The sequence below is a fragment of the Haemorhous mexicanus genome, chromosome 3, assembly GCF_027477595.1.
Source record: "Haemorhous mexicanus isolate bHaeMex1 chromosome 3, bHaeMex1.pri, whole genome shotgun sequence".
Taxonomy (NCBI): domain Eukaryota; kingdom Metazoa; phylum Chordata; class Aves; order Passeriformes; family Fringillidae; genus Haemorhous; species Haemorhous mexicanus.
In genome coordinates, this window is record NC_082343.1 from 117,575,341 (window position 1) to 117,645,059 (window position 69,719).

The 69,719-nt window shown below is 56.8% G+C and overlaps 2 protein-coding genes across 2 annotated transcripts in view; both read left to right on the plus strand.

Moving 5' to 3' along the window:
* The first annotated feature begins 5,117 nt into the window (after positions 1–5,117).
* Positions 5,118–26,853, plus strand: KIF3C (kinesin family member 3C). Its single transcript, XM_059843197.1, has 8 exons — positions 5,118–6,562; positions 16,530–16,631; positions 16,722–16,844; positions 16,931–17,049; positions 19,269–19,385; positions 21,138–21,246; positions 22,445–22,623; positions 23,416–26,853. Exons 1-8 carry the CDS (start codon positions 5,150–5,152, stop codon positions 23,507–23,509), a joined length of 2,256 nt encoding a protein of 751 aa, XP_059699180.1. The 5' UTR covers positions 5,118–5,149; the 3' UTR covers positions 23,510–26,853.
* A 10,541-nt stretch (positions 26,854–37,394) lies between these two features.
* The window catches only part of ASXL2 (ASXL transcriptional regulator 2), an 82,233-nt gene continuing 49,908 nt past the window's right edge, over positions 37,395–69,719 (plus strand). The window contains exons 1-2 of the mRNA XM_059843198.1: positions 37,395–37,509; positions 66,121–66,203. Coding sequence (XP_059699181.1) covers positions 37,453–37,509; positions 66,121–66,203 — 140 coding nt within the window. The 5' untranslated portion in view covers positions 37,395–37,452. The remainder of the gene's footprint in view (positions 37,510–66,120; positions 66,204–69,719) is intronic.

Sequence of the window (69,719 nt, forward strand, 5' to 3'; positions counted from 1 at the left end):
TGGCAGAGGTTGGAAGAGGGCACAGCCCGGAGCTGTGGCACCTTGGCAAGCAGACACGGAATTCCCCAGGTCACACAGGAGCTCGGGAGCCACAGACCAGGGGCACCAGGCACGTGTGGGCTCCCATCTTGCAGGGCCTGAAGCCAGCAGGGCTGCAGCTCCTTCCAGCCCCTGGAGTGACATGGGACAAGATGCTGCTAAGCCACCCAGCCTCCATCCCAGTGGGATTCATCTGCTGGGGCCACATCTTCTCCTGGGGGCAGCCTGGGGGCCTGGAGGAGAGGCAGCACTTTGCATTCCTCGTGTCCCCTTTGGTGAGGAGACACAGCCCATTCCTCCTGAGGCTGTTTACACATCCGGGGGTCATGTGGCATGCTGTGCCTGAGCATGGGGAGATGGAGCTCTGTGCTCTGAGCTGGCTCCTGTTCCACTGCTGCTGGCTAATTATAGAGGAGTCAGCTGCTGACAAACTGATCCATCCTAAATCCAGGCTTAGTGTGAGCTGTGCTGCCCCTCCAGCTCCCCCTCTTTGGATATGGGGTGAATTTTGCACTGGAGTGATTTCCTTCCTGCTTTCCCATGGGGCTGTGGGAGCTCCCCTGTCCCAGCCCTCCTGTGCTGTGCCTGGGCAGCCCCTGCTCAGTTCACAGTCTGAAAAACCACAAAACCTCTGATCTCAGCCCAAAAGGGTGGCTGGAGCCTGAGGCCCTGCTGCTTCCCAAGCTCCCCCAGCAGCAATCTGGCACATGGAGATGGGGATGGCAGGAGGGAAGCCAGGAGCATGAGGAGGATGAGGAGTGCCACAAACAGCTGAGCTGAACCACAGAACTGCACAGAGCAGGGAAATGGGAAATAAACCCACTGGATCTCTGGGAATGCTGGCAAGCTGGTTTTAAGGGAAAGCAGCCAAATGCCTGCTGGACCCTCAGCATCCCTTCCCCCCTGTAGAAGCCAAGAGAGTGAGAGGATGAAGGGTCACTGGGGGGGGGAAACCAGAGGATCCACCCTCTGAGCTGCAGCTCGAGCTGGGAACATCACACTGGACGTGTCCTTTTCCCACCAGGCTTTTCTCCAGGGCTGCTCCAGCCAACGCCACTACCAGTTGGCCAAACACCAAGAAAAATCCTAAGGAATGTCAACTCAACACTGCCAACACAGAGACTCATTTCCCTGTTCCCAAATTGTGTGCTTGCATCTGTCCCCACAGAGGAAAGAGGTCCTCCCTGGGGACAGGGGTGCCTCCTGTGACCCTGCCAACAGAGGCAGCACTCTGACCAGAGGATATCCCTGAGCTCCAGCACAATTTCCTGGTGACAGCGAAGGTGAGAAGGTTTTGGAAGCCACGGAGTGCTCCTGTTACAATCTTTGTTTAGACAAAGTGGAAGTGCTCCAGGGCAGTGAGCTGGGAATGGCAGCAGGAGCTGGGAATGAAGGACTGCCCTGAGTGGAGGCTGCAGTGAGAGCAGCTCTGAGACACTCTCAGAGCAGGGTTTGGGAGGGGGAGCTGGTCCCCAGTCCCACAGTCCCACACCAGGGGAACAGGGGAACAGGGCTGTCAGTGCCTCAGGGGAAGCTGCTGCACCAGGGCATGTGGGGCAGGTCCTGGCGTGTCCCTGGCAGCCTTTCCCCTTTATCAGTGTCCCCTTTTTTAGCCTGGAATGCCACAGGGATGGCGGTGCTGGAGGAGATGGGAGAGGGTCCCCTGGGTGGGAAAGCATCACCCCAGCACTGGACATCCCTTCCCTCCCACATCTGCCTGGCTCTGGCAGCCAGGGAATGCCAAGAGCCCGGGGCAGACTGTGGGAAGGAGGTCCCAAGGTCTCATGCCACCCTCACTGCCAGCCAAGGGTATTGAGTGTCTCAGTGACTACAGGGTACAAGGGGCCACAACCCCCCCCAGCTCCTCCCAGTCACCCACAAGAGCCAGGAATTGGGGTGGCCACAGTACCCAGGGATGGCTCAAGTGTCCCAGAGGTGACTGTGCTGTCCAGGGACACCCTTGGTGGCCCAGGTCTGGCACTAGTGTCTCAAAAGTGGCCATGGTGTCCCAGTGTTGGCTGTGGTGGGATTGCTGCAGGGACCCAAAGCCTACCAGAGTTCCACGGGCTGGACACTCTCAGGGGTATCTGGATTGTCCTGGCAGCAGCCACAAGGGACAGTTGGGGTGTCCCAGGGTGGCTGTAGGATGTGGGAACCCCTGATGGGGAAACCAAGGTCACAGGAAGTGGGATCCCCCACCATATCTCCCGTACACACCATGTCCCCATACACACCGTATCCCCCACAGACACCATCCACATGCCATATCCCTCCCATGCACATAGGGGACTCAGGGCTCTGCTCTGCGGGCTTGTGGGAGGTGGTTGCCCCACAGAGTCCCTGCCCAGGCATCCCAGGGCTGGCCCAGGATGGCCACAATGAGGGTTCACTGTCCCCTTAGCCCCATAGCCCCAGGAACAGTCCCAAGGGTCAGCCCCGAGGCCAGAGGGCACTGGCCACCACTAGCACACTCTGGTCCTCTGCTGACACCTGTGGGCAAGGGACTGTCCTCATGTGTCACCTATCCCTACCTGGCACCCTGCCCCGCCTGGCACTGTGTCCCTATGTGTCATTCTGCCCATACATGTCACCTCACCCTCCCTATGTCACCATGTCCCTAGAGGTTGCCCCACCTGACATGTCACACTGTCCCTACCCATAACATTGTCCCTACGTGTCCCTGCTCCTGACCTGTGCCCTCTGTCTCTTTGCCATGTCTCATGCCCTGCCTGTACATCCTCCTGTTCCTGTGTGTCACCCACCTGCCTGTCCCCACAGCCTGGTCCTGCAGGGGATTTGGGGCTGGGCCACCCCAGCCAGGGGCTGCCAGGGGAGCAGGGCTATGGTGCCCCTGAACTCATCCCTGGGGACACAGGGACAGTGCCACAGGCAGAGCCACGCAGCACCTGGGTCCCTGCCCGTGGCACAGGGCCTTGGTGAGGAGCCAGGATGTGGGGCCACAGTGGGGCCAGCACCACCAGGTCTGTGCTGTGCCATGGGGGCTGTCCCCAGCCGGTGGCTGTGCCCCTGACAGGGCCCAGCTGCAGCACCCTGGGGATGGAGCCTTCCCTGGGAAAGGGCAGGCAAGGAAAGGTGGCCCCAGCAGTGCCCCCTCCACAGCCCCCATTGTCCCCCATCCCATTCCCTACCTCCCCCACCTTCCCATCACTCCCTTCATCCCTCTCCATAACACCCTCCGACCCCTCCAATGTCCCTCCATCCCTCGACTCCACTCCCCATTGCCCCCTCCATCCTGCTCTATTGCCCCCTCCATTTGTCACCCTCCCCATAACCTCAATCCATCCATCCCCCTGCATCATCCCTGTCATCCTCCACCTCCCTCCATCCTTCCTTCCATCACTGCTGCATCCCCCTCCCACCCTGTCTCCCCTGATTCTTCCATCCCCCTCCATCCCCCTTCACCCTCCCCATCATCCTCTCCATCCTGTACTTGCCCCTTCCATTGTTCCTCCATCCCAATTCCATCTCCCCTCCATCCCTGCTGCGTCTCACTCCCACTTTCCTCCCTCACACCCTCCTTTGTCCCCTGGTCCCCCTCCATGGCTGGGGCTGTGCCTTTGGAGAGGGGACTGTCCCTGCCTGGAAGCTCCTCCTGGAGCAGGAGGACTTGGACAGTGCCAGGCAGGCCTGTGTATGGCAGCAAATACCCTAATTAATTAATTATGGGATAATCTCTGCTTCTGGGGAAGGAACGGGTGGCTGCTCAGACTCGATTAACCACAAGAATGTTTAATCTCCCCCTGCAGCCCCATAAGGCACCGGGATTATTCCCACTGGGATGCACCAGCCATGCCTGGCTGCAAGGGGACACAGAGCCTGGGACAGCCCAGAGACCCCCAAAGTCCACAGGGTGATCCTGCCCAGAGATCCATGGGGATGGGATGGGATGGGATAATCAGATGGGATGGGATGGGATGGGGGGTTTATCCCTGTGCTGGCTGCCAGCTCTGAGGAAAGAGTTCTGTCCCTGTCAGAGTGCTGGGATTGGGCATCCCCTGCTTCTCCTCCCTCTGTCCTGCATCCCAATCCCACATCCCTGATCCCCCATCATGGACCCTTCACCCTGCTTCCCACATCCCAGTCCTGCATCCTGCATCCCACATCCTGCATTCCACAAAAGTACTCTCCATCACGGACGCAAATTCTGCATCCTGCAACCCACATCCTGTATCCCACATCCCAGACCTGCATCCTTCATCCTCAATCCTTCATCTGGAATCCTTCATCCTGCATTCCAGTCCTGCATTCCAATGCAGCACCCCAGCCCAGAATCTCAGTCCTGCATTCCGGTGCTGCATCTCAGCACTGGACCCCAGCACTGCATCCTTCATCCCACATCCCAGTCCTGCATTCCAGTGCAGCATCCCAGTCCTACATTCCAATCCTTTGTCCTACGTCGCAATCCTGTATCCTTCATCCCATATCCCAGTCCTGCATCCTGCATGCCATTCCTGCATTTGTGATCCCATATCCCAGTCCTGCATTCTGTATCCTGCAACCTAATCCTGCATCCCAGCCCTGCCCGCCAGACTCGTATCCTTCATCCCACATCGCAATCCCGCATTCCAACGCCGCACCCTTCTTCCCACATCCCAATCCCACACGACGGTTCTGCATTCCAATGCAGCATCCCAGTCCTGCATCCTTCATTCCACACCCCAGTCCTGCCCTAATCCCCGCATCCCGCATCCCGAGCGCAGCACAAAGGCCGCACTACAGCTCCCGGCGTGCCCGGGGGGGGCCGGCGGCGCTCCCGCCCGCGGCTGCGGGTGCGCGGCTGCGGGAGCGCGCTCGGGGGGCGCGGGCGCGGGCGGGAGCGCGCACCAATCGCGGCGCGGCCGCGCCCCGCCCCGGCCCGCCCCGCCCGCCCCATCCCCGCACCGGGCGGGGCGCAGCGGCCGCGCTGCCATGAGCGAGCGCCCGGCGGGGCCGCCCCGCCGCGCCCCGGCCGCCCGCGCCCCCCGCCCCGGCCCCGCCCGCTTCGCCCCGGCCCCGGCCCCGGCCCCGGCCTCGGCCCCGGGGATGCCGCGGGGGCGGCGCGGCTGAGCCCCCCAGCCCCGCTGCGCCGCCGGCCCCGCCCGCCGCCGCCATGGCCGGTAAGCCCCGCAGCGGCTGCGAGGCGCTCCGGGTGGTGGCCCGGTGCCGGCCCATGAGCCGGCGGGAGGAGGCGGCGGGATACGAGCGCGTCCTGGAGCTGGACGTGAAGCTGGGCCAGGTGAGCATCCGCAACCCCCGCGCCGCCCCCGGGGAGCTGCCCAAGACCTTCACCTTCGACGCCGTGTACGACGCCAGCTCCAAGCAGGCCGACCTCTACGATGAGACGGTGCGGCCGCTCATCGACTCGGTGCTGCAGGGCTTCAACGGCACCGTCTTCGCCTATGGCCAGACCGGCACCGGCAAGACCTACACCATGCAGGGCGCCTGGGCGGAGCCCGAGAAGCGCGGCATCATCCCCAGCGCCTTCGAGCACATCTTCACCCACATCTCCCGCTCGCAGAACCAGCAGTACCTGGTGAGGGCCTCGTACCTGGAGATCTACCAGGAGGAGATCAGGGACCTCCTCGCCAAGGACCAGAGCAAGAAGCTGGAGCTGAAGGAGAACCCCGAGACCGGGGTGTACATCAAGGACCTCTCCTCCTTCGTGACCAAGAACGTCAAGGAGATCGAGCACGTGATGAACCTGGGCAGCCAGACGCGCTCCGTGGGCAGCACCAACATGAACGAGCACAGCTCGCGCTCCCACGCCATCTTCCTCATCACCATCGAGTGCAGCGAGACGGGGCCGGACGGCGAGGAGCACATCCGCGTGGGCAAGCTCAACCTCGTGGACCTGGCCGGCAGCGAGCGCCAGAACAAAATGGGGGCCCACGGAGAGCGCCCCAAGGAAGCCTCCAAGATCAACCTCTCCCTCTCGGCCCTGGGCAACGTCATCTCGGCGCTGGTGGACGGCCGGAGCACGCACATCCCCTACCGGGACTCCAAGCTCACCCGCCTGCTGCAGGACTCCCTCGGGGGCAACGCCAAGACAATCATGGTGGCCACCTTGGGCCCGGCCTCGCACAGCTACGACGAGAGCCTCTCCACCCTCAGGTTCGCCAACAGGGCCAAGAACATCAAGAACAAGCCCCGGGTGAACGAGGACCCCAAGGACACCTTGCTGCGGGAGTTCCAGGAGGAGATCGTGCGGCTGAAAGCCCAGCTGGAGAAACGCGGGATGCTGGGCAAGAAGAGGAGGAGGAGCAGCCGGAGGAAGAAAGCGATGGATGGAGAGGGCACCGTGGACAATGAAGGGGAGGACGAGAATGAGGATGGCCTGGAGAAGACCATGGAGAATTACTTGAAGGAGCAGAAGGAGAGGCTGGAAGAGGAGAAAGCCGCTATCCAGGATGACCACAGCCTGGTGAGTGAGGAGAAGCAGAAGCTGCTCCAGGAGAAGGAGAAGATGATAGAGGACCTGCGGAAGGAGCAGGAGGCCACGGAGCTGCTGGCCATCAAGTACAAGGTTCGTGTTGCCACCCCTGGTGACAAATGGGGCCGGGGTGCCTGCTGTGCCCCCAGCCCCTGGTGTGGAGTGGGAATGGATCCCGAGCAGGGAGCCTGGGGGAGGTGCCCACCGCGGTGCCCGGCAAGGGGGCCTCCAAAGTGAGGTGACCAGGCAGGGTCCCCAAGGGCAGCCCCAGGCTCTGGCGTGGGGCTGGGCTGGGGTGGCCCCCAGACCTGTGTAGGGACACTGTGGGGAGCTGTGTGGGAGCTGCAGGGGGTGGGAGGGAAGGGCCACAGGGTCACTGGTGGCACGAGTGTGCTGTGCTCAGCTCTTGTCCCCTTTGGCACAACAAAGCAGCTTGTGTGGGAAGGGGGAGTGATGAGAGTGATGCTGCAGATTCGTCCCTGGTGGCCTCGGGAGTGAGCCCAGGGCTGGGACTGGGGACACGGGGCACCTGCCACCACCTGCCCCCAGTTCTGCCCAGCCCCTGGCTCCCAGTGGGCTCTGTGGGGATGGGCAGGGCCTGGCAACTCTGCAGGGACCCCCATCCCCCTCCCCAGCCCAAATCCTTCCTGGCACCCCAAGCCAGAGCAGGGTGGATGAGGGCACCACTGCTGGCTCAGGGATGCTCACGGCTTTGGTGCTGAGGGTGAGAGGGGCCATGGCAGCCCCAGCTGTGCCGGGGTCTGGGGCTGCACCTTCCCCTGCCCCAGCCCTGCTCCTGTCCCCACTGCCCTTGGGGGTCTTGACCCCTCCCCCCTGCTCGTGGTTGCTGTGGGGCTGGGAACCACAGTCCCAGCAGTGGGGAGGGAGTCCCCTGACCATTGGCATCGCACTCAGCACAGCCCCTCTGGCACAGCCCCTCTGGCACAGCCCTTCTGGCACTGCTCTGGTCCAGATGTGGGGACTGGGCTGGAGCCCAGGCTGGGAGGGACCCCTCTGGGAGGGGACATGCCTGGGGTGCAAGGACTGGACAGGGGTCTGGACCCTCTCCCATGGCCAGGGTGGTGTTTGTTGGAGCCCCAGGGATGTGTGGCCGTGCCCAGGGATGTGTGGCCGTGCTTGGATGCCTGCACAGAGAGCGTGGGATCGCACTGGGACGTGCCATTGGGGCAGAGCCGTGGGCTGCTGGCTGGCACAGCGGGTGTCCCATGACAAGTGTCCCGTGACAAGTGTCCTGGCAGAGCAGGATGCCTGGCACAGGGGTCTCTGCAGCCATCCCCCCGTCACAGTGGGGTGCAGGCTGTGGGGTGCAGGCTGGGCTGGGCTGGCAGCTGTCCAGCACAGTCTCCCTGTCTGGCTCAGCAGGGCTGGCTCAGGGCCACTGTGTGTCCTGGAACTGCTGAGTAACAAGGCAGGGCCGGAGGTGAGATGACACCATGTCCCTTTTGGTGGCCTTTGGGGCCGCTCTGCACTCAGGGACCCTCTGGCTCTGGGGGTACAGAACAGTGACAGCAGAGCACAAATCCCCTTGTGCCAGAGGGGCACAGCCTGCTGTGACACTCACCCCAGTGGGCACTGCCCGTGGGACAGTGCAGGGACACTGGGTGGCTCTGCCTCTGCCACCCAGCTGGGACATGTGGGACGTAGAGCTCAGAGAGGTGGGGTCAGCTTGCCCCAGCAGATGTGCACTGGGCACCCAGATGTGCTCCTGGGTGCCCAGATGTGTGCCCAGGCAGAGGGGCTGTGCCACAGGGGAGCTGGCTACGGGGTGTGGGTGCTTCCAAGGGCCGTGCCAGGGGCTGAGGCTGAGGTCAGCGGGAGGGAAAGTGCTGGGAAGTTCTTTGGGTGCTGGAAATGAGTTCCTGGGAGAGGCTTAGTGCTAAAGGAGATTGGGAGTCTCTTCTTTAGAAGGAATAAATGCCCTGGCAGGGAGGAACCAGTGGCACTGAGAAACCTCTTAATCTGCTGGGGATGGTGTCTGCAGGGGGGAGCTCTGTGTGAGGGGATGGCAGTGGGACCATCGTCCCTGCGCCATCCTGGTCCCCTCCCTGCACCCCAGCGGGGTCCCCAGGGGACACTCAGTGTCAAGGACCAAGAACTGGGTTTGGAGGAGAAGGGTGAGGGTCCCCTGGCACCCCAGTGCCCCCAACCCTGGCAGGGCATGGCACAGGATCGGGTGGGGGGCTGCTCTTGGGGGTGTCAGCCCCCAGCAGAGCACCCAGCCTGGGGCACCCATCCGAGGGAGAAAGGAGGGTCAGGGGGCTGGCTGGGGCACCCAGGGGGGCTGTGTCCCCACAGAACTGAATGGCTGTGGGGGTCTCACTGGGGGGGAAAGGGAGGAGGGCACGGCTTTGGGGGTGTCCCCTGGGTGCTGGGAGCTGAAGGCACAGCTTTGGGGGTGTCCCCTGGGTGCTGGGGGCTGAAGGCACAGCTTTGGGGTGTCCCCTGGGTGCTGGGGGCTGAAGGCACAGCTTTGGGGGTGTCCCCTGGGTGCTGGGGGCTGCTGGCACAGCTTTGGGGGTGTCCCCTGGGTGCTGGGAGCTGCTGGCACAGCTTTGGGGTGTCCCCTGGGTGCTGGGAGCTGAAGGCACAGCTTTGGGGGTGTCCCCTGGGTGCTGGGGGCTGCTGGCACAGCTTTGGGGGTGTCCCCTGGGTGCTGGGGGCTGCTGGCACAGCTTTGGGGTGTCCCCTGGGTGCTGGGAGCTGAAGGCACAGCTTTGGGGTGTCCCCTGTGTGCTGGGGGCTGCTAGCACAGCTTTGGGGTGTCCCCTGGGTGCTGGGAGCTGAAGGCACAGCTTTGGGGTGTCCCCTGGGTGCTGGGGGCTGCTGGCACAGCTTTGGGGGTGTCCCCTGGGTGCTGGGGGCTGCTGGCACAGCTTTGGGGGTGTCCCCTGGGTGCTGGGGGCTGAAGGCACAGCTTTGGGGTGTCCCCTGGGTGCTGGGGGCTGAAGGCACAGCTTTGGGGGTGTCCCCTGGGTGCTGGGGGCTGAAGGCACAGCTTTGGGGTGTCCCCTGGGTGCTGGGGGCTGCTGGCACAGCTTTGGGGGTGTCCCCTGTGTGCTGGGGGCTGCTGGCACAGCTTTGGGGTGTCCCCTGGGTGCTGGGGGCTGAAGGCACAGCTTTGGGGGTGTCCTCTGGGTGCTGGGAGCTGAAGGCACAGCTTTGGGGGTGTCCCCTGTGTGCTGGGGGCTGCTGGCACAGCTTTGGGGTGTCCCCTGGGTGCTGGGGGCTGCTGGCACAGCTTTGGGGTGTCCCCTGGGTGCTGGGGGCTGAAGGCACAGCTTTGGGGTGTCCCCTGGGTGCTGGGGGCTGAAGGCACAGCTTTGGGGGTGTCCCCTGGGTGCTGGGGACTGCTGGCACAGCTTTGGGGGTGTCCCCTGGGTGCTGGGGGCTGAAGGCACAGCTTTGGGGGTGTCTCCTGGGTGTTGGGGGCTGAAGGCACAGCTTTGGGGTGTCCCCTGGGTGCTGGGGGCTGCTGGCACAGCTTTGGAGTGTCCCCTGGGTGCTGGGGGCTGCTGGCACAGCTGTGGGGGTGTCCCCTGGGTGCTGGGGGCTGAAGGCACAGCTTTGGGGTGTCCCCTGGGTGCTGGGGGCTGCTGGCACAGCTTTGGGGGTGTCCCCTGGGTTCCCCCAGAACCCACAATGCACCCCCTGGAGCTGGAAGGGAGAAAATGAGGGAAAAACCATGGAAACAGAGCCTTGCCCCAGGCAGGTGTCAGTGGGGATGGGGGCACCAGTTTGCCAGAGCCCCCCACTCTGTGCCCAGCACCCCCATGGAGACCCCTGCCCCAGGGACATGTGACAGCAGCACCATGACCGCCGTGTGACCCCCCCCCAGTGCTGGCACCACCCTTGGGGTGGCCTGGTGGCCCCTCTGTCCCTCAGGTCTGTCCCTCAGGCCATGGCAGTGGGGAGGGGGCCAGGCCCTGTGAGAAGCAGGGGGGCCAGAGGGACCTCCAGGGCAGGTGCCCTGTGGGTGAGGGTGGCCCTGTGCTGGTGGCAGAGGGGACATTTCAGAGCTGTCTCTGTGGCTGGGAGATTGATTTTTGAAGCTGTGTGTGGTGTCCTGGGGACATCTGGGCCTGTCCCTGCTGACACCCCTGAGGTGCAGCTGTGGGGGGCACAGGGTGTCCCCCCATTTGTCCCCCAGGGACACCCTGACACGGCAGCAGGGCTGCAGGGCACCAACACACACACATGGTGTGCACAGAGCCACGAATACACACAGACACACTCACAGTGTGCACACACACAGACAGTGCACATACACACACACACATAGTGTGCACATACACACACAGACACACACACACATGGTGTGCACATAGCCACGAATACACACAGACACACTCACAGTGTGCACACACACAGACAGTGCACACACTGACAGACACAGTGTGCACATACAGATACACACAGTGTGCACACACTGACAGACACACACAGTGTGCACATACACACACACACACAGACACACACACTCACAGTGTGCACACACACAGTGCACACACAGACACACACACAGTGTGCACATACAGATACACACAGTGTGCACACACACAGAGTGTGCACACACACAAATACAAACACACAGACAGTGCACACACTGACAGACACACACAGTGTGCACACACACAGACTGCACACACTGACAGACACACACAGTGTGCACACAGACACACACAGTGTGCACATACACACACACACACAGACACACACACTCACAGTGTGCACACACACAGACAGTGCACACACTGACAGACACACACAGTGTGCACATACAGATACACACAGTGTGCACATACACACACACACACAGACACACACACAGTGTGCACACACACAGACAGTGCACACACAGACACACACAGTGTGCACATACAGACACACACAGTGTGCACATACACACACACACACAGACACACACACTCACAGTGTGCACACACACAGACAGTGCACACACAGACAGACACACACAGTGTGCACATACAGACACACACAGTGTGCACACACACAGAGTGTGCACACACACAAATACAAACACACAGACAGTGCACACAATGACAGACACACACAGTGTGCACATACACACACACATACACACACACACACAGACACACACAGTGTTCAGATACACACACACAGAGTGTGCGCACAGACACAAATACACAGTGTGCACACACACACACACACACACAGTGTGCACAGAGAAACAAATACACAGTGTGCACACACACAGACACACAGTGTGCACAGAGATACAAATACACAGTGTGCACACACACACACACACACACACAGTGTGCACACAGACACAAATACACACACAGTGTGCACAGAGACACAAATACACAGTGTGCACACACACACACACACAGTGTGCACAGAGAAACAAACACAGACACACTCACAGTGTGCATATACACATACACTGTGCACACAGACACAAATACACACACACAGACACAGTGTGCACATACACACACAGTGTGCACAGAGAAACAAATACACACAGACACAATCATAGTGTGCACATACACAGAGTGTGCACACACACAAATGCACACACACAGACAGTGCACACACTGACAGACACACACAGTGTGCACATACACACACACACACAGACACACAGTGTTCAGATACACACACACACACAGTGTGTGCACAGACACAAATACACAGTGTGCACACACACAGACACACAGTGTGCACAGAGATACAAATACACAGTGTGCACACACACAGACACAGTGTGCACACACACATACACACACAGTGTGTTCATAGACACAAATACACAGTGTGCACACACATGTACACACAGTGTGCACAGAGAAACAAACACAGACACACTCACAGTGTGCATATACACATACACTGTGCACACAGACACAAATACACACACACACAGACAAGTGTGCACATACACACACAGTGTGCACAGAGAAACAAATACACACAGACACAATCACAGTGAGCACATACACAGAGTGTGCACACACACACAAATGCACACACACAGACAGTGCACACACACACAGACACACAATGTGCATATACACACACACACACAGTGTGCACATAGACACAAATACACACACAGTGTGCACACACACACAGTGTACATACACACGCACAGAGTGCACACACAGACACTGCAGACACGAGTGCACACACAGATAGCGTGCACATACATACACACAAACACTGTGCACACACACACTGCACATACACACATGGTGCACACACACACACACACACACAGAGGGTGCACATAGACAGTGTGCACACACACACACAGAGACACAGTGTGCACATACAGAGTGTGCACACACACATACACACACATGGTGTGCAGATACACGGTGTGCACATACACACACACACTGTGTGCATACACACACACACACACACACGGTGCACACACAGATAGCGTGCACATACACACACACACACACAGTGTGTGCACATACACACACACTGTGCCTACACACAAATACACATGGTGCACACACATACAGAGCACACACACACACACACACACACACACACACACACACACACACAGTGTGTGCACAGACACCTGGTGCTCCCACACATACCCATGTGGGTGTGAACGTGTTCAGCCTGGCACAGGATGTGCTCCCTGTGTGTGTGCATTTTGCATTTCTGTGTGCACGGCCCATGTGTGTATATTTGTGTGTGTTTGTGTGTGTGTTTGTGCATTTCTGTGTGCACAGCCCCTGTTTGTGTGTGTTGATTTGTGCATTTGTGCATTTCTGTGTGCACAGCCCCTGTTTGTGCACAATGTGTTTGTGCATTTCTGTGTGCACAGCCCCATTTGTGTGTGTATTTGTGTGTGTTTGTGTGTGTGTTTGTGCATTTCTGTGTGCACAGCCCCTGTTTGTGTGTGTTGATTTGTGTGTTTGTGCATTTGTGTGTGCACAGCCCCATTTCTGTGTGTATTTGAGTGTGTTTATGTGTGTATTTGTGTATTTGTGTATTTGTGTGTGTTTCTGTGTGTTTGTGCATTTCTGTGTGCTGGTCTGGCGGGGCAGGGTCTGGTCCACAGCTGCTGCCCATCCCAGCCCATCCCAGCCCATCCCAGCCCATCCCAGCCCATCCCAGCCCATCCCAGCCCAGCCCAGCCCAGCCCATCCCATCCCAGTCCCTCCCAGTCCATCCCAGCCCATCCCAGCCCATCCCAGTTCATCCCAGCCCATCCCATCCCAGCCCCTCCCAGCCCATCCCATCCCATCCCATCCCATCCCATCCCATCCCATCCCATCCCATCCCATCCCATCCCATCCCATCCCATCCCATCCCATCCCATCCCATCCCATCCCATCCCATCCCATCCCATCCCATCCCATCCCATCCCATCCCATCCCATCCCATCCCATCCCATCCCATCCCATCCCATCCCAGTCCCTCCCAGTCCATCCCATCCCATCCCATCCCATCCCATCCCATCCCATCCCATCCCATCCCATCCCATCCCATCCCATCCCATCCCATCCCATCCCATCCCATCCCATCCCATCCCATCCCATCCCATCCCAGTCCCTCCCAGTCCCTCCCAGTCCCTCCCAGCCCATCCCAGCCCATCCCTGCCCATCCCAGCCCATCCCAGCCCATCCCAGCCCATCCCTGCCCATCCCAGCCCATCCCAGCCTATCCCTGCCCATCCCAGCCCATCCCAGCCCATCCCAGTCCCTCCCAGTCCATCCCAGCCCACCCCTGTCCATCCTGTCCATCCCAGTCCCTCCCAGTCCATCCCAGTCCCTCCCAGCCCATCCCAGCTGTGCAGAAGGAAGCGGGCCCGGAGCAGCCCAGGCTCGGTGCTGGTGGCCCCGGGGAGGGGACAGGTCACCCGCCCCCCCTGCAGCCTGTGCTGCTGTGCCCGTGGTGCTGAACCAGCCCCGGGCTGCTGGCTGGCCATGCACTCATGGAACCGTGGGGAAAGCCCTTCAAGGATTGTCCCCAGCCCTGCCCAGGCCACCTCTGTCCCCTGTCCCCAAGTGCCACAGCCGCAGGGTTTAAATCCCTCCCGGGGTGGGGAATCCACCCCTGTGCCAGGGCAGGACAGCCCCTTCCAGGTGGGAATTGTTCCCAATGTCCCATCTAATCATCCTCCCCATCAGCAGGGCTCCCAGCAGAGGGGCACTGAATGCTCCCACCTCCCTGGGCAGGGCTGGGGACAAGGATCAGGGCTGGGGACAGGGATCAGGGCTGGGGACAGGGATCAGGGCTGGGGACAGGGATCGGGGCTGGGGGTGACCACCAGAGATGGGGGTGATCACCAGGGATCAGGGATGGGGACAGGGATCAGGGCTGGGGGTGACCCCCAAGGATCAGGGCTGGGGACAGGGATCAAGGATGGGGACAGGGATCAGGGATGGGGACAGAGATCAGGGGTGGGGACAGGGATCAGGGCTGGGGGTGACCACTAGAGATGGGGGTGATCACCAGGGATCAGTGCTGGGGACAGGGATCAGGGCTGGGGGTGATCACCAGGGATCAGGGATGGGGACAGGGATCAGGGATGGGGGTCCTAAAAGGGCCCTAAAATGGCCCCAAAATGGCCCAAATATGACCCAAAAAAGGTGCAAAAATGACCAAAAAAAGGTGACAAAAATGACAGAAAAATGGCTCAAAATGGCCAAAACTGCCCCCCAAAAATGACCCAGTAGGTCCCCAATGACCCTAAAATGGCCCAAAAAATGCCCAGAAAAAGCCCCAAATATGGCCCCAGGAATGGTGCCAAAATTACACAAATCTGGCTCTAGAGGTTCCTGGACCATCCCTCCCTCACCCCAGGGAGAGAGCCCCTCCCAGACCACCAGGGATCAGGGCTGGGGACAGGGATCAGGGATGGGGACAGGGATCAGGGCTGGGGACAGGGATCAAGGATGGGGACAGGAATCAGGGCTGGGGACAGGGATCAGGGCTGGGGACAGGAATCAGGGCTGGGGACAGGGATCAGGGATGGGGACAGGGATCAGGGATGGGGGTGACTCCCAAGGATCAGGGATGGGGACAGGGATCAGAGCTGGGGAAAGGGATCAAGGATGGGGACAGGGATCAGGGATGGGGACAGGGATCAGGGCTGGGGACAGGGATCAGGGATGGGGACAGGGATCAGAGCTGGGGACAGGGATCAGAGCTGGGGACAGGGATCAAGGATGGGGACAGGGATCAGGGATGGGGACAGGGATCAGGGATGGGGGTGACCCCCAAGGATCAGGGATGGGGACAGGGATCAGGGCTGGGGACAGGGATCAGGGATGGGGACAGGGATCAGGGCTGGGGACAGGAATCAGGGATGGGGGTGACCACCAGGGATAAGAGCTGGGGACAGGGATCAAGGATGGGGACAGGGATCAGGGATGGGGACAGGAATCAGGGATGGGGACAGGGATCAGGGCTGGGGACAGGGATCAGGGATGGGGACAGGGATCAGAGCTGGGGACAGGGATCAGAGCTGGGGACAGGGATCAAGGATGGGGACAGGGATCAGGGATGGGGACAGGGATCAGGGCTGGGGACAGGGATCAGGGATGGAGACAGGGATCAGGGCTGGGGACAGGAATCAGGGATGGGGGTGACCACCAGGGATCAGAGCTGGGGACAGGGATCAAGGATGGAGACAGGGATCAGAGCTGGGGACAGGGATCAAGGATGGGGACAGGGATCAGGGATGGGGGTGACCACCAGGGATCAGGGCTGGGGACAGGAATCAGGGATGGGGACAGGGATCAGGGATGGGGGTGACCACCAGGGATCAGGGCTGGGGACAGGGATCAAGGATGGGGACAGGGATCAGGGATGGGGGTGACCACCAGGGATCAGGGCTGGGGACAGGGATCAAGGATGGGGGTGACCACACGATCAAGGTTGGGGACAGAGATCAGGGGAGGGGGTGCCCACACAATCAGGGATGGGGGTGACCACCCAGTGAGGGTGGCACGGGGCAAAGCCCACGGGCAGGGGTGGGGATGCCAGCCCTGACCCCCTGCCCTGTCCCCTGTCCCCTCAGGCCATGGAGAGCAAGCTGCTGATCGGGGGCAGGACCATCGTGGACCACACCAACGAGCAGCAGAAGATGCTGGAGCTGAGGCGGCAGGAGATCGCCGAGCAGGTACCGGGGGGGTGACAGGGCTGTCCTGGGGGTGTCCTGGGGTGTCCCCCCTGTCCCCATCCCGGTCCCAGCCGTGTCCCTGCCCCGCAGAAACGCCGGGAACGCGAGATGCAGCAGGAGATGCTGCTGAGGGACGAGGAGACCATGGAGCTGCGCGAGACCTACACGTCCCTGCAGCAGGAGGTGGAGATCAAAACCAAGAAGCTCAAGAAGGTGAGAGCGTGGCAGCTGGGGACGGGGACAGGGACGAGGAGGTCCCTCCTTGTGGCCAGGGCTGAGGTGCTGCTGTCCCCTCCCAGCTCTACGCCAAGCTGCAGGCTGTGAAGGCTGAGATCCAGGACCAGCACGACGAGTACATCCGCGTGCGCCAGGACCTGGAGGAGGCCCAGAACGAGCAGACACGGGAGCTGAAGCTCAAGTAGGTCTTGGTGGGGGGCTTGGGGGTCCCCTGGCCAGGGTGGCCCTGAAGAAATGGGTGTGCAGAGGAGGGTTGGGAGCTCAGAGCAGGGCTGGGGGGCTCAGAGCAGGGTTGGGGGGCTCAGAGGAGGGTTGGGGGCTCAGAGCAGGGTTGGGGGGCTCAGAGCAGGGTTGGGAGGCTCAGAGCAGGGCTGGGGGGCTCAGAGCAGGGCTGGGGGGCTCAGAGCAGGGTTGGGGGTCTCAGAGGAGGGTTGGGGGGGCTCAGAGCAGGGTTGGGGGGCTCAGAGCAGGGTTGGGGGGCTCAGAGCAGGGCTGGGGGGCTCAGAGCAGGGTTGGGAGCTCAGAGCAGGGCTGGGGGGCTCAGAGCAGGGTTGGGAGCTCAGAGCAGGGCTGGGGGGCTCAGAGCAGGGTTGGGGGGCTCAGAGCAGGGCTGGGGGGCTCAGAGCAGGGTTGGGAGCTCAGAGCAGGGTTGGGGGGCTCAGAGCAGGGTTGGGGGGCTCAGAGCAGGGTTGGGGGCTCAGAGCAGGGCTGGGGTCCTCAGAGGAGGGTTGGGAGCTCAGAGCAGGGCTGAGGGGCTCAGCAGGGTTGGGGGTTCAGAGCAGGGCTGGGGGGCTCAGAGCAGGACTGGGGGGCTCAGAGCAGGGGTGGGGGGTTCAGAGCAGGTTTGGGGGCTCAGAGCAGGGTTGGGGGGCTCAGAGGCTCATAGTGGGTGCAGAACTGGAGGGATCGACCCCACCCAGAGACAGGGACAGCCGAGCCCTGCCCAGGTGTCAGTGGTGGCACGAGGTGTGGCACTGGGGGCTGAGAGCCCTGCCCAGGTGTCAGAGGTGGCACAAGCTGTGGCACTGGGGGCTGAGAGCCCTGCCCAGGTGTCAGAGGTGGCATGAGGTGTGGCACTGGGGGCTGTGAGCCCTGCCCAGGTGTCAGTGGTGCCACAAGCTGTGGCACTGGGGGCTGTGAGCCCTGCCCAGGTGTCAGAGGTGGCACAAGCTGTGGCACTGGGGGCTGTGAGCCCTGCCCAGGTGTCAGAGGTGGCACAAGCTGTGGCACTGGGGGCTGAGAGCCCTGCCCAGGTGTCAGAGGTGGCACGAGGTGTGGTACTGGGGGCTGAGAGCCCTGCCCAGGTGTCAGAGGTGGCACAAGCTGTTCCACTGGGGGCTGAGAGCCCTGCCCAGGTGTCAGAGGTGGCACGAGGTGTGGCACTGGGGGCTGTGAGCCCTGCCCAGGTGTCAGTGGTGCCACAAGCTGTGGCACTGGGGACTGAGAGCCCTGCCCAGGTGTCAGAGGTGGCACAAGGTGTCGTACTGGGGGCTGTGAGCCCTGCCCACGTGTCAGAGGTGGCACAAGCTGTGGCACTGGGGGCTGTGCACAGGGTGAGCAGCGCAGGGGGCATCCAAGAATTGCCGGGCAAGGAGAAAAACCAGAAAATGTTCCAGCAGAAACCCTGGCTGTGGCTGAACCTGGGGGGTGACCCCCGAGGGCACCTGGTGACCTGCTCTGGTCCCCACAGCGTCCTCGGAGGGACAGCAGCTCTGGGGACTTGGGGTGGCCACACCTCCCTGGAGCTCCTGGCTCCCTCCTGGCAGAGTTTTCCCTCCGGGAGCCTCCCGCGGCTGCAGCTGCGGCTCCGCCGCCCCCGGGGGTTTGTTCTCACTTCAAACACTGCTCTCTCTCAGCGTCTGTAAGCCCCCAGCTATTTACAAGCACTGCAGCGTTTGCAGGGTGAAAGAGTTTCACTACAAACAGAATTTCCTCTCCAGCTTTGCCCCTTCTCTCCCCCAGCATGGTTCTGACTGGAAGCCACAGCTCACTGATGCAACTCATTGCCTTAAAACAGTTTTTGACAGCTGCTCCACTTGCCCAAAAAACACAGGAAGAAAGATTCCCCTGGGGTCCACTTGGCATCCTTGAGCTTCCCTTGATTTTCAGGCTGGGCAGCAGGAGAGCAGACTTGGCAGGAGAGCAGGGAAGGGTCCTGGTCCTGCCTGGAGCCCCAGAGCTCCCGGGCTCCTCTCTGATGGCCGTCCTCTGCTGCCTCTCCCCTCTCCCTGGCTGCATCTATTGCTTCAACCTCTCCCCTTCCATCCCATTTCCATCCTCCGGATGTTTCCTCTCCCTGCCACGTCTCCTTCTCCTCCTGCCCTTCCTCTCCCTTGCTGCCTGTTTGCTGTCTGCTGGCACGTTAACCCCTTCCTCTCCTGCTCCTGCTCCATCCCTCAGGTATTTGATCATCGAGAACTTCATCCCTCCCGAGGAGAAGAACAAGATCATGAACCGCCTGTACTTCGACGGCGAGGAGGACCAGTGGAAGTTCCAGCCGCTGGTTCCCGCCGGAGGGTGCGTCCCTGTGTCCCTGTGTCCCTGTCCCTGTGTCCCTGTGTCCCTGTGTCCCTGTCCCTGTGTCCCTGTCCCCAGGGTGCATCCCTGTGTCCCTGTGTCCCTGTGTCCCTGTCCCTGTGTCCCTGTCCCCAGGGTGCGTCCCTGTGTCCCTGTGTCCCTGTGTCCCTGTGTCCCTGTGTCCCTGTCCCCAGGGTGCAGTCCCTGTGTCCCTGTCCCCAGGGTGCAGTCCCTGTGTCCCTGTGTCCCTGTGTCCCTGTCCCCAGGGTGCATCCCTGTGTCCCTGTGTCCCTGTCCCCAGGGTGTGTCCCTGTGTCCCTGTCCCCAGGGTGTGTCTCTGTGTCCCTGTGTCCCTGTGTCCCTGTCCCTGTGTCCCTGTCCCCAGGGTGCAGTCCCTGTGTCCCTGTGTCCCTGTCCCCAGGGTGCGTCCCTGTGTCCCTGTGTCCCTGTGTCCCTGTCCCCAGGGTGCATCCCTGTGTCCCTGTGTCCCTGTGTCCCCAGGGTGCAGTCCCTGTGTCCCTGTCCCTGTCCCCAGGGCACAGTCCCTGTGTCCCTGTGTCCCTGTCCCTGTCCTCAGAGTGCAGTCCCTGTGTCCCTGTGTCCCTGTCCCCAGGGTGCAGTCCCTGCGTCCCTGTGTCCCTGTCCCCAGGGCACAGTCCCTGTGTCCCTGTGTCTCTGTGTCCCTGTGTCCCTGTCCCTGTCCCCAGAGTGCAGTCCCTGCGTCCCTGTGTCCCTGTCCCCAGGGCACACTCCCTGTGTCCCTGTCCCCAGGACACAGTCCCTGTGTCCCTGTGTCCCTGTCCCCAAGGTGCAGTACCTGTGTTGCTGTCCCCAGGGCACAGTCCCTGTGTCCCTGTCCCCAGGGTATAGTCCCTGTGTCCCTGTGTCCCTGTCTTCAGGGTGCAGTCCCAGTGTCCCTGTCCCCAGGGCACAGTCCCTGTGTCTCGGTCCCCAGGGTGCAGTCCCTGTGTCCCTGTCCCTGTCTCCAGGGTACAGACCCTGTCCCCAAGGTTCAGTCCCTCTCCCTGTCCCCAGGGTACAGTCCCTGTGTCCCTGTCTCCAGGTACAGTCCCTGTCCCTGTGTCCCTGTCCCCAGGGCACACTCCCTGTGTCCCTGTCCCCAGGGCACAGTCCCTGTCCCTGTCCCCAAGGTGCAGTCCCTGTGTCCCTGTCCCCAGGGCACACTCCCTGTGTCCCTGTCCCCAGGGTATAGTCCCTGTGTCCCTGTGTCCCTGTCTTCAGGGTGCAGTCCCTGTGTCCCTGTCCCCAGGGTATGTCCCAGTGTCCCTGTCCCCAGGGCACAGTCCCTGTGTCTCGGTCCCCAGGGTGCAGTCCCTGTGTCCCTGTCCCTGTCCCCAGGGTAGAGTCCCTGTGTCCCTGTGTCCCGGTCCCCAGGGTGCAGTCCCTGTGTGCCCATCCCTGTCCCCAGGGTGCAGTCCCGGTGTCCCTGTCCCTGTCTCCAGGGTACAGACCCTGTCCCCAAGGTTCAGTCCCTCTCCCTGTCCCCAGGGTACAGTCCCTGTGTCCCTGTCCCCAGGTACAGTCCCTGTCCCTGTGTCCCTGTCCCCAGGGCACACTCCCTGTGTCCCTGTCCCCAGGGCACAGTCCCTGTCCCTGCCAAAGCACAGGAGTGGCCCCAGGGCTGGGGGCTCCTGTAGGTGCCCGTGGGTGGGAATCCCCTCCAAGGCCAGCCCTGGTGGCTGGTGCAGCTCCTGGGGCGCTGCTGTTTCCATCCCGCTCCGTGTGCTCCAGGAGCAGCTCCCAGATGAAGAGGCGCCCGACCTCGGCCGTGGGCTACAAGAGGCCCATCAGCCAGTACGCCAGGGTGGCCATGGCCAGGAGGTCCCACCCCCGCTTCCGGGTACGGCAGGGGACAGCGGGGGATGGGGAGGTGTTGGGTGAATGGGGGGGTGGGGAGGGAGGGAGGGAGGGAGGGAGGGATGGAGGGATGGATGATGGATGGAGGGATGGATGGATGGAGGGAGGGATGGATGGAGGGATGGATGGATGGATGGATGGAGGGATGGATGGAGGGATGGATGGATGGATGGATGGATGGAGGGAGGGAGGGAGGGATGGATGGATGGATGGATGGATGGATGGATGGATGGATGGAGGGATGGAGGGATGGATGGATGGATAAGGGATGAATGGAGGGAGGGATGGATGGATGGATGGAGGGATGGATGGAGGGAGGAATGGATGGATCCATGGATGGATGGATAGACATGGATACATGGATGGATGGATGGATGAATGAACATGGATGGATGAAGGGATGGATGGATGGATGATGGATAGATGGACATGGATACATGGATGGATGTGGGGATGGATGGATGTAGGGATGGTTGGATGGATGGATGGATGGAGGGATGGGATGGATGGATAAATGGCTGGAGGGATGGATGGACGGATTTATGGATGGATGGATCAGTGGATGTGTATGAATGGGTGGATGGGTGGAGGGATGGATAGACATAGATGGATACAGATGGATGTGTGGATGGAGATACATGTATGTGTGTATGGATGGATGGATCCATGGATGGGTGGGTGGGTGGATGGATGGATGGATGGATGGATGGATGGATGGATGGATGGATGTGTATGAATGTGTGGATGGGTTGGTGGATGGATGTGGATGATGTGTGGACGGAGGTGTGCAAATGTGTGGATGGGTGGGGGTATGGATGGAGGTGAATGGAGAGCTAGAGGCGGATGGATGAAGGCAGATGGTGAGTGGATGGGTGGAGGGATGGATAACACTGGGAGAGAAGATGGAGTAAACAAGCTCACGAGGATCTGGGATACAGCAATTCAAGCTCCCAGCGTTATCCTCCCAGCTGCAGTCCTGGAGCTCCTGGCTCTCCTGCCACTGGAGAGGACAGGGCTGCTCAGCCCTGGGACAGTCTGGGAGAGCCAGAGCAGAGCCTTGAGCCCACAGCCCAGTGCCAGAGCAGCCAGGAGAGGATCCCGCTCCCCCGGCAGCGCGGGTCACCAGAGCAGTGTCCTCCCCACGGTGACCCCTGTGCTGGCCGTCCCTGTGCCCTGGGCAGGCTGAGAACATCATGTTCCTGGAGCTGGACCTGTCTCCCCCAGCCATCTTTGAGTTTGAGCGCAGCAGGGACCCTGCGGCGGAGCAGGACCCGCGGGCGCTGCACCTGGAGCGGCTGATGCACCTGGACAGCCTCCTGGAGCGGCCGGCGGCCTCCCGCGTGCGCAAGTCCCGCTCCTGGTGGGTGACAGCGGCGCGGGGACACGGCCGGGACCTTCTGGGGGGGACAGGGGGGCTGGGACAGGCAGAGCTGGAGGGGCCCCGTCCCGTCGGGGCTGAGCCTGCCCGGGAGCTGCTGGCTGTGGTCAGACATTGGAATGCTGCTGAGGCTGTGCTGGGGAACAGCAGCTCTGTGCAGGAGGGACCTGGAGCTGCTGGAGAGAGCCCAGAGGGGGCCCCGGAGCTGCTCCAGGGCTGGAGCCAGGCTGGGACACCTGGGGGTGCTCACCTGGGGAGGAGAAGGATCCAGGGAGAGCTCAGAGCCCCTGGCAGGGCCTGAAGGGGCTCCAGGAGAGCTGCAGAGGGACTGGGGACAAGGGACAGAGGGACAGGCCCCAGGGAATGGCTCCCAGTGCCAGAGGGCAGGGCTGGGTGGGATCTTGGCAATGAGGAATTGTTCCCTGGCAGGGTGGGCAGGCCCTGGCACAGGGTGCTCAGAGCAGCTGGGGCTGCCCCTGGATCCCTGGCAGTGCCCAAGGCCAGGCTGGACACTGGGGCTGGGAGCACCTGGGACAGTGGGAGGTGTCCCTGCCATGGCAGGGGTGGCACTGGATGAATTGTAAGATCTCCCCAACCCAAACCTTTCCACGATTCCATGATATTCCTATATCCCAGACCCAAGGTATCCTCCCACCCAGCCAGGGGTGCCCTTAGGTGCTGCCTGCACACCAAACGACCAGGAAAAGGCTGGATTTTGGGCAGGGTGGGAAGGCACGGCAGGGCAGCAGCCCCAGGGTGTCTCTGTGTCCCCAGGTGCCAGACGCCGCGGTCGCTGCCGTCCTCCACCACCCACGTGTCCCTGGCCTCCAGCTCCCCGTGTGCCGCCCCTCTGCCGGCCCAGGAGTGACCGCCTGGACGCCTCGTCCCGGACTGAGCCCCCGAGGGCCGAGGGGGGCCCGGCCCAGCGGCCCCAGCTCGTCCTTGTCCTCAGCTACTTTGTGTGTGTTTGTGCGAGACACGAACGGCCCCGGGCCAGGGCGGCTGCCCCTCCCTCCCGCCCTCCCTCTCTCCCGCCCTCCCTCTCTCCTCCCTCTCTCCTCCCCTCCCCTTCTCCCCTCCCTCCTGCCCTTCCTCCGCCCCCCTGATCCGGATCTGTCACTTTATTTATTTAACCTATTTATTTATGGAGCGGGTGACGTGCAGAGGCAGGATTTGTGCTCGGACTGATGGACATCCAGGCTGGCAGTGGGCATCGTGCTGACCCCCCCCGGGTTTGCCCAGCTCCCAGCCCTGCCCACACTGCCTGGCACAGGGCCGGGCATGGGGACACCACCCTGGCACAGGGCTGGGCAGAGGGACAGCACCAGGACACTGCTCCATCCCGGCAGGAGGGGCATGGGTCCCTCTGCAGGGGCTCTGGCAGAAGCTGAGGCTGCCCCGGCCCCTGGTGCTGGCTTGGCTGTGCTGGATCCCAGGGAATTCGGAGATTTCTGCATGGATTGGGAGACTTTGTGGTGGCAGTGCCTTGTCAGAGTCCCCCAGAGGGACATCCAGCCTGCATCGACTCTGGTGGCAGCGGGGACACCTGACCCACTGTGGGCACGGCTGGCACTGCAGGAGCACCAGCTCCATCCACAGGGCTTGCAGAGTCACCAGACCAAGTCACCCAAAGGCCAGGGCTTTGTCCAGCTGTGCCACGCCCTGGGGACACTCCGGGGACACTGGAGACAGCCCCATCGAGGCTCCGTGGGTGTGCAGCTCCTGACACGGCCCGAGGTGGAAATCTGGAAATCTCCACCCCCTGCAGGGACACGCCCAGCCGGGGAGCAGCGCTGCCTGCCGAGCTCCGGGCTGCCAGAGGCTCCATCGGCAGCCAAAGGCGACAGGGAAGTTGTGGGACAAGGAGGTGACACCCAGAGCAGCGATGGCATCGCTGTTCCCTGGATAATAGCACACGGAGGTCACCTCTGTCACCTCCTGGTTGGGACAAACTCCCTGGTGGGTTGTGGAGGACTGGATGTGGAATGGTGATGGGTAAGGGGGGAAGCCACGAGGGCTCTGGGGGTTGAATCCTGCCCCAGCAGCTGCAGGGACAGCGCTCGGTGTTCCTGCAGGACACGGGTGGAGGGTGGAGGGACGCTGGTGAAGCAGCTGTGGTGTCCCTGGGATGGTGGAGGTGGGGACATCCCTGTGATGGATGAGATCCTTGTGGATGAGGGAGCGACCCCTGGCTCTCCCGGGTCAGGGAGGGCAGGTCGGAGAGGATTGCAGGTGGGGAATGTCCTCTGGCAACAGAGAATTCCTGCACAGGGTGGCTGAGGTTGGAAGGGACCCTGGAGCTCATGCAGTCCCTGGAGCAGTTACTCAGGGATGTGTCCAGGTGGGTTTGGAATCTCCCAGGGAAGGAGACTCCAGCACTGTTCTGGGCAGGCTGCTCTTCACTGTTGGACTGGTCCCTGTCCTGCACTCAGGACAGGGGTGAGGGGAGCGAGGGAGCAAGGCACAGGCCTGGAATGGGGACATCCAGAGGGAAGCAGGAGCTGTGCCGAGCTCAGAGCCAGGCAGGTCCCTCAGCAGCCGTGTCCCATCCACACGTGGCTGTGCTGGGCCATCCACTGCCCTTCCCAGCTGTCCTGACACATCCCTGCACTGCCCAGGGCATCCTCTCCCCTTCCATCTCACACTGTCCTGCCTCGAGCTCCCCATCATTGCCCTCTGCTCCCCCCTTCCCTTCCCATCTGTGCCCCATAACACCCTCTGTCCCCTTCTCCCCCAGCCTGGCACCTTGGCAGGCTGTGGCTTGCTCCGAGGACTGAGCTCCCTCCTCTGGCAGCAGCCAGGCCCAGGCTGTGCCCAGCCTGGCGGGAGGGAGCAGGGGAAGGTGCTGCAGGAGTGACAGCTGGGTCCCTCCCCTGCTGTGGGGTCAGGGCTGGCCACAGGTACCTCCACAGCCAGGGGTGTCCCAGGGCATCCCCCAGAGCATCCCCCAGAGCGAGCTGGCCCAGGGAAACCATCCCAGCCAGGCCAAGGCCAGGCTGGGCAGGGCTTAGAGCAGCCTGGGATAGTGGAAGGTGGCCCTGCCATGGCAGGGGTGGCACTGGATGAGCTTTAAAGTCCCTTTGAGCCCAAACCAGTCTGGGATTCCCTGATTCTGTGGAACACAGTGGTTGGGAGAGCTGGTTTGTTATTTTCTGGAAAGCATCTGGGAGTTGGGGTCAGGAAGCACAGACTCAGAATGAGGGGAAGCTTGGGGGCCTGCAGGAATAGAATTTCCTCCCTTCCTTGATTTCTAGCAGTCCCAGTTCCCCTTCAGTGGATCAGCAGCTCATGGAGCCCCAGAGTGATGAACCAGAGACCTTCTCTGGCCTCTGTTCTCACCCAGGGTGTGGGAAACAACTCAGGAGCTGAGGGTGTCCTGATGCCCCAGGCCATGGATCATCCTGGGAAGGGTGGCTGTGCCTAGGAAGGGTGGCTGTGGTCACAGAGGGATCCTCGGGAAGCCCTTCCAGCAGAGCTGTGGTCACAGTGGGATCCTCGGGAAGCCCTTCCAGCAGAGCTGTGGTCACAGAGGGATCCTTTGGAAGCCCTTCCAGCAGAGCTGTGGTCACAGTGGGATCCTGTGGAAGCCCTTCCAGCAGAGCTGTGGTCACAGTGGGATCCTGTGGAAGCCCTTCCAGCAGAGCACAGGCCGGGAGCCGCCAGCGCAGGGGATGGGATGAGGCACTTCCAGCACGCAAGGGCCGCTCCGGAGCCTCCCGAGCCCTCCCCTAGCCGCGGCGCTGCCGGGAGCTGTCCCCGCACACACCGGCTCGGGCTGTCGGTGCCGTTCGCTGTCCGTGTGTCCCAGCGGGGCTGTTCCTCAGGCCAGGGGCTGGGCCGGGGCTTCCTTTTGTTGTTGTTGAACTGTTCTTTTGGGGTTCAGGTTTGGCCGTTTTTCCGCGGGGAGGGGGGTGCGGGTCTGTTGCGGGTTCATGGACAAGGTGAGGGCCTCGATTAGGACCAAATTTTCGTGCCTGTTGCTCTGGTGATTTATTTAGAAATCAAAAGTTTACTGTCTGGTGGCCCATCCTTGTCACTCTATACATAGGACTATACAGGACATATTATAAATATATATATATTATACATAGTGTCGGGAGAGAGGCCGTTCCTGGCGGGATGGACACTCCTCACTGTGCTGTAATGTAGCTTCGAGCCCGCGCTGGGAGCGCCCTCCAGGATGGCAAGGACACAATAAAGGAATGAGCATCACTGCCCGGGCTCCGCAGCCTCCTTAGCCCGGCCGCGGCTGGAGCGGCCCCGGGGAGCAGCTGGCACGGAAGGAAGGCAGCGAGGCTTCCTTCCCCCCGGATTTCTGCACGGCTTTGTGCTCCAGGAGGGATGGAGCGGGCACAAACCCAGGCAGCTCCAGCTCAGGGACAGCGGGAAGGGCCCCGGCTCAGCCTGGGGCATCACACGGACACAGCTGGGCTGGGGGATGGGAGAGGGGAGATGGGCAAGGGGAGATGGAAAAGGGAGACGGGAAAGGGGGCGATGGATAGATGAGCTGGAAAAGGGGGAGATGGAAAAGGGGGGTTGAAAAAGGGGAGCTGGGAAAGGGGAGCTGAGAAAGGGGAGCTGGAAAAGGGGGATGGAAAAGGGCTGGAAAAGGGGGAGCTGGAAAAGGGGAGATGGAAAAGGGGGAGCTGAAAAAGGGGGGTTGGAAAAGGGGAGCTGGGAAAGGGCGGCTGAGAAAGGGGAGCTGGAAAAGGGGGATGGAAAAGGGCTGGAAAAGTAGATGGAAAAGGGGGAGCTGGAAAAGGGGAGATGGAAAAGGGGGAGCTGGAAAAGGGGGGTTGGAAAAGGGGAGCTGGGAAAGGGCGGCTGAGAAAGGGGAGCTGGAAAAGGGGGCTGGAAAAGGGCTGGAAAAGTAGATGGAAAAGGGGGAGCTGGAAAAGGGGAGATGGAAAAGGGGGAGCTGGAAAAGGGGAGATGGAAAAGGGGGAGCTGGAAAAGGGGGGTTGAAAAAGGGAGCTGAGAAAGGGCGGCTGAGAAAGGGGAGCTGGAAAAGGGGGAGCTGGAAAAGGGGGAGCTGGAAAAGGGGGGCTGAAAAGGGGAGATAGAAAGGTAGAGATGGAAAAGGTGAAATGGGAAAGGGAGAGCTGGGAAAGGGGAGCCAGCCAGGAGCCCCTCCAGGCCTCAGTGGAGGAGGGCAGTTCTTGCTCAAGGAGGAGAGAAGAACCTGGGGACAAAAGCAGAAGTAAGATGAAACAGGGACACCTACAGCCCACAGGGACAGCAAGGGAGGAGCAGGGACATCCAGGTGCATCCAAGCTGCTCTGGAACAGGAGCTGGTGGGGCCTCGGTGCCTCAGGAGCTGCAGTTTGGAGAGGGGAAGGGCCAGGTCATCTCCAAGGGCTGCTGCATTTTCCCCTTGCCATTGCAAATGGGGAAATCCCCATGGCTTAGGCATTAAAGCAGCTCTGAGAAAACATTGCAAATGGGTTGGGCTGGAAAGGACCTCAGAGTCCATCCAGGGCCACCCCTGCCATGGCAGGGACACCTCCCACTGTCCCAGCCCCAGTGTCCATCCTGGCCTTGGGCACTGCCAGGGATCCAGGGGCAGCCCCAGCTGCTCTGGGCACCCTGTGCCAGGGCCTGCCCACCCTGCCAGGGAGGAATTCCTCACTCCCAAGATCCCACCCAGCCCTGCCCTCAGGCAGTTTAATTCCCAGCTCTGAGATTGTCCACAGCAGAGGGAGTTAAAAGCCCTGTGGATGTGGCACTTGGGGACAAGGGTCACTGGTGGCCTTGGCAGTGCTGGAGGTATGGTTGGGCTCAGGTGTCTGTGATTCCAGGCACGCAGAGATTTGTTCTGTTTCTCATGGAAAAGGTCACTTTGATCAGGTGAGTCACAATAAATGCCACGGAAAAGGGACTGAGGTAAAAAAAGGAAAGATGAAAGGTCCCTCAAAGGCACTGGATGTCCCCAAATCAGCTGGGTCAGATTTAACCCATGCAGAGGGAATTTGGTGAAGTGGCCTCGGAGCTGCCAGTGAGGGGTCTGAGATCTCACAGAGAACAGGCTGAGTGTCCAAACAGGACACTTGATAAACAGGAACAGGATAAACATGAGCAATGTCTCTAAAATGGGGAACGGGGAACTTGAGGGGTTCTCTGCTCAATTTAACTTCACCTCCTGAAAGGACTGCATGGATCAACAAAATCCACCTGAAAATCCTGGCAGGGGAACACGTGAAGGCAATAACCAAGGTGGGCTGGTCCAAAGCAAATGCCACCAAATGCCACCAAATGCCACCATAGCAGCTCCATGCTTGGCTGGAATACAGACCCTGCAGGTGTCAGGGGCACAATGCGGGACAGAATGAGGGATTTTGGTGAAACTCTGACACCTCCCTGAGGAGAGGCCTGAGTGGAGCTAACAATGGGATTATTCCAAGAGACACAGGTCATAGGGAGGCAGAGACAAAGGGGATTTGTTCTCCTTCAGCCCAGTGCTCCTGGGGATTTTCCTGCTAGGGAAAGCCCTGCTTTCCAACCAGGAATGGCATTTGTGATGGTTTTGTAAAAATCAACAGGAATGATGTGAAAACGTGAAAGAAAGAGGGTGATTTCCACCTGGGAACACTGTGGAGAGCAGAGGTAATGGTCTGCCAATACCAGAAATGCAGGTGCAAGAGGAAGGGATTATCCCATTGCTGCTACCAGGGGGAGAGAGGACAAGAACTCCTGGTCCTGAAACACAGCAGGGAATATTTAGGTGAGAGTTTGGGACACCCCAAGGCTGGCACTGCAGGAGTTCCCCCCTGTAGGACACAGTGCTGCTCCAGGGGAGGTTTTAAGGGCAGATGGGACTGATGGCACCAAGGCCATCAATGACCCTGCAGGGCACAGGATGGTGGGACAAGACCTGGACATCCCTGCCAGTCCTGCTTCCCGTAGGTCTGTGGTTAGAAGTGACAGCCTGTGAGCACAAGGTCCCTGAGGGGCAGTGGCAGATCAGAGCACGGCCACAGTCAGGAGCTCTGTGCAGCCAAAGGGCTCCAGAGATCAGGCGTGGAAAGCCAAAAAAGGGATTTTCCACACCAAGTGCAGGTGCCAAAGCCATTCTGAAATCTGCTTTGGCAAAGTTCACGTACAGCCTATGGGGACAGAGGGTGAGCTCGGGCAGGTAAAAATGCTCCCATCACCAACAATCCTCTCTGCTGGTTCTGGGCTTCTTCTTTCTGCCTCTGGCAAGGTCGGGATGGAAGCTCTTGAGATGGAATTTCACGTTCAGACTCGGGTGTTTATTATTTCCCATCTCTATTACAAGTTGTGACTTCTGCAGCATTCTACTCACAAGCTACAAAATGGCCAACTATCTTTCCCTACAGGGTCTTTTAAGGCTAAACTATCCAGCTAAGAAATGACACCTGAATTATTTTCAGTTTTAACCCAATAACTGATCCCTTGAAGTCCACAGGGCAGACTTTTCTGTCCAATTACAAAATACCACCCAAACCCACGGAAAAGAAGGAAGAAGAAGGTGAAGAAGAAGGAGCAGCCTCCACCCTAAAACCTCCATCTTTCCCCTCATATATTACTATATTCTAAAACCCCAAGCTCTTAAGTTTTCCATCCTGTGATATCACACACTTCTAACCAACTCCACACCTGTAATCCCAATGCTATCAATCACTTTTGGAAACCTTTTCAAATCAAATATTGTGTTTTCTTGTGGGTCTGTGCCCTTCAGCACAGAAAGTTTCAAATTCTCAGCATCCAGGGTTCCAGCATCTCTTCCCTGGCAAATTCTGCAGTGCCTGGTTCACAGTGGGGCCACTGGGCTCAGCTGCTGGCCTGGGCTAATGGCCACGAGGGGTTCCTGGCTCCCTGCTGTCCCTCCCAGCTCCTGGAGGAGCCTGGATGGCCTCAGCTCCTGCAGCCATGAATATTGATGGCCCAGCTTCATAAAATTTGCAAGGCAGGGAATGCCTGGGGGGTCTGGGCCTGCAGCCCTGCCTGGGTTGGTTTGTGGTGTTTGCTCCTTCCTCAGGGCCACATCAGCTTCTCCTAAACATCTGCTGTGGTTCCAGTGCTGGGAACATTCCCGGGATGCAGTAGGGAGGGGCATCACCTCAGATCCCAGAGCTCTTTGTTTCCCTGGAAGGACCTCCCCTTGCAGTCCTGCAGAACACCACAGGTTTTATGAGAATGTTCAACCAGGTTATAGGAATATTACCTGAAGGGTTACTTGAAGGGTTGTCCCATCTGCTGGCAGTTCAGAAAAAAAAGTAGTTTGTCATTGAAATCTAGAAAAATTAGGATAAATTCACTACTACAATTTTTGTTTCTTTCTTAGTACAATTCATAGCACTATTCCTGCCATGAATTTAAAATTTATACCTTAGGTTGCCCAGAGAAGCTGTGCCTGGAAGTGTCCAAGGGCAGGCAGGATGAAGCTTGGTTTAGGTTGGATATTGTGAAAGGTTTTTCTCCAGAGGGTGCTGAGCACTGCCCAGGCTGCCCAGGGAATGGGCACAGCCCTGAGGCTGCCAGAGCTCCAGGAACATTTGGACAATGCTCTCAGGGATGTGCAGGGTGGGATTGTAGGGGGTCTGGGCAGGGACAGGGGCTGCACTGAATGATCCCTTCCAGCTCAGGATATTCCATGGTTCCTGCTGCTAAAGCAGTGCTAAAGCTTATTATCATCTTTGCAACGTGCTCTGGGATTTATTGGTTATACACAAGTCCTAAAGGGCCAAATGTTTTCACTCCTGAGTGGTTTTCAAAGCACCAGGGAAGCCACAGCCAGCAGGAATGCTCTGTGTCACTTCCCAAGAGAGAAGCTATGTGGGAAGCCTTTGGTGCAGAGAGGGTTTGGGGATTATTTTGGGGTTTTTTGTTGTTCCCTGACGCTCTCATGACACCCTGTGGGCTTCCCCCTGTACTACTGCAGCTGCACAAACAGCCAAGAATTCCAATCTTTTCCTCCCCAATGGCTCTTCACTTCTGTCCCTACATTTTTCTCAGTGACTTTTCCTCCAGGCTGTAGCTCAGACTTTGATGGCTTTCAGCAAGGGAGTCTGGTCACTGATGGGGCTGCCCCTGGATCCCTGGCAGTGCCCAAGCCAGGCTGGACACTGGGGCTGGGAGCAGCCTGGCACAGTGAAGGTGTCCCTGCCATGGCAGGGGTGGCACTGGCTGGGCTCTGAGGTCCCTTCCCACCCAAACCATTCCAGGATTCTGTGCCTCTATGAAAAGAACAGTCAGTGCACTGCCAAGCTGGGATTCTGACTGAACCTCAGATGAAAACAGAGGCTGAATTTTATTGGGAATGTTTTCCCAAATGACAGCAGCAGAGTCAGTGCTAGAGATCTGATTGACACCTCAGGTTTTAGCTTTCTATTTTTTTTCACATTCTGTGCTGCTTTAGTGTGTGGGTCTGGGCTCCATATTATGGGATGGTGAGCTCTGTGCACAGAGCAGGGAGACAAAACAATTCCTGCTCCAGCTGGGCACCAAGGACAAATGATCCAAATCTCAGCCCAGGAGCACAAACAGGAGAGAGAAAAACAAGCAGGGTGGGAGTGCCTGGGCTAAAGCTGGGCTGGGACAATGAACTGCAAGGTGCAAATGGAGCAGAGCTGATCCCAGGGAGAGACCCCGTGCCCGGCCGTGCATTTTGGGGCCACTTTGGGTCACCTTGGGGGCAGCCCTGGCTGGGCTCTGCTGCTGCCCAAGGTGGATCCATGGAGGAGATCCTTTAATGAATCCCTGCTTTATTCTTTAGCTCTGTCCAGCCTCTGTTCCAGGACAGCCTTCCCAAGGCATCACCCAGAGCAGCTGTGGCTGAAGGAAGAGCAGACTGACAAGGGTGGGGACAAGAGAGCAGTGTCCCTCCAGGAACAGCCCCAGCACTGCAGGGGCTGCTGAAGGGCTCTCAGGGCTCCACACCCAGCACAGCTCTGAAGGGTTGGGGGGAATCAATCGAATGGAGGCCTCCAGGGTGGGTATCACAGAGCCATGGAATGGCACAGAACCATGCAGTGGTTATGGGAAGGGACCTCAGAGCCCAGCCAGGGCCACCCCTGCCATGGCAGGGACACCTCCCACTGTCCCAGGGTGTCCCAGTGTCCAGCCTGGCCCTGGGCACTGCCAGGGATCCAGGGGCAGCCCCAGCTGCTCTGGGCACCCTGTGCCAGGGCCTGCCCACCCTGCCAGGGAGGAATTTCCTCCTAATATCTGAATTATTTACAGCCCCTCTGGTTAGGTGTCCACTGGAATGTTTTCTGCTGGGAAGAGCACATGGAACCCTACTGTGAGCTGTCAGGAGAGGGAGCTGAGCTGGGATTGATGAACTGAGCTGGGCTGAGCTGAGCTGAGCTGAGCTGAGCTGGGCTGAGCTGAGCTTGGCTGGGCTGAGCTGAGCTGAGCTGAGCTGAGCTGAGCTGAGCTGAGCTGAGCTGAGCTGAGCTGAGCTGGGCTGAGCTAGGAGTGATGAACTGAGCTGGGCTGAGCTGAGCTGAGCTGAGCTGAGCTGGGCTGAGCTAGGAGTGATGAACTGAGCTGGGCTGAGCTGGGCTGAGCTGAGCTGAGCTGAGCTGGGCTGAGCTAGGAGTGATGAACTGAGCTGGGCTGAGCTGAGCTGGGCTGGGCTGAGCTGAGCTGGGCTGAGCTAGGAGTGATGAACTGAGCTGGGCTGAGCTGGGCTGAGCTGAGCTGGGCTGGGCTGAGCTGGACTGGGAGTGATGAACTAAGCTGAGCTGGGAGTGATGAACTGAGCTGGACTGGGAGTGATGAACTGAGCTGAGCTGGGAGTGATGAACTGAGCTGGGCTGGGCTGGGCTGAGCTGGGAGTGATGAACTGAGCTGGGCTGGGCTGAGCTGGGATGAGCTGGGCCAGGAGTGCTGAACTGAGCTGAGCTCTGGAGATCCCAGCCCATGCCAGCCCCAAAGGATTGGGCATGCTTTGGGAAAAGACATCCATGGATTTCCTGCTCCCCTGGGAAACCCATGGAGCCTGGCCCTGAAAGCTGCCCCTCCTCTCTCAGTGCAGGGTGGGGGTGGACAGGAAAAGCCCAGCTGCAGCAGACAGGTCCTGGAATGCAGCTGCAAGGAATGACCAAGCACCAGCATGGCCCAGCCTCCAGCTGCAGAGCCCCCAGCTGGTGCTCAGCGCATCACTGCCCAGGGAAAGGAAGTACAGGCTGCATCCTCTTGTGATCTCACTGTTTGTTACTGGGCCTGACAGCTCTGGGCAGGAGGCAAAGGCCAGACCAGCTCCTGGAGCTCCGGGGGCTGCTGCACTTCCAGCCAGGATCAGCAGCTCTGGGAATGTCTCACAGGAACATGGAAGGCTGGAACCCACCCCACTGTCAGTGCAGGTCCTGGGAGCCATCCCAGTGGAGCCTGTCCAGCTGGAGCCATCCCTGGAGCCTGTGCAGCTCCCTGCTGGGATCACCTTGGGGTGCAGCTGCTCCTTCCTTCCTTCCCTGGGATTGCAAGCCCTGGTGTTCCCTCGCTGACCCTTTTCCCATTTCCCTGTGCTCCTTCCCTGAGCCTTTTCCCACCACCTGAGTGTCTGACTGCTCCCATCCCTCAGTGCACTGAGTCATGACCTCAAACAGAGATGGAGCCACGTCTGCAGCAGCAGCAGAACCCTGGGGTGAATCCAGAGGAGCAGCTGGAAGGACGTATTTGAGGGAAGAATTTGGGATTTCTGTGGATTGCCCAGAGCACCCCCCCTCACACTGAGGGGAGTCCTGACACCTCTGCTGAGGGGAGGGCACTGTGTCCATCTGCTGCCCTTCCCAATGGGAATCAGCAATCCTCCACCCTTAATTAGATCCTTAATCATGGTCAATTCCATGACTTTTGAGGAGATCCTTGACACTGGGAATAGACAAAACCACCCCCACTGAAGGGAAGATAAATCCCCTTGCAGGGAGCAGATGTCCTCGGGTTGTCATTGCTCAGGGAATTTCCCCTTTCTCATTCTCTGTCATTTGTTGTTGTTCCACACTGCTGAATTTATTGTCAATTATTTCTGCATGGCTCATCCCCACAGCACTGACCTGTCACAGGCACCTCCTTTGGCACCTTGAGTCCTGGAGTTGTGGCTTTCCATGTGTGCCCCTTGCTTCTTCACTCTTTGTGTGCCCCAGGCTGTGTCAGCACTCATCCCTTCAGCCAGCATCAGTCAGAGAAACCTGGAACCACAGAACCAATGGGACATTAAACATCTGATTTATTCTATGTTAAATATCAACTTTAATAACACAACTGTCAGGGAGCAGAAGGAGATTCTGAGCTGGGTCTGGAACAGGCTGTGCTTGCCATGGCAGGGGTGGCACTGGATGGGCTTTGAGGTCCTTCCCACCCAAACCAGTCTGTGATTCCATGATTTCAACAAAAAAATCCCTCAATCCTCTCGAAATCAATCATTTTTGCAGCTCCCAGTGTGGCCAAATGTGCAAAGGCTGAAGCAGAAATTGCAGCTTGTTTGGGATGTTTGTGGCTGCCAAATTTCTGCTTTTGACACAGTATAATCTGTCAGTTTATGTGTGCACCATACAGCTTTTATAAATAGTAATGCAATATATAATATCTTAGACCACAGAATAATGGAGACTGTGAAAGGCTGAAATGCTTTTTCATGTCACCAACTCAGAAAATGGTGGGACATAATTAGGGGATTTCCCACATTCAGGGACTGTCTTATCTGAAAGACAAGGTAACACTGAAAAAAGAAGAATTCATTGATCCTCCTTATCAGGGAGTGAAAATACAACAGGATGGAACCACAAGAAGAAATAAAATATGTTAGTTTCATCTGCAGGATGGCATGAAGACAAGTCAAAGGTTAAAATCAAGCAGAAGAACATGTAAACTCAAAGGAATGTTAGAATATATAAACTCTTAGGAGTATGTGTAAACTCTTAGGAAGATGCAATTACCCCCATAATGTAACAGTATATAGAGAACATGGTTTTTAGTTAAGACTGTGCTTTTGGCAAATAGCCAAGCACCCAGCGCTGGATTTTATCCCTTAATAAACTTTTATAAAAATTTTAAATAGTGAGCCGTGTTTCTCACATGGGGAACTGGGGGAACCTGAGGCAGGGCTGGTGTGAGGGGGAATGGGGCTGGGGCAGGGGGGACAGTGCTGATTTTGGAGCTCTCTGGACACAGACAGAGTTTAGAAATGCTTTAGAAATGAGACACTGAATTGTTTCACACAGGGTGCAACCTGGAGGTTTCCACAAACCCAGCACAGCAAGGAGCAAAAATCGCAACATTTGTACAAATTTTCATAAAACCACCCTTCAGTGCAAGGTGGCCACCTGCCTAATGCACATTTATTTAGCAATACTCCTTTCTGTGCCCACCTGGGCTCCTTTGGGGGGCTCTGGGGAGGGGCCCCTGTTCCATTTTAAACAAAGTTCACCAAGGGTTTCATGCCAAGCAAGACGTGTCTGCTGCCCTGGGCTTGTGAACAGTCACATCCACACTTATATTTACACTGTGTGGCTCCAGGCAGGTGACAGGAGACACTGTAAAAAATGCATATTTTATGATTGGCTTTTCACAAATATTCAAATGAATGCTATATGTTTGATGTTAGAAAGTTTTGTTGTATTAATTTTCTTAAATAGTGTGTTAAATATAGTTTTAGGTTATAACATAATGTTAAAATAGAAACTATGCTGCTATCAAAGAAAGGACTCACAGCGAGATAGCAGCCACAGATCACCTGAATCTTTCAGAGAAAAAGAATTCATTGCTCCATTATCAGAAGAAACGAACTTCTTCTTGCCTTGCTCAGCCCTGAAGGTGCTGTCAGGATTGAGAGGAAGGAGCTGACCCTGCCCAGACAGAATCCTGTGTTTGAATGGAATTGATGCATCATGGAAGAGCTGTGTGAATATGCAACAGGCTGTTGTTTTAAAGGTTAATCCTCTGTTACCGTGGGTCCTTTTTCGGGCTTATTTTGCCCAGACAGAGGTACCTGGACTGTGTGTAACTCTTTTATTGTCTCGTATTGTCCTAATCCAAATTACTCCAATTATATTGCTATTTTTATAACTATTTTATTACTATTAAACTTTAAAAATTTCAAAAACAAGTGATTGGTGTTTTTCACAGACACCGCTCAACAGCAAGACCCCCACTATGCACCAAAGGCCCTTTGAGGTCGTCTCAACCACAGCCAAGACCCCGTGTGACAACCCCCTGCCCATTCTCCAGGACTCCCTGGGCGAATTATTCACTATTTCTGACTCTTGAGGCGCCACCATCGGTGTCACTGCCGAGCTGGCGGGCACCGGGCGCTGAGGGCGCGGCTGACGCTCTGAGGGAGCCGCCGCCATCTTTCTCCCTCAGCCACGGCGCCAGCGCAGACTGCGGGCACCGGCGGCGAGCGCAGAGGAGGGAGCGGAGGCTGCCGGTGGCACTTGGTGGCGCCGGGAGAGCGGAGCGGTTGCCGGTGGCAGCCGGGGGGGGACACACCGCCGCCACAGCAGAGCGGCACCGCCGCGCTCAGGCGCCCCCGCCGCCATCTTCGCTCCCCCTCAGGCGCCGCCGCCATCTTTGTTCGTCCCTCCGAGAGGCGGGAACGCGGCTGGGGGAGGGCGACATGGGCGTGGCTTCACTAAGCCCCGCCCCTCGCAGCTCCGTGGGCGGGGCCGGCGGGCGGGGTCACATGACCGCGGCCCGTGCGCAGCCGGAGCCAACATGGCGGCGGCGGCGGGCGCAGGGGCCGCCGCGCTCGGCGCCGCTCGCCTTTAAGGGGCCACCGCCCCCGCCCCGCCGCCCCCCGCGCCCGCCGGACACCCCCAGAGCGCCCCGAGCCCCGCCGCGTCCGACATGAGGGAGAAGGGCCGCAAGAAGAAGGGCAGGACCTGGGCAGAGGCCGCCCGGACGGTGCGCGGGGGGGCCGCGGGGCGGGTCGGAGGCCGCGGGGCGGGTCGGGGCGCTCCCGGCGGGGCTCGGGGGGGCGGCGGGGCCCGCCCGGCCGCCGCCAGAGCCGGGGGGGTTGTTTTGACCTGGGCTCCGGTTGCTCCGTGTATCCCGGCAGGGATTTCCCCGGGAAGCGGCGTGGGGGAGGGATTGCCGCTTGGATTTGCTCTGGCGAGCGAGGGTGAAGTCAGAGCCGGCAGCAAGTGAGCGGCACGGGGGTTTTTCGGTGTTCGCGGTGCTTTCCGTGCAGCTGGACCCGCTCAGGTGCTGAGCTGCCCCAGGTCAGGCAGAGCTGCACATCCTAAAAAGTGAATTTTTATCTCCCCGTGTCCCAGCGGGTCAGGGTTTGTTGCTCTCCTGTCGCTGGCGGTCCCTGTGAGGGCCGGGCGCGGAGGGTGGAGAAAAGGGAAGTTCGGAAGTGGGACAGGAATGAGAGAGGAAGCTCCACAGGTGCGAAACGCTGAGCTGTGAAAGCTCAGCTCGCCCTTCCCAGGCCGGGATAAATCCCCCTCTCGGAGAGGGGGAGGAGCTGGGGCTCTGGGAACCCTCCTGGAAGAGGGATCTGTTCAAACAAGACTTGAAAAGGCTGGCTGGGAAGCAAATGTAAATAGAAACCTGCGGCTGAGACTTGCAAGGGATATTTTAATAAATAAATTCATTTGGGCCTCGTGTTTACAGCTTGAAAGGCATCAGGATAGCTGTTGTGTTCAGGAGATGCAGTGCAGTTAGAGATTTTTAAGAAATTATTTACTGGTTTGCAGGCAAACACTTTGGTATTGCTCTGCCTGTGTTTTTGTGTGTAATAGTAACAGTTTCTCTTGAAAGAATAGTGGCAGGGTCCCCAGTGAAGAGTAGAGGTGGGATCAGCTCTTTTCCAGCCTCTGAGCACTGCTATCCATCCACTGAGCCCCTCCAGAATCCACTTAAGGGCTAAACTGTGGATTCTGCATGAGCCCTCTCACCCCTGCAGGCTGCACCTTGCCCAGAGCCAGGGCACAGGCAGGAAAAAGGAGGAAAGGATGAGCAAATCCCTGCCAAACCCCCAGCTCTGGCAGATCTGTGTGCTCAGCAGCAGTGCCAGAGGGCTCTGGTCTAACTCCAGCTCCAGTCTCCCCGAGGTCTGGCTGAGTTTTGGGGCAGAAATCCTGGCTGGGGTTCTTGTTGTGTGCTGGGCTTGGAGGGAAGGTTGTGCAGCTGGGCTAAGGAAGGTGAAAGCTCTCAGGAGCTTGTCCTTCTGCTTTTGGAAGGTGACATAAAGCTGTTCCCAAGCTCAGGAATGTCTCCAGGTGTCCCCTCTGTGTGGAGGTTCCCTCCCTGAGCTCTGAGCTGGCTCTGGGGTGACCCCAAGAGTCACTGGGCTGTAGGGGCTGGGCCTGGGGCTCTCTTTGTCCCAGGATCAGAGTCTTGCAGCTTGGAAAAATGTTTTCAGTCCAACTGTGCCCCATCCCCACCTTGTCCCCAGCCCAGGACACTCAGTGCCACATCCAGGACACCTGCAGGGATGGGCACTCCAAACCTCCTTGAGCAGTTCCAAGGCCTGACCACCCTTTCCATGCAGAAATTCCTCCTGGTGTCCAACCTGAGCCTGCCCTGGCCCAGCCTGAGGCCATTTCCCCTTGTCCTGTCCCTGTTCCCTGGGAGCAGAGCCTGATCCCCCTGGCTGTCCCCTCCTGTCAGGGAGTTGTGCAGAGCCACAAGGTCCCCCCTTTTCTCCTTTCCCAGCTCCCTCAGCTGCTCCTCACAGACCTGACTCTCCAGGCAAGCTTGTCCTGGGAAACTCCCCAGCTGCCTGCAGAGCAGCCTCAGGTCATCCCAGCTGGGTTTTCTGTTCCCCCGTGCCTCCTCTCCTGCTCTCTCACCTCTGCACTGGTGCTCACAGGTGGTTGAGGCAGCTAAAGCAGGAAAAACATTGGTTTTTATAATTGACTTCTGGTGCTGATCTGTTCTTGCTCTACTTTGGGCTTCCTGGCCATGAGTGTGGGGTTAGGTCTCCTCCAGTTCTGGGGGGTCGTGGGAATACACTGAGGTAATTTATTCCTGAATTAGCTGAATGCACTGCAGCAGCTCAGAGGTGAGACATGGCAGTGGGGCCGTGGGAGGAGGGAATTCCATGGAAGTGCAGCTGTGCTGCTTTGGAGAGCTGGGGGGCTGCTAACCGGGGCAGCAGAGCAGCAGGAGGTGAGGGAAGGTCCCCAGAAGGGCAGGAAGTCACTGTTGATAAACAGCCTGTTCTCATTTCCTGCCTCGCTCTGCAGCTGCACAGAGCTGGGAGCTGCTGCCTGTGCTGGGACAGGGCCTGGGCTCCCTGCAGCTCCCAACCCACCTGCAGGAGGGGGGAAGCTGCTGCTGGGACAGGGCCTGGTGATTTACAGCCCCCAACCCACCTGCAGGAGGGGGGAAGCTGCTGCTGGGACAGGGCCTGGTGATTTACAGCTCCCAACCCACCTGCAGGAGGGGAAAAGCTGCTGCTGGGACAGGGCCTGGTGATTTACAGCTCCCAGCCCACCTGCAGGAGGGGGGAAGCTGCTGCTGGGAGTTCGGGGGTGGGCAGCACACAGTTTGTGTTCAGGCTGTGCCATGCTGGAGCTGTGCCAGGCTCGGGTTGGGATCCTGCACCCAGAGCTGTGCCAGGCTTGGGTTGGGATCCTGCACCCAGAGCTGTGCCAGGCTCGGGGTGGGATCCTGCACCCAGAGCTGTGCCAGGCTCGGGGTGGGATCCTGCTCCCAGAGCTGTGCCAGGCTCGGGCTGTGATCCTGCACCCAGAGCTGTGCCAGGCTCAGGGTGGGATCCTGCACCCAGAGCTGTGCCAGGCTCAGGCTGTGATCCTGCTCCCAGAGCTGTGCCAGGCTCGGGCTGTGATCCTGCTCCCAGAGCTGTGCCAGGCTTGGGCTGTGATCCTGCTCCCAGAGCTGTGCCAGGCTCGGGCTGTGATCCTGCTCCCAGAGCTGTGCCAGGCTCGGGTTGGGATCCTGCACCCAGAGCTGTGCCAGGCTCAGGTTGGGATCCTGCACCCAGAGCTGTGCCAGGCTGAGTCTGTGATCCTGCACCCAGAGCTGTGCCAGGCTCGGGTTGGGATCCTGCACCCAGAGCTGTGCCAGGCTCAGGCTGTGATCCTGCACCCAGAGCTGTGCCAGGCTCAGGTTGGGATCCTGCACCCAGAGCTGTGCCAGGCTCAGGGTGGGATCCTGCACCCAGAGCTGTGCCAGGCTTGGGTTGGGATCCTGCACCCAGAGCTGTGCCAGTCTCAGGCTGTGATCCTGCTCCCAGAGCTGTGCCAGGCTCAGGCTGTGATCCTGCTCCCAGAGCTGTGCCAGGCTGTGTGTGCACAGCCAGGGGGATGCCAGGGCTGTGCCTGAGCTCAGGGCCCTGCTCTGGCAGCCCAGGGTCATCAGAGAGCTGGCACTGCTGCCTGGTCACCCAGTGCTGGTAGGGAGAGCAGGACTGGCCTTGGTCTTGGCAGGGATGTGTTGTCCTGCTGGCTCCCACACCCCCAGGGGAGGGGGATTCTGCCCCTGTGCCCAGGTGAGAGCCCACCTGCAGAGCTGCCCCAGCCCTGGGGATTCCAACAGCACAAGGACCTGGAGCTGCTGGAGAGAGCCCAGAGGAGGCACCGGAGCTGCTCCAGGGCTGGAGCCAGGCTGGGAGAGCTGGGGGGGCTCACCTGGAGAGGAGAAGGATCCAGGGTGGGCTCAGAGCCCCTGGCAGGGCCTGAAGGGGCTCCAGGAGAGCTGGAGAGGGACTGGGGACAAGGGATGGAGGGACAGGACCCCGGGAATGGCTCCCAGTGCCAGAGGGCAGGGCTGGGTGGGATCTTGGGAATGAGGAATTGTTCCCTGGCAGGGTGGGCAGGCCCTGGCACAGGGTGCCCAGAGCAGCTGGGGCTGCCCCTGGATCCCTGGCAGTGCCCAAGGCCAGGCTGGACACTGGGTCTGGGACAGTGGCAGTGTCCCTGCCATGGAACTGGCTGAGCTGTAATGTTGCTCTCCACCCAAAGCATTCCATGATTCCATGGTCACCATTGTGGTGCCCAGTGGGGCTGAGGGTGGAGGAGGGTGCCCTGGTTCCACTTCTGCCAGGACTGGGGTTAGCAGCAGAGAACCCTGTGGGCTGTTCTGACTCTCAGTCCTGGAGCTGCTGCTGTTCCTCTCCCTGTGTTCAGCCCTGCCCTCAGGCTGCAGCTCCCTCAGGGAGGGGAGGGGCAGAACAGAGTGCTCCCTGCTGTCCCTGCTCTGCCCTGGTGGCCCTGTGGTGGTGCCACAGGGACCTGTCCCCATCCCATTCCTGGCTGGGAGCCCCAGCCAGGCTGTTGTGGTGCTTTGTGGGTGGGAGCTGGAATGGGCTGAGGCTGGAGGGATTTGGGGTTGGTTTCTCAGGGGAAGTCCCTGTGGGTGACCTGAGGAAAGGGTTTTTTCCTGCTGCAGCATGCTGGGCTGGGGCTGTCTGGGAGATGGGCTCTGGAAAGGCTCCTTGGCTGGATGCAAAGTGTTGAGGTGACCCTTTTGTGAGGGACAGCTGCTGCAGCTGTGTGCTTGAGAATGCCAGGATGGTCTGGGGGAAAGGGACTCCCTAAACCTCACCCAGTGTCACCCCTGCCATGGCAGGGACACCTCCCTCTGTCCCAGGTGCTCTCAGCCCCAGTGTCCAACCTGGCCTTGGGCACTGCCAGGGATCCAGGGGAGCCACAGCTGCTCTGGGTGATGCCTTGGGAAGGCTGCCCTGGAGCAGAGGCTGGGCAGAGCTAAAGAATAAAGCAGGGATTCATTAAAGGATCTCCTGCATGGACCCACCTGGGGCAGCAGCAGAGCCCAGCCAGGGCTGCCCCCAAGATGACCCAAAAAGGCCCCAAAATGCACGGCCGGGCACGGGGTCTCTCCCTGGGATCAGCTCTGCTCCATTTGCACCTTGCAGTTCATTGTCCCAGCCCAGCTTTAGCCCAGGCACTCCCACCCTGCTTGTTTTTCTCTCTCCTGTTTGTGCTCCTGGGCTGAGATTTGGCTCATTTGTCCTTGGTGCCCAGCTGGAGCAGGAATTGTCTCCCTGCTCTGTGCAGAGAGCTCACCATCCCATAATATGGAGCCCAGACCAACACACCAAAGCACACAGAATGTGAAAAATAGAAAGCTAAAACCTGAGGCCTCTTGGGCACCCTGTGCCAGGGCCTGCCACCCTCCCAGCCAGCATCCAATATCCCAGTATCCCATCCCTGCCTGCCCTCTGGCAGTGGGAGCCCTTCCCTGTGTCCTCCTGCTCCATCCCTTGGAAATTGTCTCTCTCCATCTTTCTTGTTCACCCCTTCAGGCCCTGCAAGGCCACGCTGGGGTCACCCTGAGCTTCCCTTCTGCAGGTCAACACTCCCAGCTCTCCCAGCCTTTCCTCCAGCAGAGCTGCTCCATCCCTCTGATCACCTTGGTGCCTGCTCTGCACTTGCTCCACAGCTCACACTCCTCCCTGATTGTTCCTGGGAAATGTTTGGAGGCTGCTGTGGAGCCCAGCAGGCTCCTCCTGGAGAGCCTGGCGAGGTTTGGCACTTCTCAGGGAGGTGTTGCACAAGGTGCTGCTGCAGAAGGTTCAGGGAATAATCCCAGCTTGCAGAATGAGCTGAGAGCTGGAGCTGGTAAAGCCTGCCTGGGTTTTTTATCTGTGTTTTATTTGTTGCTCTGCTGGGGTTTTTGGTGGTGCTCTGTTATGTTTTTAAGGCCCTGGGGATTATCACAGCTCCTTCCCTGTTCCCAGGCTGTGGCCAAGGATGAATCTCCAAGGCAGACACAGAGCTGAGGTGAGGGCTGCTCTGTCCCAGCTGTAAAATGCCTTTGCAGAGGTTTCTGAAGGACAGGCCAGGGGGTGGCCACAGCTCTGGGGACTGAGGCACTGTCTGGTGTCCTCCCAGCACGTGACACAGCTCTGTGTCTGCTGCCAGGGAATCACCTTGGCACTGCTTCCAGGGAAACAGGCTCCTGGCTGGGCAGGACTTGGCACAGACCCTGTCACATGTCCATGGAGAAGGGCACTTTGCTTCACTCCTCACTCACACACAGCCCCAAGCAGCTGCAGCTCTTGGATGGATTTTTCCTGGATTTTTTTTTCAAGTTTTTACTGCAGGATTTCTGTGCTGGGGCACCTCCAGTGCTGGGGGCAGCTCTGGGCCCCTCCTGCCAGGAGGGAAAGGAGTGGAACTGGGAAGGGAATGGAGCCCCAGGAGAGGCTGGGGGAGCTGGAAAAGGGCTCAGCCTGGAGAAAAGGAGGCTCAGGGGGGACCTTGTGGCTCTGCACAACTCCCTGACAGGAGGGGACAGCCAGGGGGGGTCAGGCTCTGCTCCCAGGGAACAGGGACAGGACAAGGGGAAATGGCCTCAGGCTGGGCCAGGGCAGGCTCAGGTTGGACATCAGGAGGAATTCCTGCATGTGAAGGGTGGTCAGGCCTTGGCAGGGTCTGCTCAGGGAGGTTTGGAGTGCTCATCCCTGCAGTTGTCACCTGGATGTGGCACTGAGTGCCCTGGGCTGGGGACAAGGTGGGGATCAGGCACAGGTTGGACTGGATGGGCTGGGAGGGATTTTCCAGCCTCAGGGATCCTGGGATTCTGTCACTTCCCAGTAAGGCCAGATTGCAGCTGTGAGCTCAGCTTCATCCTCTGACACCTGCACTTCTGCTCCTGGGAGTTGTAGCGAGCTGAAATCTGCTTTAAGCCCATCCTGGGCATCTCTAACACACAAATGGAGGCTTAGAAAGGGTTCTTGTGTGGACACAGAACTTGTGCAGGATGAGGGGGAAGTGTAATCCCCTCTAATGGCTGGAGCAAACCAGCAGACCACAAAATCCTCCTTCCAGTCACAATAATCCCATTATTGGCCTGCTGTTTGAAACACTCATTTCCAAGTTCCTTTGCTCCTGCTGGGAATGTTAACCTCTGGAAGGGCTCTGAGTTGCTGCAGATGCCACCCCTGCAGCTGTGGGTGTGCAGGTGGCTGCTGGAGCTCAGTGAAGGCCATTTCTCATCTTTGGGGCTGGCAGGCTAAGGTGGGGCTGCTTTGATTGCAGTTACAAGTACAATTAGCAGCACAGCACTTGATCAGCTGCCCCAGGGCCTGGCTCTGGGCTTGGCAGGGCAGCCCACCTTCCCCAGAGTGTCAGAGCAGCTGGACAAGCCCTGGAATGTGCAGAGCAGGGTGGGTGGGTGTGTGAGGAGCTGGGGGAACAGGGAGAGGTGGCTGTGCCAGGAGGGGAATCCCCAGGCCTGCCCCCAGTGCCTCTCCCAGCAGGATCCCAGGTGGAAATGTGGGTGGCTCTTCACCACTGCTCTGCTCCAGGAGAGAAATTCAGAGCTGGTGAAGGATCCCTGAGATATTTTTTGTATTTCATAGAATCACTGAACAGTTTGGGTTGGAAAGGACCTTACATCTGATGTCATGGCATGGCAGGGACACCTCCCACTGTCCCAGGGTGCTCCCACCCCCATCCAGCCTGGCCTTGGGCACTGCCAGGGATCCAGGGGCAGCTGCCCTGAGAATTCCTTCCCAACCTTCACAGGGACCAGTTTCCTTGTTTAGAGCCATAAATGTGCTGTAGGTGTGGGTTTTACCATCCACAGCCACACTTTAACTTGGTCTGTCTTGTGAGAAATGCTACTCACTTGTAAAAAATTCAACAGGTTTATTAAAACCTTATCAAAAACACAGCAGCAGACTGAGTAGAGGAAATTGGCGCCTGGAGCAGAGGATTTTCTCACCATGTGCTCATCCACACAATGAGGTTTTGCCTTTTAACCCTTTAGCCCCTCCCAAAGTCGTGTCCATTGACTCCTTTTTGTTGTCCAGGGGTGGAGTTTAAATCCTTAAATCCTGATTGCAGGTCAGCTGTTGCCATAGTAACAGTGCCACCCTCCCAAATTCCCAAACCCAGGGCACCCCCTGATAACAACACAAGGAGGGTAAAAGATAACTATAAATCTATAAAACTTCTCCTAATGTGTCTACTTGATATTTACCTTTTAATTGTGAGTCACCCATGGCATCACTCATCTGTCACAGTCTGGTTCAGGGGATTTGGGCAGGGGGGTTAAAAGATAACTATAAAACTTCTTCTAACATGTGTACATGATGTTTACCCTTTAATTGTGAGAGTAACCCATGACATCACTCATCTGTCACAGTTTGGTTCAGGGGATTTGGGCAGGGAGGTAAAACATAATGATTATAAATTTATAAAACATCTCCTAGCATGTCTACATGATATTTACCTTTTAATTGTGAGTCACCCATGGCATCACTCATCTGTCACAGTCTGGTTCAGGGGATTGGGCAGGGGGGATAAAACATAGTGATAAATCTATAAAAACTTCTCCAAACATATATGCATGATATTTACCTTTTAATTGTGAGAGTCAGCCATGGCATTGCTCGTCTGTCACAGTTTGGTTCCTGAGATTTGGGCAGGGGAGGTAAAACATAATGATTATAAATTTATAAAACATCTCCTAGCATGTCTACATGATATTTATCTTTTAATTGTGAGTCAGCCATGGCATCACTCATCTGTCACAGTTTGGTTCCTGTGATTTGGGCAGGGGGGTTAAAAGATAACTATAAAACTTCTTCTAACATGTCTGCATTATATTTACCTTTTAATTGTGAGTCACCCATGGCATCTATCACAGTCTGGTTCAGGGGATTTGGGCAGGGGGGTTAAAACATAGTGATAAATCTATAAAACTTCTCCAAACTTATATGCATGATATTTACCTTTTAATTGTGAGAGTCAGCCATGGCATTGCTCATCTATCCCAACCTGGGTCCTGTGATTTGGGCAGGAGGGTTAAAAGATAACTATAAAACTTCTTCTAACATGTGTACATGATATTTACCTTTTAATTGTGAGTCAGCCATGACATCACTCATCTGTCACAGTTTGGTTCATGGGATTGGGCAGGGGGGTAACACATAATGATTATAAATTTATAAAACATCTCCTAGCATGTGTACATGATATTTACCTTTTAATTGTGAGTCAGCCATGACATCACTCATCTGTCACAGTCTGGTTCATGGGATTGGGCAGGGGGATAAAACATAATGATTATAAATTTATAAAACATCTCCTAGCATGTGTACATGATATTTACATTTTAATTGTGAGAGTTACCCATGGCATTGCTCATCTATCACAGTTTGGTTCATGGGATTTGGGCAGGGGGATTTTGGAGCTGCTGCAGCCCTGGGGCAGCTCCTCCTGCTCAGGCTGTGCTCTCCTCCCCAGGCAGCTCAGCCCTGCCCCTGAGCATTGCAGGGCAAGGCTTTTGCACTTTAAAGCCCAAAACCTGGGATGTTTCCTGGTGTAAAACCCAAACCCAGGGGTGTTCCCTGGTGTAAAACCCAAAACCTGGGATGTTTCCTGGTGTAAAACCCCAGGGTTGGTTTGGGCTGGGAGGGACCTTGGGGATCACTGTGTGCCACCCCTTTGCAGCAGCTGCAGGAGGTGGAAATGCCCCTGCTCACAGCTCTTTGGTGGCTGGGACAGATAAATCCAATAAATCAGCTTCTGTTCAATGTGCTTGGGTGTGCTCTCAGGGGGGTGTTGTGATTTCCTCTGCCCTATCTCATTGGCAGGGCCAGGAGGGATTCTTTGGCTGTATCCAAGTCCTTTTCCCTTATTGCCTTTCTCCTGAGCTCTGTCCATTCCCTCAAAGAATGGTTCTGAGCTCTGTCCAGTCTCTCCTGGATGGTTCTGAGCTCTGTCCATTCTCCTGGAATGGTTCTGAGCTCTGTCCATTCTCCTGGATGGTTCTGAGCTCTGTCCAGTCTCTCCTGGATGGTTCTGAGCTCTGTCCAGTCTCTCCTGGATGGTTCTGAGCTCTGTCCAGTCTCTCCTGGAATGGTTTTAAGCTCCCTTTGGAGGGTGTTGGGGTTCAGGGAGGTTCAGGCTTTCTTCTTCATCCTGCTCTCATGTGCTTGCATCTGATTCTGCATCAGAAGCAGAAGAATCATTTGGTCTTTTTCTGTCTCTGGTAGTCCTGGGGTTATTTATTCCCATGACATGTTTATGAAAAGAGGGAAACTCAAATTGTGCAGCCCCCAGTGTGACACAGGCTGAGATGTTGTTGTGAAAATTCAAATTGTGCAGCCCCCAGTGTGACATAGGCTGAGATGTTGTAAAAATTCAAATTGTGCAGACCCCAGTGTGACACAGGCTGAAATGTTGTGAAAATTCAAATTGTGCAGCCCCCAGTGTGACACAGGCTGAGATGTTGTTGTGAAAATTCAAATTGTGCAGACCCCAGTGTGACACAGGCTGAGATGTTGTTGTGAAAATTCAAATTGTGCAGACCCCAGTGTGACACAGGCTGAGATGTTGTGAAAATTCAAATTGTGCAGCCCCCAGTGTGACATAGGCTGAGATGTTGTTGTGAAAATTCAGATTGTGCAGCCCCTAGTGTGGCCTGGTCCTCACTTTTGGCTGCTCCCAGGCACACCAGAATGCTTGAGGTGCAGATTTGCTTTTTCTATGATTTTCAGTTTTTCTGCTTCTCTGGGTCTCTTTGGAGGAGTAAGAGCAGAGGGCAAAGAGTGTTGGAGTCCTGGATGCTGAGAATTTTAAATTTTCTGTGCTGAAGGGCACAGACCCACAAGGAAATACCTGAAACTGTAGAAAAAGCTTCAAAACTTAATTAATAACACTAAAATTATGAGTGTATAATTTGATTAAAGTGTATAATATCACTAAGTAAAAGACTACAAAATATAGTAATATATATAAAACAAAATAAAAATTTTAAAACAAACCTTCCGAAACCCTCCCCTCCCCTTGAGATTCTGCAAGGAAGGATTTCAGTTGAAGGGTTTGCTTGTAGATGATTTGTAAATAAACCCAGTAACAAACTGGTTTTGTTTACAGTCTCCACACACAGGGCACTTCCCTTAAATGTGCTTCAAATGTCATTTCTTGGGACACTTCAGGCCACTGAGGCTTCCTGTCCAGCTCTGAGCTGCTGTTTCCTCGAGGTCTCTGGGCACCTTTTTGTGTTCTCCAGCCTTAAGAGGAAGGGATGGGGGCTGAGGTTTCCCCTGTGCTCCAGAGGGGAAGGAATTTTTATTTATACCGTGTGAGTTTTAGAGTATTTTATTAATAAAATAATATTTAATATAACAATATGAATGATATAATATATACTATTAATTAATAAAATCATTCCCAGAAGGACCAGGTTGGAAGAGACCTTCAAGACCATTGAGTCCAGCCCAGCCCCAACCCCTCAGCTGAACCCTGGCCCCCAGTGCCACCTCCAGGCTTTGTTAAACACCCCCAGGGATGGGCACTCCACCAAAGGTTAAATAAAGTGGGTCACTATTTTTTGGTATAAGGATTTTAAGGTTAAACTATTTAATTAAGAAATTATATTTAAATTATTTTTACTTTCAACTTAAGAATTAATCACTTAAAGTTTGTAATGTGGGGTTTTTTCTTGTCTAATTACAAAATATGATTTAAACTTATGAAGAAGGAAGAAGGTGAAGAAGGATTAGATTTGTTTTAAAATTTTTATTTTGCTAGGGGAGAGCAGAGCCCTCCAGAGGAGCTCAGCTTGGCTCCTGTGTCCTCCGTGGGCACCTGAGTGTGGCAGTCTGGTGGCTCCAGATGTTTGGGCTCACCTTGATCCTCAGAGGTGGGGACAGGTGGGAGTGGCTGATCCCAGAGGGCTCTTCCAGCCTCAGTGATCCCAGGACTGTGCCAGCCCTGCCCTTGCTCTGGCTGCAGTGCCACGAGGGTGTGGAGCTGCTTGGCAAACTCCTTCATGGAGCTTTTCTTCATTAGAAGAGGAGGTGGTGCTGTTTGGGGCTGGGGTCAGGTCCTGATCCCTGGCACAGGTGGTGGGACAGCCTGGGGGAAGGAGCTGTGCCAGGGCTGTGGGTGCCCCTCCAGCCCCATCAGGACACTCTGGACACCCCACAGGAGCTCAGTGCCTGTGGGGACATTCAGGCATTTGGGACAAACCAAATGTTTCTCCCATTCAGAAAACGTGAACGTGTTGAAGTCCAGTCTCTCTCCATGTTATTTTCCCTGGTGTGATCTCCACAAATAACCAAAAATCGTTGAGTCTTTTGGGTAGGAAAGGAATTTGTGGTAGAGAGGAAGGAAGAGAGAGAAAGAGGAAGGAAGAGAGAAAGAGAAAGAAAAGGAAAGGATTTCCAAATGTCAGAAATCTTAAAGATGATCAAATATTCATGTGTATGATATTTTCATTAATCCAGCAGTGCCAAGCCCACCACCAAACTGTGTCCCTGACAGCCACATTTGTGTCCTTTTAATACTTTCAGGGATGGTCACTCCACCTCTCCCCTGGGCATCCTGTTCCAAAGCTCAGCAATAATTTCTGTGTGAAATTGTTTCCTAGTATTCAATCTAAACCTTCTCTTGAGCAACTAGATGTCATTTCCTCTTGTCCTCTAGCTGGGAGAAGAGACCAAACCTACCTTTTGACAGCCTTCTTTCAGGTTGTAAAGAGTAATAATAATGATAATAATAGTAATAATAATAATAGTAATAATAATAATAATAATAATAATAATAATAATAATAATAATAATAATAATAATGATGCCCTCCAGACCAAAGAAGCCCAGCTCCTCCTTGTGCTCCTGGTCCTTTACCAGCTCTGCTGCCCTTCTCCAGAAAAGCTCCTGGCAGGGAGTTCAGGGAAGCCTGGCTGGGTTTGTGCCAACTTGTGCCAAACCTTTGCCAGCTGGCAGTGAAGGTTTGGCCTTCCTCAGGAAGTTACTGTGAAGTGAATTCAAGCCTGAGCCATTTGTTACCATTATTCCAGCATGGATCCTCTGACAGAGTCACTCAGTAGATGTTAATCAAAGATTTTTCACCTTCAATCCAGTGGCAGGGAGCAAATCACAAATTAAGTGGAGTGTGGAAAAATTGTAATTTTAAAATTTCCATTTAAAATGGAAAAATTTTAATACAGAGTTTTTTGTTTTTTTTACAAGGGGCAGGCAGAAGAAGACAAAAGGTAAACAAAGTGACTCAGAGCTGACTTTCAGTTGTTCATATATATAATTTGTATAGTTATGTATAATATATATATAAATACAATTTGAAACCAAACTTCTAGTTAGTTCATCTGAACTTTTCCACATGTTCCTGTGGCAGTTTTTTTGGGATAATTTGAGCATGTCACCGTGCTTCACATTAAGGAAAAAAACAAAAAAAACCCAAAAGAACAAAGCCAGTGAAGCAGGTTTTGATCTGGATTAAGCACATCTGGTTGCCAGAGGAGGCTGAGAGCCTAGCAAAATTAAACCAGAAATTAGAAATATGTACAGGGAACAGAATAATAGCAAATATTGGCTCAGTCAATGAGCAGCAACAAAATACAGCACAGCACTTCCAGAACTGACAAAATCCTTGTCAGACCAGACTTGAGAAAACTCAGTGGCTGCACCACAGGTGGCTTTGCCATGGCAGAAATCCTGGGAGCTGCTCCTGGTGCCCTGCTGTGCCCCCTGCCCGGGCACGAGGGTGGGCATGGCTTCTTTTGGGGCTTCCTTGTGGGGTTTTCCTTGTGGGGTTTTCCTTGTGGGGTTTTCCTTGTGGGGTTTTCCTTGTTGGGATTCCTTGTGGGGTTTTCCTTGTGGGGTTTTCCTTGTTGGGATTCCTTGTGGGGCTGCTGTGCAGCTCTGGGACTCTGACCTCATCCCTGTCTTCTCTGGCTTCTTTTGGGGTCCTCCTTGTGGGGTTTTCCTTGATGGGATTCCTTGTGGGGCTGCTGTGCAGCTCTGGGACTCTGACCTCATCCCTGTCTTCTCTGGCTTCTTTTGGGGTTCTCCTTGTGGGGTTTTCCCTGTTGGGATTCCTTGTGGGGCTGCTGTGCAGCTCTGGGACTCTGACCTCATCCCTGTCTTCTTTGGGGTCTTTTGGGGTTTTCCTTGTGGGGCTGCTGTGCAGCTCTGGGTCGGTGACTGTCAGCAGTGAGGAGAGAGATGAGGGCTTGGTATGATGGTCAAAGAATTCAGATTTTTTTGGGGTGCAGCTGCTTCTGAACTCGTTCTAGGAAGAGCAGGGATGTTTTACTGCAGTGATTGGGTTAAAGGTCACACAAACAAATTTAGACATTTAAGCATTTCTTGCTGGCAGAGTTTGGTGTGATTTTCTGTTTCTGGTGCACCCCTCTGACTGAACCTTCTCGCAGTCTTGGTTTAACCCTCAGAGCTCTGTCTGCTCGTGCCAAGGCATCCTGACAGCAGATCTCCTCTGCTCGCCAAGGCCAAGGTCCAGCATCTGTCCTGTGTGTCCCAGCATCTGTCCTGTGTGTCCCAACATCTGTCCTGTGTGTCCCAGCATCTGTCCTGTGTGTCCCAACATCCCATCACCTGTCCTGTGTGTCCCAACATCTGTCCTGTGTGTCCCAACATCTGTCCTGTGTGTCCCAACATCCCATCACCTGTCCTGTGTCCCAACATCTGTCCTGTGTGTCGCAACATCTGTCCTGTGTGTCCCAACATCCCATCACCTGTCCTGTGTCCCAACATCTGTCCTGTGTGTCGCAACATCTGTCCTGTGTGTCCCAGCATCCAACATCCCAACATCTGTCCTGTGTGTCCCAACATCCCATCACCTGTCCTGTGTGTCCCAATGTCTGTCCTGTGTGTCCCAACATCCCAACATCTGTCCCGTGTGTCCCAACATCTGTCCCGTGTGTCCCAACATCTGTCCCATGTGTCCCAACATCCCATCACCTGTCCTGTGTGTCCCAGCATCTGTCCTGTGTGTCCCAGCATCTGTCCTGTGTGTCCCAACATCTGTCCCGTGTGTCCCAACATCCCAACATCTGTCCTGTGTGTCCCAACATCCCAACATCTGTCCTGTTCCCTCTCTGCTCTCCAGCTGTATCCCCAGGAACTGGCCAGCTGGGAAATGGTGACATGGGGACAGTGGTGACATGGGGACAGTGGGAAATGGTGACCGTGGGACAGTTTGGACAGTGAGAAATGGTGACAATGGTAAATGGTGACAGTGGTGACAATGGGAAATGGTGACATTGGGACAATGGTGACAATGGGAAATGGTTACATTGTACAGTGGTGACAATGGGAACTTGGGAGATGGTGACATTGTGACATTGGGACAGTGGTGACAATGAGAAATGGTGACATTGGGACAGTGGGAAATGGTTACATTGTGACATTGGGACAATGGTGGCAATGGGAAATGGTGACAGTGGGAAATGGTGGCATTGTGACAGTAGTGGCAATGGGAAACGGTGACATTGGTGACACTGGGACAGTGGTGACAATGGGAAATGGTGACATTGGTGACACTGGGACAGTGGTGACAGTGGGAAATGGTGACACTGGGACAGTGGGAAATGGTGACATTGGTGACACTGGGACAGTGGTGACAGTGGGAAATGGTGACACTGGGACAGTGGGAAATGGTGACACTGGGACAGTGGGAAATAGTGGCATTGGGACAGTGGTGACAATGGGAAATGGTGACATTGGTGACATTGTGACGGTGGTGACAATGGGAAACGGTGACACTGGGACAGTGGGAAATGGTGACACTGGGACAGTGGGAAACAGTGGCATTGGGACAGTGGTGACAATGGGAAATGGTGACACTGGGACAGTGGGAAACGGTGGCATTGGGACAGTGGTGATGATGGGAAATGGTGACGCTGGGACAGTGGGAAATGGTGACACTGGGACAGTGGGAAATAGTGGCATTGGGACAGTGGTGACAATGGGAAATGGTGACATTGGTGACACTAGGACAGTGGTGACAGTGGGAAATGGTGTCACTGGGACAGTGGGAAATGGTGACACTGGGACAGTGGTGACGATGGGAAATGGTGACACTGGGACAGTGGGAAACGGTGACATTGGGACAGTGGCAATGGGAAATGGTGACACTGGGACAGTGGGAAACGGTGGCATTGGGACAGTGGTGGCGATGGGAAATGCTGCAGCCCTGTGCCAGCTCCCTGGCTGAGGGCTGCTGCTGCTGCTGCTGCTGCTGCAGGGCCTGAGCTCAGACATGAGCTGGATTTGATGTTGGCAGCTCAGTGTGCAGAGCAGTGCTGCAGGAAGGGTTTGTGTGGATCCTCAATTCCTGTGCTCCGGGGACAGCCTGAGTGGACAGCAGGAGTGGGGCCAGTCTGTCTCAGGAATAATAATTAGCATTGATAATTAGCTGGTGCTGATAATTGTCACTATAGGACACGAAATAAAACAACAGGAACACTGGAATCTCCAAGGGAAAGAGAAGGGCAGTTTAATTTCTGACTCCAACATTTATAGCTTTCCAAAAGTGACAGTGGATTGGAGGGTGACAGTGCCGCCTCTCTGATGACACTGGACAAACCAACAAACCAAATTTCTCCTCCTCCAGAAAAGAATGCAAAACAATGAGTTATTTACAGAACAGCATGGGAGAAAGTTCACTAAAAAATGTAAACATCAGAAGGCTTAGAAGATCAGGGTGACAGATGATTCACTTTTAGATCCCCTGTACAGCCTTCTCAAGCCCTCAGATGACACAGAGGGGTTTTTTGGGAAAGGCCACCTTGTTAGTCCCCCAAACAGACACAAATCCCTCTCCCACCTCATCCCCAGGTTGTTCCTGGTGTTGTACTCCAGCTCCACCTTAGAGGTGCTGTTCCATTTTATCTGCTGGGCTGAATTCAGGGGTGAGAATCTAAGAATGTGAGTTCAGGGATGTGAGTTTAGGGATGTGAATTCAGGGATGTAAATTCAGGGATGTGAATCCAGGGATGTGAATTTAGGGGTGTGAGTTCAAGGATGTGAATTCAGGGGTGTGAATCCAGGGATGTGAGTTTAGGGGTGTGAATTCATGATGTGACCCAAGGGATGTGAATTCAGGGACGAGAATTCATGGGTGTGAATCCAGAGATGTGAGTTTAGGGGTGTGAATTTAGGGATGTGAATTCAGGGATGTGAATTCAGGGATGTGAGTTTAGGGGTGTGAATTTAGGGGTATGAATTCAGGGATGTGAATGTAGGGATGTGAATCCAGGGGTGTGAATCCAGGGATGTGAATTTAGGGGTGTGAATCCAGGGGTGTGAATCCAGGGATGTGAATTTAGGGGTGCAGATCCAGGGGTGTGAATTCAGGGGTGTGAATTTAGGGATGGGAATCCAGGGGTGTGAATTCAGGGGTGTGAATTCAGGGATGTGAATTTAGGGGTGTGAATTCAGGGGTGCGGATCCAGGGGTGAGAATTCAGGGATGTGAATTTAGGGATGTGAGTTCAGGGATGTGAATTTAGGGGTGTGAATCCAGGGATGTGAGTTTAGGGATGTGAGTTTAGGGATGTGAGTTCAGGGATGGGAGTTTAGGGATGTGAGTTCAGGGATGTGAATTTAGGGGTATGAATTCAGGGATGTGAATGTAGGGATGTGAATTCAGGGGTGTGGATCCAGGGGTGAGAATTCAGGGGTGTGCATTTAGGGGTGTGAATTTAGGGGTGTGAATCCAGGGATGTGAATTCAGGGGTGCAGATCCAGGGGTGAGAATTTAGGGGTGTGAATTTAGGGGTGTGAATTCAGGGGTGTGAATTTAGGGGTGTGAATCCAGGGGTGTGAATTCAGGGATGTAAGCTCCCAGGCCAGAAGCTTGGAGTGCTTTTGTAGGGGGTCACTCCTGCTTTCCCCACAAAAACCCATCCTGGCCAGCAAACCTCTCCTGGCCTTAGGAGCTGGTGTAATCCTGTTGGGATTCTTTCAAACTGAGGAGTTGGGCTGGATTCCTGTGGGTCTCTTCCAGCTCAGGATATCCTGTGATTCTCTGGAACTGTTTATTCTCCACTTAGAGCTGGGCTTGTCCAGTAGCTGGAGGAGGTTTGGAAGCTGGTGGGAGCTCAGGGCAGATTCAGAATGGTCATGGAGTCTTTTGGTTGGACAAGTTTTCCACTGATCCAGAGAGGGAGGTGGCTCTGGGATGTCCCAGCTGAGCAGGGATGTCCCCAAGGAGGGAGGTGGCTCTGGGATGTCCCAGCTGAGCAGGGATGTCCCCAGGAAAGGAGGTGGCTCTGGGATCTCCCAGCTGAGCAGGGATGTCCCCAAGGAGGGAGGTGGCTCTGGGATCTCCCAGCTGAGCAGGGATGTCCCCAAGGAGGGAGGTGGCTCTGGGATCTCCCAGCTGGGCAGGGATGTCCCCAAGGAGGGAGGTGGCTCTGGGATCTCCCAGTTGGACAGGGATGTCCCCAAGGAGGGTGGTGACTCTGGCATCTCCCAGCTGGGCAGGGATGTCCCCAGAGAGGGAGGTGGCTCTGGGGTCTCCCAGCTGAGCAGGGATGTCCCCAAGGAGGGAGGTGGCTCTGGGATCTCCCAGATGAGCAGGGATGTCCCCAAGGAGGGAGGTGGCTCTGGGATCTCCCAGATGAGCAGGGATGTCCCCAAGGAGGGAGGTGGCTCTGGGATCTCCCAGCTGAGCAGGGATGTCCCCAAGGAGGGAGGTGGCTCTGGGATCTCCCAGCTGGGCAGGGATGTCCCCAGGGAAGGAGGTGGCTCTGGGATCTCCCAGCTGAGCAGGGATGTCCCCAAGGAGGGAGGTGGCTCTGGGATGTCCCAGCTGAGCAGGGATGTCCCCAAGGAGGGAGGTGGCTCTGGGATCTCCCAGCTGGAGAGGGATGTCCCCAAGGGGAGAGGTGGCTCTGGGATGTCCCAGCTGAGCAGGGATGTCCCCAAGGAGGGAGGTGGCTCTGGGATGTCCCAGCTGAGCTGGGATGTCCCCAAGGAGGGAGGTGGCTCTGGGATCTCCCAGTTGGACAGGGATGTCCCCAAGGAGGGAGGTGGCTCTGGGATCTCCCAGATGAGCAGGGATGTCCCCAGGGAAGGAGGTGTCTCTGGGATGTCCCAGATGAGCAGGGATGTCCCCAAGGAGGGAGGTGGCTCTGGGATCTCCCAGCTGGGCAGGGATGTCCCCAGAGAGGGAGGTGTCTCTGGGATCTCCCAGCTGGAGAGGGATGTCCCCAGGGAAGGAGGTGGCTCTGGGATCTCCCAGCTGAGCAGGGATGTCCCCAAGGAGGGAGGTGGCTCTGGGATCTCCCAGATGAGCAGGGATGTCCCCAGAGAGGGAGGTGGCTCTGGTATCTCCCAGCTGAGCAGGGATGTCCCCAGGGAAGGAGGTGGCTCTGGGATCTCCCAGCTGAGCAGGGATGTCCCCAAGGAGGGAGGTGGCTCTGGGATCTCCCAGATGAGCAGGGATGTCCCCAAGGAGGGAGGTGGCTCTGGGATCTCCCAGCTGGGCAGGGATGTCCCCAAGGAGGGAGGTGGCTCTGGGATCTCCCAGCTGAGCAGGAATGTCCCCAGGCAGGGAGGTGGCTCTGGGATCTCCCAGTTGGAGAGGGATGTCCCCAGAGAGGGAGGTAGCTCTGGGATCTCCCAGTTGGAGAGGGATGTCCCCAGAGAGGGAGGTAGCTCTGGGATCTCCCAGTTGGACAGGGATGTCCCCAGAGAGGGAGGTGGCTCTGGGATCTCCCAGCTGGAGAGGGATGTCCCCAAGGAGGGAGGTGGCTCTGGGATCTCCCAGTTGGACAGGGATGTCCCCAGAGAGGGAGGTGGCTCTGGGATCTCCCAGCTGGGCAGGGATGTCCCCAAGGAGGGAGGTGGCTCTGGGATCTCCCAGCTGGGCAGGGATGTCCCCAGAGAGGGAGGTGGCTCTGGGATCTCCCAGTTGGACAGGGATGTCCCCAAGGAGGGAGGTGGCTCTGGGATCTCCCAGTTGGACAGGGATGTCCCCAGAGAGGGAGGTGGCTCTGGGATCTCCCAGCTGAGCAGGGATGTCCCCAAGGAGGGAGGTGGCTCTGGGATGTCCCAGCTGAGCAGGGATGTCCCCAAGGAGGGAGGTGGCTCTGGGATCTCCCAGCTGAGCAGGGATGTCCCCAAGGAGGGAGGTGGCTCTGGGATCTCCCAGATGAGCAGGGATGTCCCCAGGGAATGAGGTGGCTCTGGGATCTCCCAGCTGAGCAGGGATGTCCCCAAGGAGGGAGGTGGCTCTGGGGTCTCCCAGATGAGCAGGGATGTCCCCAAGGAGGGAGGTGGCTCTGGGATCTCCCAGCTGAGCAGGGATGTCCCCAGGGAAGGAGGTGGCTCTGGGATCTCCCAGCTGGAGAGGGATGTCCCCAAGGGGAGAGGTGGCTCTGGGATCTCCCAGCTGAGCACAGATGTCCCCAGGCAGGGAGGTGTCTCTGGGATCTCCCAGCTGAGCAGGGATGTCCCCAGAGAGGGAGGTGGCTCTGGGATCTCCCAGCTGAGCAGGGATGTCCCCAAGGAGGGAGGTGGCTCTGGGATCTCCCAGTTGGACAGGGATGTCCCCAAGGAGGGAGGTGGCTCTGGGATCTCCCAGCTGAGCAGGGATGTCCCCAGGGAAGGAGGTGGCTCTGGGATCTCCCAGCTGAGCAGGGATGTCCCCAGGCAGGGAGGTGGCTCTGGGATCTCCCAGCTGAGCAGGGATGTCCCCAAGGAGGGAGGTGGCTCTGGGATCTCCCAGCTGGAGAGGGATGTCCCCAAGGGGAGAGGTGGCTCTGGGATCTCCCAGCTGAGCAGGGATGTCCCCAAGGAGGGAGGTGGCTCTGGGATCTCCCAGCTGGAGAGGGATGTCCCCAAGGGGAGAGGTGGCTCTGGGATCTCCCAGCTGAGCAGGGATGTCCCCAAGGAGGGAGGTGGCTCTGGGATCTCCCAGCTGAGCAGGGATGTCCCCAGGGAAGGAGGTGGCTCTGGGATCTCCCAGCTGAGCAGGGATGTCCCCAGGCAGGGAGGTGGCTCTGGGATGTCCCAGTTGGGCAGGGATGTCCCCAGGCAGGGAGGTGGCTCTGGGATCTCCCAGCTGAGCAGGGATGTCCCCAAGGAGGGAGGTGGCTCTGGGATCTCCCAGCTGAGCAGGGATGTCCCCAGAGAGGGAGGTGGCTCTGGGATCTCCCAGCTGAGCAGGGATGTCCCCAAGGAGGGAGGTGGCTCTGGGATGTCCCAGCTGAGCAGGGATGTCCCCAAGGAGGGAGGTGGCTCTGGGATGTCCCAGCTGAGCAGGGATGTCCCCAAGGAGGGAGGTGGCTCTGGGATGTCCCTCCCCTGCTGCTGCTCCAGCCCCTTCGCAGCCTGTGCCAGCTCAGTGTGAAATGTGCCCTTTAATGGCACCTGGCTTCTGATGGCACAGGATTGTCCATTCCTCCCTGACCTCCTTTCTGCCTAAATCCTGGCCAGCATTTGGCTAATGGGATGAGTGGAGCAGATCCTGCAATCTGGGTCAAGTCCTTCCCCCCCCCGGGGCTCCTGCCGTGTTTTCTGGGGGTGACTGAGCAGGAATTTCACATCCCCAGGGGATTTTAGAGCTGACCCACTTCTGTGCCAGGCTGGCATTGCAGGGGTGATGCCCTGCTGGCAGGAAATGGGCAGCTTCTGCTGGTGCTGCAGCTGGAATTCCCTGCTGGGAAGGGGTGGCTGGATGTGGGGCTGAGGTGGAACCAGATGATCAGGTTTTGCTGCCTGGCTCTGCAGGGTTTGTCTGAGCCAGGTGGGAGCTGCTCAGCTGCTGTGCCTTCGTGGATTTAGGAAGTTTTGTTCTATTTCTAGGAAGGAACCCGAGTGGAAGTGCTGGTTGTGTTTATAACATCAGTTTTAAATCCCTCTTTGCTTAAGGGAATAACCAATAGGGGGAATTCCAAAGTGCATTTTTGCCAAAGCCTTCCTGGGCTGAGGTGCTCCTTCATATCCAGCCGTGCAGGATCTCTGGATTAAACCTTGATGGGCTGATAAAAACACCCCCCACCAACCCCAGCCACTTCAAACACAGGTTTTAATTGTGGACATTGCCATGACTCACTGTCAGGTTTATGTGGGCAGCACTTGCATCACTCAGAGCTTTCCTAAATTAAACAGGAGCGTGGCCAGCTCTTCCTGCTGCCAGAGGCAGAGCCCTGAGCTGCCCGTCTGCCCAGCCAGGGGGGTGGAAATCCCACACTGAGGGAGGGATTCAGCTCCCTGGGACAGTGAAGGTGGCCCTGCCATGGCAGGAGTGGCACTGGATGGGCTGTGGGGTCCCTTCCCACCCAAACCATGCCAAGGTTAATGTTTTTGGTTGACAGTGAGCTTGGCTCAGTTGGCCAGAGCTGAGTTTCCTCTCAGACTCTGTCCTGTGGCACAGTAGGATTTTATTTCTTTACACACAGTCACTAAAAATGACTCAGGTGAAAGATCTGATATGGGATTAAAAGGGCAGAGGAGAGGGGAGAAGCTACTTAAGGTGTATCAGTTCTTTAAAGGTGTATCTGAGAGTCTCTTTAATCCTCATTCCTGGTTCTTCTGGACCAGCCTGTCTGGCAGCAGGAGCTGCAGCTGGAGCTGTGAACTGCTTTGTTTATCTCAGCAGGCTGAGAGCTGGTGTGAAACATTTCCTGAAGAGCACACAGAGGCTGTGCCCAGGGCAGTGCACCCTGAGCTGGGGCTGGGACCTGCTCTGGCTGTCCCAGGGCTGGCCTTGCCCAGCACAGAGAGCTTTGATCCTGGCCTAGCAGGGCCCCAGCGAGCCAGGACAGCAGCTGGGGTAGCCACAGAGCCATGGAGGGTGGGAAAGGCCTCCAGGATCAGGGAGTGCAGCCTAGTGCTGGGCTTTGTGCCTTGTGCTCTGAGATTGGTGTGCTTTGGGGGTTCTGGGAGCCATGTCTGTGTGCTTCGGGGGTTCTGGGAGCCACCTGTGTGCTTTGGGGGTTCTGGGAGCCATCTGTGTGCTTTGGGGGTTGTGGGAGCTACCTGTGTGCTTTAGGGGTTCAGGGAGCCATCCATCTGTATGTTTGGGGGTTCTGGGAGCCATCTGTGTGCTTTGGGGGTTCAGGGAGCCATGTCTGTGCTTTGGGGGTTCTGGGAGCCATCTCTGTGTGCTTTGGGGGTTCAGGGAGTCATCTCTGTGTCCTTTGGGGGTTCAGGGAGCCATGTCTGTGCTTTGGGGGTTCTGGGAGCCACCTGTGTGCTTTGGGGGTTCAGGGAGCCATGTCTGTGCTTTGGGGGTTGTGGGAGCCACCTGTGTGCTTTAGGGGTTCAGGGAGCCATCTGTGTGCTTTGGGGGTTTTGGGAGCCATGTCTGTGTTTTGGGGGTTCAGGGAGCTACCTGTGTGCTTTGGGGGTTCTGAGAACCATCTCTCTGTGCTTTGGGGATTCAGGGAGCCATGTCTGTGTGCTTTGGGAGTTCAGGGAGCTACCTGTATGCTTTGGGGATTCAGGGATCCATCTGTGTGTTTTGGGGGTTCAGGGAACCATGTCTGTGCTTTGGGGGTTCTGGGAGCCATGTCTGTGCTTTGGGGGTTCACAGAGCCATCTCTGTGTGCTTTGGGGGTTCAGGGAGCCATCTCTGTGTGCTTTGAGGGATCTGGGAACCATCTCTCTGTGCTTTGGGGGTTCAGGGATTCATCTGTGTGCTTTGGGGGTTCAGGGAGCCATGTCTGTGCTTTGGGGGTTCAGGGAGCCATGTCTGTGCTTTGGGGGTTCTGGGAGCCATCTGACTTTTGGGAACACGTCCTGAGTCCATCATGGGGACAGTCAGGACAAGAGAGACCTGGAGGGGCTGGGGCATGTCCAGGGCAGGGAATGGAGCCCCAGGAGGGGCTGAGGGAGCTGGGAAGGGGCTCAGCCTGGAGAAAAGGAGCTCAGGGGGGACCTTGTGGCTCTGCACAACTCCCTGACAGGAGGGGACAGCCAGGGGGGGTCAGGCTCTGCTCCCAGGGAACAGGGACAGGACAAGGGGAAATGGCCTCAGGCTGGGCCAGGGCAGGCTCAGGTTGGACATCAGGAGGAATTTGTGCATGGAAAGGGTGGTCAGGGCTTGGCAGGGGCTGCCCAGGGAGGTTTGGAGTGCCCATCCCTGAAGGGATTTAAAAGCCCTGTGGATGTGGCACTTGGGGACATGGGGCAGTGGTGGCTTTGGCAGTGCTGGGGGATGGCTTGGACTTGGTGGTCTCCAGGGGCTTTTTCAATCTAAAGGTTTCTGTGGTTCTAGGAACCTCCTGGAGAGCAGGGACACCTGGCAGAGCTGGTTGATGTTCCCCTGTGACCTTCCCAGAGCAGCCCAGCAGGGCTTGCAGGGAGCCAGGAGGGGGTGGCAGGAGGCCAGACCTGTGCAGCCTCACCCTGCTGAGCTGAGACCCAGCTCAGAGCCCTGTGGACATGGAAGGGTTAACACCTGGGAGAGGTGCAGGGACAGAAGTGTGGAGCAGCTTTTGTCCCCTCTGCCCTGGCTGAGGCTCCCTGGTGGAACACAGCCTTCACTGGGGACAGATGGATCAATGGTGCTGCTGCTCCAGGCTGAGCCACGTGGAGCACGTCCAGGAGGGAGAGCTGGGATAACAGTGCCCAGGAGGAAAGTGCCCAGTCAGAGTTTGGTGTGGTGGAAATGGCTCTGAGCTCCCTGTGGGTGGGCTCTCAGCCTCACTCCTCTCCTGATTTCACCACCTGCAGTGACAAGGTGAAAGCACAGATGGGCATGGAGATGTTCTCCATTTCTGGCCTTTGGGTGCAGCTCTGGGCTGGTGGCACAGGGCTCAGACCCCTGTCCTGGGCAGAGCTGTGTGAATGAGCACAGCTCGGGGGGGATGGAAACCAGAACCTGCTCTGGCCTGCCTGATCACTCTGCAGATCACACCCCAGATCTGGATCCTTTGCTGTGGAGTTTCAGTAGAGCTGGGAGTGAGGTGGGATGAGCCCCTGAGGCTGTGGCAGTGCAAACAAATCCCACTCCCATCTTACAGAGCAGCTGGGGCTGCCCCTGCATCCCTGGCAGTGCCCAAGGCCAGGCTGGACAGGGCTGGGAGTCACCTGGGATAGCAGAAGGTGTCCCTGCCATGGCAGGGGTGGCACTGGATGAGCTGTGGGGCCCCTTGCCACCCAAACCATCCCATGGTTCTGTGAAAGTCAGGTTTTAACATCACTTAAAAAGAGATTTTCCAGGATGGGGCCATCAGCTGGAGCTTCCAGAGCTGCAGGCAGGGATTTGTTCTGGGAGCAGGGAGGTGCTGCAGCTCAGCAGGGCCTGGCAGAGCCTTTCCAGGAGAGCTGGACTGGGATAAACTGGGGATTCCTGAGGGAATGAGGGGCTGGGATAAGCTGGGGATGGATCCCTGAGGGACTGGGATAAGCTGGGGATGGATCCCTGAGGGACTGGGATAAGCTGGGGATGGATCCCTGAGGGACTGGGATAAGCTGGGGATGGATCCCTGAGGGAATGAGGGACTGGGATAAGCTGGGGATGGATCCCTGAGGGACTGAGATAACCTGGGGATGGATCCCTGAGGGACTGGGATAACCTGGGGATGGATCCCTGAGGGACTGGGATAACCTGGGGATGGATCCCTGAGGGACTGGGATAACCTGGGGATTCCTGAGGGAATGAGGGACTGGGATAAGCTGGGGATGGATCCCTGAGGGACTGGGATAACCTGGGGATCCCTGAGGGAATGAGGGACTGGGATAAGCTGGGGATGGATCCCTGAGGGAATGAGGGACTGGGATAAGCTGGGGATGGATCCCTGAGGGACTGGGATAAGCTGGGAATGGATCCCTGAGGGAATGGGATAAGCTGGGGATGGATCCCTGAGGGACTGGGATAAGCTGGGAATGGATCCCTGAGGGACTGGGATGAGCTGGGAATGGATCCCTGAGGGACTGGGATGAGCTGGGAATGGATCCCTGAGGGAATGGGATAAGCTGGGGATGGATCCCTGAGGGACTGGGATGAGCTGGGAATGGATCCCTGAGGGACTGGGATAAGCTGGGGATGGATCCCTGAGGGACTGGGATGAGCTGGGAATGGATCCCTGAGGGACTGGGATAAGCTGGGGATGGATCCCTGAGGGACTGGGATAAGCTGGGGATGGATCCCTGAGGGACTGGGATAAGCTGGGAATGGATCCCTGAGGGACTGGGATGAGCTGGGAATGGATCCCTGAGGGACTGGGATGAGCTGGGGATGGATCCCTGAGGGACTGGGATGAGCTGGGAATGGATCCCTGAGGGACTGGGATAAGCTGGGGATGGATCCCTGAGGGACTGGGATAAGCTGGGGATGGATCCCTGAGGGACTGGGATAAGCTGGGGCTCGATCCCTGAGGGACTGGGATGAGCTGGGGCTCGATCCCTGAGGGACTGGGATGAGCTGGGGATTCCTGAGGGAATGAGGGACTGGGATAAGCTGGGGATGGATCCCTGAGGGACTGGGATAAGCTGGGGATGGATCCCTGAGGGACTGGGATAAGCTGGGGATGGATCCCTGAGGGAATGGGATAAGCTGGGGATGGATCCCTGAGGGAATGGGATAAGCTGGGGATGGATCCCTGAGGGAATGAGGGGCCTGGGATAACCTGGGGATCCCTGAGGGAATGGGATAAGCTGGGAATGGATCCCTTAGGGGACTGGGATAAGCTGGGGATGGATCCCTGAGGGACTGGGATGAGCTGGGGATGGATCCCTGAGGGGACTGGGATAAGCTGGGGATGGATCCCTGAGGGACTGGGATAAGCTGGGGCTGGATCCCTGAGGGGACTGGGATAAGCTGGGGATGGATCCCTGAGGGACTGGGATGAGCTGGGGATGGATCCCTGAGGGACTGGGATGAGCTGGGGATGGATCCCTGAGGGACTGGGATAAGCTGGGGATGGATCCCTGAGGGACTGGGATAACCTGGGGATCCCTGAGGGACTGGGATAAGCTGGGGATGGATCCCTGAGGGAATGAGGGGCCTGGGATAAGCTGGGGATGGATCCCTGAGGGGCCTGGGATAACCTGGGGATCCCTGAGGGACTGGGATAAGCTGGGGATGGATCCCTGAGGGACTGGGATAAGCTGGGGATGGATCCCTTAGGGGACTGGGATAAGCTGGGGATGGATCCCTGAGGGACTGGGATGAGCTGGGGATGGATCCCTGAGGGAATGAGGAGCAGGGTTCTGGAGGGCTGGGGGTTCTGCTCGAGAGAGGAGTGGGAACTGCTCCTCTCCTTCTGCAGAGTCACCCTGGGCTTTGTGCTGAGCCCTCTGGGCTGAGCCTAAGTCAGGCCTGGCCTTTGATGTGCTGGGCTCGGGTCTGAGGCTGATGATTAAGAGGGAAACGAGGCATTTCCTGCCCATCCCCCTCCCCAGCACCAGTATGGCCTGAAATGTCCTGAAATATCCCAGTGACGTGTGCTGAGTGGCATCTGCAGCTCCCTGCAGCTGCAGCTCTGCCTGCCAGAGCCCTTGGGAGGGGCTCAGGGACCCCAGGGGCTGGGGCAGGGCTGCCACTGGGGCACTTCAACAAAAATCCATTTTTGTGGGCCAGAGTTGGGAACTTGGTGTGTGCAGAGAGCTTCAAACAGCCCCTTGCTGGAGTTGTGGCTGCTGGGAATTTCATAATTTCTGTGCTGACAGACCCTGGCCCCCAGGAGAGCACTGCATTTGACCTGAGGCCGTGGAGAAGCTTCCAGAATTGATTGAGAGCACTGGGATTGTGGGTGTGGAGTTGGGTAGAAGTGTGTGATGTCACAGGGTGGGAAACTCAGAGTTTGGGGTTTTAGAATATGGCAATAAATATGGGGCAAGATGGAGGTTTTAGGGAGGCTGGTCCTTGTTCTCCTTCTTCTCCTTGTTCTCCTTGTTTTCCTTCTTCTCCTTCACCTCCTTCTTTTCTTTCTTCTTTACTTTGTTCTTCTCCTTCTTTTCCCTCACCACCTCCTTCTTCTCCTTCCTCACCTTCTTCTTTTCCTTCTTTACTTTGTTCTTCTCCTTCACCTCCTTCTTCTCCTTCTTTTCCTTCCTCACCTTCTTCTTCTCCTTTTTCTTCTCCTTCTTCTTTACTTTGTTCTTCTCCTTCTCCTTCCTCACCTTCTTCTCCTTCTCCTTCTCCTTCCTCACCTTCTTCTTCTCCTTTTTCACCTTCTCCATGGGTTTGGGTGGTGTTTTATAACTGGACTAAGCCCACCCTGCAATCTTTGAGGGATCAGTTATTGAGTTAAAAGTGAAAATAATTTAGGTGTCAGTTCTTAATTGGATAATTTAGCCTTAGAAGACCTTGTACCAAGAGACAGTTGGTCATTTTGTGCCTTGTTAGTGAAGAACTGCAAACTCACTGCTGTGAGACTGTAACATAAATAAAAATAATAAACACCTAAAATAGAGGTTTTGGTGCAGCTGGATGGAAATTCAGAATGCCAAGGAATAACTGCCATTAGGTGGAGGTTTTGGTGCAGTTGAATATAAATTCAGAATGCAAAGGAATAACTGCCATTAGGTGGAGGTTTTGGTGCAGTTAAATGGAAATTCAGAATGCCAAGGAATGACTGCCATTGAATGGAGGTTTTGGTGCAGTTGAATATAAATTCAGAATGCCAAGGAATAACTGCCATTAGGTGGAGGTTTTGGTGCAGTTAAATGGAAATTCAGAATGCCAAGGAATAACTGCCATTGAATGGAGGTTTTGGTGCAGTTAAATGGAAATTCAAAGTAAAAAGGAATAACTGCCATTAAATGCAGGTTTTGGTGCAGCTGAGTATAAATTCAGAATGCAAAGGAATAACTTCCTCTCAATTTGCTCTTTCTTGCCAGGTCCTGGAGAAATATCCCAACACACCCATGAGCCATAAAGAGATCCTTCAAGTTATCCAGAAAGAAGGACTTAAGGAAATCAGGTGAGTTGAGTAAAGCAGGAGAACCCTCTGATGCTCTGCTTCCAGCTTGTTCTCATATCTCTCCTATATCCCATCCAATATCTATCCTATTCCATAGCATTTCTAGATCAGCATTTCTTCTCTCAAAATTTACATACAATACCCACTGTATAAACCTTCTGTCACGTTTTAAACATTTTCTACAGATACTACACTGGCACACACTGGCATCTTGTCCCAGGGGTTGGATATTGCTCATGCTGGGTGTCTGGGGTGGGACAGGGCACAGTTCCTAATTCCCAGTTCCCATCTGGCAGTGGGAGCCATTCCCTGGCTCCTGGGATGTCTCATGAAGTTTTGTTCTGACCCAGAGATGGGGCAGCTGAGAGATGTTTTAAAAACTTTTATTTTTAGTCCCATGAGAAGGGTGAGACAATACAGATGTTCTAATTCACACCATCACAATCAGAAGTCACTTATTTCTTAATTACAATACACTCTAAGCATTTCTTTTTTACAAAGCCATCCTTTAATATTTATTTCTGTTTCCATTTCTCTCTCATATCTCTCCTCTATCCTATCCTATATCTATCCTATTCCATAGCATTTCTAATTCAGCATTTCTTATCTTAAAATTTACATACAAATCCACACTGTATAAACCTTCTATCATGTTTTAAACATTTTCTACAAATCCTGCAGTGGCACACGCTGAGATCTTGTCCCATTGCTCATGTTGGGTGTCTGGGGTGGGACAGGGACACCCAGACATTCCTCCCTGAGGAATCACCAGCCTGGCTTCCCTCAGATCCCCCTGAGGGAGGTTTTTGGAATGTGAGGTTTGGTGAAATGGCCATGAAAACCCTCTTGGGGTTCTGCTGTGCAGGATTCCCTGCTCACAGCTGGGCTTCTGTGCCTCTTTCCCAGCCAGGGGAAAGGGGGGATTTGTTGGGAGCATTTTCCTTGTGGGATGGTTCAGTGTTTGCCTCTGAGTTCCTGGAGGTTGGGGCTGCAGCAGGGAGGGCTCCAGGGAGTCCCTGCAGCTCCCACTGGGGTTTGGCTTTTTCTGGAGCACCTGGAGCTGCTGGAGAGAGCCCAGAGGAGCCCTGGAGCCAGGCTGGGAGAGCTGGGGGTGCTCACCTGGAGAGGAGAGGGATCCAGGGAGAGCTCAGAGCCCCTTGCAGGGCTCCAGGAGGGCTGCAGAGGGACTGGGGACAGGGGATGATTTCTGAACCACTCAGTGGCTGAGTTGGTAGAATCCATAATTAATAAATGCAGGGCAGAATGTTGGTTTGAAATGTAATAATTCAACAAGATCATTGCCACAGAAAGGTTGGGCTGTTAGCACTGGCAGGGAGGATTAAATACAAATATTGTGTGTAGGGGAAACCCATCAGGTGACTCTTCCAAAGGTGTGAAACCCAGAACTGACAGAACATTCCCTTTCTCTCACCCCAGCCCAGGCTGCTTGTAGCAGTTTTTGCTTTTTCCCCAAAATAAAATTGCAGAGGAATTTTCACTGCTGCAAGGAGAAGTGTGGGCTGGAAGCCTCTGTAGGTGAGGAACCTCAGAGCTTGGCTCTCCCTCCTGGAAAACACCAGAGCTGAGGCCCCAAAAAAATCCCTCAGTTTGGGGTTTCCCTTCAGTACAAGCTGGTGGTTCTGTTGCACAAATACAGAGAGGATCCCAAAACCACCTGAATTTTAACTCCAGTCCCAAAAGCCTCAGAGGGAGGAGTTTCCCTTTTGATCCTGCCCTGGGATCAGGAGCTGCTGGTTCCCATTCCCTGGGTGCTCCTGGGGCTGCTGCCTGCCCCTGGATCCCACAGCTGGAAAGGCTGCAAAGGGATTTTCTTCCCAGCCAGGACTCCTCATGTCCCAGTCCCTGATGTTCCTGCAGCTCAGACGAGGTCCTGGTGATAGACCTTTAATTAGAGCTGTTAATTAGTCAAGTTCAGCGTGTTCTGAGAGCTTTGTGGTGTCCTCCAGACTGATCCTCATCCCCAGCTTTCTCCAGGGCTCTCAGTGCTCCAGGTGTGGCTCCTGAGCTGCATCTCCCTGTGATCCTGCAGCCATTCCTGCTCTGGGGGCACTCCAGGAACCCCAAATCCTGGTGTGCCAGCCAAGATCTCCCTTGGGATGCTGCTGGTGCAGAGTGAAGCACTGAGGTGTCCTGGGGGTGCTCCAGGAACCCCAAAATCCTGGTGTGCCTGCCAAGATCCCCCTCAGGATGCTGCTGGTGCAGAGTGAGGCACTGAGGTGTCCTGGGGGCACTCCAGGAGCCCCAAAATCCTGGTGTGCCAGCCAAGATCCCCTTCAGGATGCTGCTGGTGCAGAGTGAGGCACTGAGGTGTCCTGGGGAACACTCCAGATGGTTTCCATTCTTGGGGAGCCCATGGGTCACCCTGGATAAGGAAGCTCCTGCTCCATTAAACTGGGAGTTTGGGGTGCAATGCTGAGCTGGGAGCAGTGCAGAGGTGAAGAAGGAGTGAGTAAGTTCCTACTCCACGGTGTTCCCACATGGAGGGGCACATCCCCAGGGCCCACCTGGCTTCCAGAAGGTTCATTCCCAGGTGAAGGTGGCAGAAGGTTCCACACTGGAGCTGTTCTGGAGGCACCTGGCAGGTGTCCCTGTCCCTGATCCCCTGTCTCCTGGGATCCCAAACCCTGGGATGTGCAGGGAGGCACCTGGTGGGTGTATCCTGCCTCTTCTGGGATCCCAAACCCTGGGATGTGCAGGGAGGCACCGGGCAGGTGTATCCTGCCTCTTCTGGGATCCCAAACCCTGGGATGTGCAGGGAGGCACCTGGTGGGTGTATCCTGCCTCTTCTGGGATCCCAAACCCTGGGATGTGCAGGGAGGCACCTGGTGGGTGTATCCTGCCTCTTCTGGGATCCCAAATCCTGGGATGTGCAGGGAGGCACCTGGTGGGTGTATCCTGCCTCCTCTGGGATCCCAAACCCTGGGATGTGCAGGGAGGCACCTGGCAGGTGTATCCTGCCTCCTCTGGGATCCCAAACCCTGGGATGTGCAGGGAGGCACCGGGCAGGTGTATCCTGCCTCTTCTGGGATCCCAAATCGTGGGATGTGCAGGGAGGCACCTGGTGGGTGTATCCTGCCTCTTCTGGGATCCCAAATCCTGGGATGTGCAGGGAGGCACCTGGTGGGTGTATCCTGCCTCTTCTGGGATCCCAAACCCTGGGATGTGCAGGGAGGCACCTGGTGGGTGTATCCTGCCTCTTCTGGGATCCCAAATCCTGGGATGTGCAGGGAGGCACCTGGTGGGTGTATCCTGCCTCCTCTGGGATCCCAAACCCTGGGATGTGCAAGGAGGCACCTGGTGGGTGTATCCTGCCTCTTCTGGGATCCCAAATCCTGGGATGTGCAGGGAGGCACCTGGTGGGTGTATCCTGCCTCCTCTGGGATCCCAAACCCTGGGATGTGCAGGGAGGCACCTGGTGGGTGTATCCTGCCTCCTCTGGGATCCCAAACCCCTGGGATGTGCAAGGAGGCACCTGGCAGGTGTATCCTGCCTCCT

Bases quoted from the DNA above. Each gene is read 5' to 3' on its own strand.
- KIF3C (XM_059843197.1), top strand. From the start codon at position 5,150: ATGGCCGGTAAGCCCCGCAGCGGCTGCGAGGCGCTCCGGGTGGTGGCC. The intron at 16,632-16,721 runs GTACCGGGGGGG...CCTGCCCCGCAG, and splicing joins GGCAGGAGATCGCCGAGCAG to AAACGCCGGGAACGCGAGAT. The intron at 17,050-19,268 runs GTAGGTCTTGGT...TCCATCCCTCAG, and splicing joins ACACGGGAGCTGAAGCTCAA to GTATTTGATCATCGAGAACT.